Here is a 72,089-nt window from a genome sequence, read left to right as displayed (position 1 = left end):
GTGGGAGTAGGAGGTACAAATTATTGGGTGTAAGATAGGCTCAAGGATGTACTGTACAAAACAGGGACTATAACAAATATTTTTTGATAACTGTAAATGAAAAGTAACATTTAAAATTTCTATAAGAAAAAAGTTTTTAATTAAAAAGTATAAAATAGAATTTAAAAATCACATGATCATCTCAACAGATGAAGAAACAGCATTTGACAAAATTCAGCACCCATTTATGATCAAAGCTCCCATCAAAGTGGGTATAGAGGGAACATATCTCAATAGACTAAAGGCCATTTATGACAAACCAACAGCTAACATCATACTGAACAGTGAAAAACTGAAAGTCTTTCCTCTAAAATTAGGAACCAGACAAGAATGCCCAGTCTTGCCATGTCTGTTTAACATATATCTGTTTACCATAGTATTGGAAATCCTACCACAACTATCAGGCAAGAAAAACAAATAAGTCATCCAAAATAGAATGGAAGTAGTAAAACTGTCACTTTTGGCATATGACATGATATTTTATATAGAAAACACTTAAGTCTCCACCCCAAAACTATTAGAACTAAGAAATGAATTCAGTAAAGTTGCAGGATACAAGACGAATATAGAGAAATCTGTTGCTTTTCTATACACTAATAATGAACTATCAGAAAGAGAAAGTAAAAAAAACACATCCCATTTAAAACTGCATCAAAATGAATAAAATACCTAGAAATAAACTTAACCAGGTAGGTGAAAGACCTCTACTCTGAAAACTATAAAATACTGGCAAAGGAAATTGAAGATGATACAAAGAAATGGAAAGATACCCTGTGCTCTTGGCTTGGAAGAATATTGTTAAAATTTCCGTACTATCCAAAGCAAACTACAGATTTAATGCAATTCTATTTTAAAAAACAATAACATTTTTCACAAAACTAGAACAAATCATCCTAAAATTCATATGGAACCACAAAAGATCCTGATTTGCCAAAGCAGTCTTGAGAAAAAAAGAATAAAACTGGAGATATCACCCTCCCAGACATCAAAATATACTACAAAGTTACAATCAAATTAGCATTGTACTACCACAATAAAAAAAAAGACACCTAGATCGATGGAACAGAATAGAGAGAACAGAAATAAACCCACATGCCTATGATTAATTAATCTATGACAAAGGAGGCAAGAATATACAATGGAGGGAAAACAGTCTCTTCAAAATCTCGTGCTGGGAAAACTGGACAGCTACATGTGAAAAAGTGAGAATAGAACATTTCCCCACACCATACAAAAAAATAAACTCAAGATGAATTAAAGACTTAACCATAAGACCAGAAACCACAAAACTCCTAGAAGAGAACATAGGCAGAACACGCTTTGACATAAATTGTAGCAATCTTTTTTTTGGATCTGTCTCCTTAGGCAGTGGAAACAAAAGAAAAGAAAAAAGAAAAAGCAAGTGGGACTTAATTAAACTTAAAAACGCTTGTACAGCAAAGGAAACCATCAACAAAATGAAAAAACAACACCTACAGAATGGGAGAAACTATTTACAAGTGATATGGCTGACAAGGGGTTAATATATGAAATGTATAAACAGCTCATACAACTCAATATCAAAAAAAAAAAAAAGCCGAACAACTCAATCAATAAATGGGCAGAAGACCTGAATAGACATTTTTCCAAAGAAGACATACAGATGGCTAATAAGCACATGAAAAGATGCTCCATATCACTATTTATTAGAGAAATGCAAAACAACAATGTGATATCACCTCACATTGATCAGAATGGCTATCATCTAAAAGTTTACAAGTAGAGATCGGAGACTAGATGGTGAAGTAGAAGGACCTTGAGCTCACTTCCTTTTACAAGCACACCAAAAACACAACTAACTGCTGAACAGTCAATGATAAAAAAAAAAATGGAACCTACCAAAAAAGATATTCTACATCCAAAGGCATAAAGAAGAAACCACAATGAGACCGTTGTGGAGGGGAACACTCATGATATAATCAAATCCATCCCCCCTCCCAAAGTGGGCAATCCAAGAACTGGGGAATTATTATTGGGTGGGCCAAAAAGTGCCTTTGGTTTTTTTAAGTAAAAATAAAAGACATTTTTTATTACCACCAAGACCTTATTGAACAATGTATTCACCCTTTTGTTCCACTACCTTCTGCCATTTTTCAGGCAACTTCATAATTCCATCTTCCCAAAACTTTTTATCTTTTTGAGAAAAGAACTGTTCCAGGTGCCTTTTATAGTCTTCCAGGGAATTGAAATTTTTTCCATTAAGAGAATTTTGTGAAGACTGAAATAAATGGAGATCCAAGGATGCAATGTCTGGTGAATACAGTGGATGAATCAGCACTTCCCAGCCAAGCTGGAACAGTTTTTGCCTGGTCATCAAAGAAACATGCGGTCTTACATTATCCTGATGGAAGATTGTGCGTTTCCTGTTGACTATTTCTGGACGCTTTTCGTTAAGTACAACTTTCAGTTGGTCTAATTGGAAGCAGTACTTGTTGGAATTAATTGTTTGGTTTTCCGGAAGTAGCTCATAATAGCGGACTCCCTTCCAATCCCATCATATACACATCAACTTCTTTGGATGAAGACTGGCCTTTGGTGTGGTTGGTCATGGTTCATTTTGCTTGCCGCATGACCTCTTCCATTCCCATTGTCGTACAATATCCACTTTTTATCGCCCTTCACAATTTGATTTAAAAACGGAGTATTTCATTATGTTTCAGTAGAGAATTGCATGCGGAAATATGGTCAAGAAGGTTTTTTTGGCTTAACTTATGTGGAACCCAAACATCAAAGCGATTCATATAACCATGCTGGTGTAAATGATTTTCAATGACTTGATTTGGATATTTTGAGTATATTGGCTATCTCCCACGTGGTATAACGTTGATCGTTCTCAATTATTGTTTTGATTTGATCACTATCAACTTCAATTGGTCTACCAGATCATGGAGCAACATCCAGCAAGAAATCCCTGGCACGAAACTTCGCAAACCACTTTTGACAAGTTTGATCTTCTCCATACACTGCACAGATCTTTTTGTGTGCTTCAATTACGTTTTACCTGTCTTAAAATAATAAAGCATAGTATGCCAAAAATGTTGCTTTTTTTCCTCTATCTTCAATATTAAAATGGCTACACAAAAATACACCAATTTTTTTTGTTTGTTTTTTGTTTTGGTACGCGGGCCTCTCACTGTCCTGGCCTCTCTCGTTGCGGAGCACAGGCTCCGGACGCGCAGGCTCAGCGGCCATGGCTCACGGGCCTAGCTGCTATGCGGCACGTGGGATCCTCCCGGACCGGGGCACGAACCCATATCTCTTGCATCGGCAGGCGGACTCTCAACCACTGCACCACCAGGGAAGCCCAAAAACTATGCCAATTTTGATAAGTCTTTTTTAAAATGCATGCTTGTATGACAGCTGTCACATACAATCTAAAAAAAAATTGTTTCAAATGAAGTTAAAGACAACTAAGTGCTGCTAAATCCATCTTATGGAAAAGACCGAATGAACCTTCTGGCCCACCCGATACATCCCAGAAGTTCTTCCACAGGGGTGAGAGTTCTGAGCCTTCCATCAGGCTCCATAGTCTGGGTGTCTGGCATGGGGAGGAAGTACTCCCAGAGCATTTGGCTTTGAAGGCCAGTGGGGCTTGACTGCAGGAACTCCACAGGACTGGGGGAAACAGAGACTCCACTCTTGGAGGGCGCACACAAGGTCTCACACACACTGAGACTTAGAGCAAAAGCAGTGACTTTATAGGAACTGGGCCAGACCTACATGCTGGTCTTGGATGGTCTCTTGGGAAGGAGGGGGCAGCTGTGACTCACCCTGGGGACATGGACACTGGTGGCAGAGGTATAGGGGAATGTTCATCCGCATGGACTCTCACTGGGGGCTGATATCTTGCTTGTGTCATTAGCACCAAGACTTGGCCCCACCAACAGCCTGTAGGCTCCAGTGCTGAGAGGCCAAACAACCATCAGGGTGGGAACATAGCACAGCTCATCAGCAGACAGGCTGCCTAAAGACTTCTTGAACCCATGGCTGCCTCTAGACATGCCTCTTGACCCAGCCCTGCCCACCAGAGGGTCAAGACCCAGTTCCACACAGTAGTGGGAAAACACAGGCCCCTCCCACCAGGAAGCTTGCACAAGGCTGTAGAACAGCCTCACCCACTAGGGCGGCAGAAACAGAAGCAAGAAAACTATGATTAAGCAGCCTGCAGAACTGAGTCTGCGAACACAGGTCAGAACCTACCCTGGGACCAGCTGGTCCCTGGCCCTTGAGTGATGAGAGGGGAGTATAATTCTGGGGTATACAGGACATCCCCTACAGAGGACCACTTCTCCAAGGTCAAGAAAATGACTAACTTACCACATACATAAAAATACAAATAGAAATTTAGACAAAATGAAATGGCAGAGGGATAAGTTCCAGAAAAGGAACAAGATAAAACCCCCAAAAGAACAACTAAATGAAGTGGAGATAGGCAGTATTCCCAAGAAAGAGTTCAGAGTAATGAACACAAAGAGGATTCAAGAACTCTGGAAAACAATGGATGCACAGAGCGAGAAATTACAAGAAATCTTTAACAAAGAGTTAGAAAATATAAAGAACAACCAGAGTTGAACAATACAATAACTGAAATGAAAAATACACTAGAAGGAGTAAACAGCAGAATAAATGAGGCAAAAGAATGTATCAGTGAGCTGGAAGACGGATTGGTGGAAATCAGTACTGCAGAACAGAAAACAGAATGAAAAGAAATGTGGACAGTTTGAGAGACCTCTGCGACAACATCAAACACACTAACATTTGCATAATAGGGGTCCCAGAAGGAGAAGAGAGAGAAAAGGGCCTGAGAAAATATTTGAAGAGATAATAGCCCCAAATCTCCCTAACATGGGAAAGGAAAGAGTCACCCATATCAAGGAAGTGCAGAGTCCCATACAGGATTAACCCAAAGAGGAACATGTCAAGACACATAGTAATCAGGTTGACAAAAAGTAAAGGTAAAGAGAAAATATTAAAAGCAACAAGGGAAAAGCAACAAATAATATACATGGGAACTCCCATAAGGCTATCTACTGATTTTTCAGCAGAAACTCTGCAGGCCAGGAGGGAGTGGCACAATATATTTAAAGCGATGAAAAGGAAAAACCTACAACCAAGAATGTTCTGCCCAGCAAGGCATGCATTCAGATTTGATGGAGACATCAAAAGCCTTACAGATAAGCAAAAGCTTAAAGATTTCAACCACCAAACCAGCTTTACAAAAAATGTTAAAGGAACTTCTCTAGGAGGAAGAGAAAAGGTCACAACTAGAAACAAGAATATTACAAAAGAGGAAAGCTCACCAGTAAAGACAAACATACAGTAAAGGTAGGAAATCATCCACACAAAACTAATAGGAAGATCAAAAGACAAAAGTAATGAAATCATCTGTATACTCAATAAGCAGTTAAGGGATATGCAAAACAACTAGATGTAAAATATGATATCAAAATCAGTTACTGTGAGAAGAGGAGAGTACTAATGCTGGGTATTTAAAATGCATTTGAAATTAAAAGATCAGCAACTTCAAACAATAATGTGTGTGTATACATATACATATACATATACATATATATGTGGACTGCTATATAAAAACCTCATGGTAACAGCAAACCAAAATCTAAAACAGATATACACACAAAAAAGAAAAAGGAATACAAACATAACATTAAACATTGTCAACAAATCACAAGAAATGAGAACAAAAGAGGAAAGGAAAAAAAAAGACCTACAGAAACAAATCTGAAACAATTTAAAAAATGGGAATAAAAACATACATATCGATAACTACCTTAAACAGATTAAATGCTCCACCCAAAAGACATAGATTGAATGGATAAACAAAAAAGTTCCTACTGTACAGGGAACTATAGTCAATATCTTGTGATAAAACATAATGGAAAAGAATATAAAAAAGAATATATATATGTAACTGAATCACTTTGCTGTACAGCAAAGATTAACACAACACTGTAAATCAACTATACTTCAATTTAAAATTTTTTTCTTAAATAAAATAAAATCACTCCCCCCCAAGGGAGAAAAAAAGACAGACTGGCTGAATGGATACAAAAACAAGACCCATATATATGCTGTCTACAAGGACTCACTTCATATCTAGGGACATGTACAGACTGAAAGTGAGGGGATGGAAAAAGTTATTCCATGCAAATGGAAATCAAAAGAAAGCTGGAGTAGCAATACTCATAGGACACACAATATAGACTTTAAAATAAAGACTGTGACAAGAGACAAAGAAGGACACTATATAATGATCAAGAGCTCAATCCAAGAAGAAGATATAACAATTGTAAATGTATATGTACCCAATACAGGAGCACTTCAATATATAAGGCAAATGTTAATAGACATAAAAGGAGAAACTGACAGTAACACAATATTATTGGGGGACTTTAACACCTCACTTTTATCAGTGGACAGATCATTCAGACAAAAAATCAGTAAGGAAATACAGGCCTTAAATGACCATTAGACCAGATGTACTTGATATAGAGCATTCAATCTGAAAGCAGCAGAATACACATTCTTTTCATGTGCATGTGGAATATTCTCTAGGATAGATTACATGCTGGGCTGCAAAGTAAGCCCTGGAAAATTTAAGAAAACTGAAATTATATCAAGCATCTTTTCCTCCCACAATGCTATGAGGCTAGAAATCAACTACAAGAAAAAAAACTGCAAAACACCCAAACAAACACGTGGAGGCTAAACAATATATGCTACTAAACAAAGGATCACTGAAGAAACCAAACAGGAAATAAAAAAAATACCTAGAGACAAATGAAAATGAAAACACAATGATCCAAAACCTATGGGATGCAGCAAAAGCAGTTCTAAGAGGGAAGTTTTTAGCAATACCAGATTGCCACAGGAAACGAAAAATCCAAAAAGCAACCTAATCTTACACCTAAAGCAACTAGAGAGAAAGAAGAACAAACCAAACCCAAAGTCAGTAGAAGGAAAGAAATCATAAAGATGAGAGTAGAAATAAATGAAATAGAGACTAATAAAATAATAGAAAAGATCAATGAAACTAAAAGCTAGTTCTTTGAAAAGATAAATGTAATTGATAAACCTTTAGCCAGATTCATCAAGAAAAGAAGGGAGAAGGCCCAAAACACTAAATTCAGAAATGAAAAATGAGAATTTAAAACCAACACTAAAGAAATATGAAGGATCATAAGAGACTACTACAAGCAAATATACACCAATAAAATGGACAACCTAGGGCTTCCCTGGTGGCACAGTGGTTGAGAGTCAGCCTGCTAATGCAGGTGACACAGGTTCAAGCCCTGGTCTGGGAAGATTCCACATGCCATGGAGCAACTAGGCCCGTGAGCCACAACTACTGAGCCTGCGCATCTGGAGCCTGTGCTCCGCAACGAGAGGCCACGATAGTGAGAGGCCCACGCAGCGCGATGAAGAGTGGCCCCCACTTGCCACAACTAGAGAAAGCCCTCGCACAGAAACGAAGACCCAACACAGCAAAATAAATAAATTAATAAACTCCTACCCCCAACATCTTCTTTAAAAAAAAAAAAAAAAGGACAACCTAGAAGAAATGGAAAATTCTTAGAAAGATGTAATCTCCCAAGACTGAACCAGGAAGAAATAGAAAATATAAACAGACCAATTACAAGCACTGAAATTGAATCTGTGATTTTAAAACTCCCAAAAAACAGAAGTCTAGGATCAGAGACTATATAGGTAAATTCTACCAAACATGTATAGAAGAGTAACACCTATTATTCTGAAACTACTCCAAAAAACTGCAAAGGAAGGAAAACTTCTGAACTCATTCTATGAGGCCACCATCACCCTGATACCAAAACCATACAAAAATACCACAAAAAAAGAAAACTACAGGCCAATATCTCTGATGAACATAGACGCAAAATTCCTCAACAAAATACTAGCAAACCAAATCCAACAATACATTAAACAGATCATATGCCATCATCAGGTGGGATTATATGCCATGATAATATGCAAGGATTCTTCAATATCTGGAGATCAATCAATGTGATACACCACATTAACAAACTGAAGAATAAAAACCATATGATCATCTCAATGGATGCAGACAAAGCGTTTCAAAAATTTAACATCCATTTATGATAAAAACTCTTCAGAAAGTTGGCATAGAGGGAACATACCTCAAAAGGCCATAAATGACAAAAACACAGCCAACATCAACTCAAGATTGTAAAGCTGAAAGTATTTCTTCTAAGATCAGGAACAAGACAAGGATGTCCACTCTCACCACTTTTATTCAACACAGTTTTGCAAGTCCTAGCCATAGCAATCGTAGAAGAAGAAAGAAAAGGAATAGACACTGGAAAAGAACAAGTAAAACAGTCACCATTTGCAGATGACATAATACTCTACATAGAAAATCCTAAAGTCACCACAAGAAAACTACTAGAACTAATCAATGAATTTGGTAAATTTGCAGGATACAAAATTAATGCACAGAAATCCCTTGCATTCCTATACACTAACAACAAAAGATCAGAAAGAGAAATTAAGGAAAAAATCCCATTTACCATCAAAATAAAAAGAATAAAATAATTAGGAATAAGCCTACCTCAGGAGGCAAAAGACCTGTACTCTGTAAACTGTAATTCACTGATGAAAAAAATTGAAGATGAAAAACAAACGCTTGAGAGGGTTTGGAGAAAAGGGAACCTTCCTACGCTGTTGGTGGGAGTGTAAATTGGGGCAGCCACTATGGAAAACAATATGCATGTCTCAAAAAACTAAAAATAGAGTTAGCATATGATACAGCAATCCCACTCCTGGGCATATATCCAGACAAAATTATAATTTGAAAAGGTACATGCACCCTTATGTTCATAGCAACACTATTTACAATAGCCAAGAGATGGAAACAACCTAAATGTCCATCGACATGAATGGATAACAATATGGTACATATATACAGTGGAATACTACTCAGCCATATAAAAGAACAAAATAATGCCATTTGCAGCAGAATGGTTGGACCCAGAGATTATCATATTAAGTGAAGTAAGTCAGAAAGAGAAAGACAAATACAATAACACTTAGATGTGGAATCTAAAATATGACACAAATGCACTTATCTATGAAACAGACTCACAGACATAGAGAACAGACTTGTGGTTGCCAAAGGGAGGGGGGGACGTGGGAGAGGGATGGATTGGGAGTTTGGGATTTGCAGATGTAATCTATTATGCATAGAATGGATAAACAACAAGATCCTACAAAGATCCTGTGTATATAGCACAGGAAACTATATTCAATATCCTGTGATAAACCATAATGGAAAAGAATGTGAAAAAGAAAAAATATATATATATATACATATATAACTGAATCACTTTGCTGTACAGCAGAAATTTTTTTGTTGTTACAATTACTACAATGATTGTTTATATGGCCATACAGTACCTGATACCTAGGTAAGCACTTGATGAATTTTAAATCTCTTCTCTCTTAGGGTTTCCAAAGGGGAAGGGAGCAGGGAGGGATAAATTCAGAGTTTGGGATTAACAGATACACACTACTACATATTAATATAAAATAGATAAACAACAGGATTTACTGTATAACACAGGGAGTTCAATATCTTATAATAACCTATAGTGGAAAGGAATCTGAAAAAGAATATATATGTGTATACAAATAACTGACTCACTCTGCTGTACACCTGAAACCAATACAACACTGTAAGTCAACTGTACCCCAACAAAAAATGTCTTCTCTCTTTTAAATGGCAGTATGTGGTAATTACAGAAAGTGCTTAAGAAGGGAAAGGTTTGTGTGTAATGAAGTAGTGAGAAAAGATTTTGCAAAGATATGGGACTTTAAGAAGGGAAAGATAAGCTCAATATCAATGCACTTTTTAAATAGATCTTTAAAATAAGTGAGAACCCCAGTTGCTAGACATTGACACTCTCTCATAGATAGGCCAATGTAGCTTTGTGAAGGAAAAAGGCAGGTCTGGAGAGTGTAGTGTAGAGCCTAAAAGCCTGTGCTTTGAATCTACAGATTCAATGCAATCCCTACCAAATTACCAATGGTATTTTTTACAAAACTAGAACAAAAAGTTTTAAATTGTATGGAAACACAAAAGACCCTGAATAGCCAAAGCAATCTTGAGAAAAAGAAAAATGGAGCTGGCAGAATTGCCTGCCTGAGCACCTGCCTGAGCACCTTGACTTCAGACTATACTACAAAGCTACAGTCATCAGAACAGTATGGTACTGGCACAAAAACAGACATATAGATCAATGGAACAGGATAGGAAATCCAGAAGTAAACCCATGCACCTATGGTCAACTAATCTATGATGAAGGAGACAAGAATATACAATGGAGAAAAGATAGTCTCTTCAACAGGTGGTGCTGGAAAACTGGACAGCTACATATAAAAGAATAAAGTTAGAACATTCTCTAAGACGATACCCCAAAATAAACTCAAAATAGAATAAAGACCTAAGTGTTAGACCAGATACTATAAAACTCCTAGAGGAAAACAGGCAGAACACTCTTTGACATAAATCACAGCAATATCTTTTTGGATCCATCTCCTAGAGTAATGTCCAAAAAAACAAAAATAAACAAATGGTACCTAATTAAACTTAAAATCTTTTGCACAGCAAAGGAAACCATAAACAAAATGAAAAGGCAACCCATAGAATGGGAGAAAATATTTGCAAACAATGAGACCAATGAGAGATTAATTTCCAAAATGTACAAAGAGCTCATACAGCTCAGTATCAAAAAAAACCAAACAACCCAATTAAAGAATGGGTAGAAGATGTAAACAGTCTCCAAAAAACACATACAGATGGCCAACAGACACATGAAAGAATGCTCAACATCACTAATTATTAGAGAAATGCAATCAAGACTACAATGAGCTATCACCTCATACTGGTCAGAATGGTCACCTCCAAAAGGTCTACAAATAAATGCTGGAGAGGGTGTGGAGAAAAAGGAACCTTCCTACATTCCTGGTGGGAATGTAAATTCGTATAGCCACTGTGGAGAACAGTATGGGGGTTCCTTAAAAAACTAGAGTTACCATATGACCCAGTGATCCCACTCCTGGGCATATATCCAGACAAAACTGTAATTAGAAAAGATACATGCACCCCTATGTTCATAGCAGCACGATTTACAATAGCCAAGACATGGAAACAACCTAAATTGTCCATCGACAGATGAATGGATAAAGATGTGGTACATATATACAATGGAATACTACTCAGCCATAAAAAAGAACAAAATAATGTCATTTGCAGCAACATGGGTGGGCCTAGAGATTATACTAAGTGAAGTAAGTCAGACAGAGAAAGACAAATATTATATGATATCACTTATATGTGGAATCTAAAAAATAGTACAAGTAAACTTATTTACAAAACGAAACAGACACACAGGCATAGGAAACAAACTTATGGTTACCAAAGGGGGAAGGGGGAAGGGATAAACTGGGAACATGGGATTAATAGATACACACTACCATATATAAAATAGATAAACAATAAGGATTTACTGTACAGCACAGGGAATTATATTCAATATATTTTAATAAACTATAATGGAAAGAATCCAAAAAATATGTGTCTGTGTATATATATATATACACACACATATATAGTTATAGTTATTTGGTTATATATATAACCAAATAACTATACATATAACCAAATAACTATGCTTCAATAAAAAAAAAAAAATAAATAAAATGATTGTGTGATCCTCACCTCAGATAAGGAAGCAAATGAGAATGAGTGCTATGGGTTGAATTGTATCCCCCCAAAAGCATATACTGAAATCCTAGGTCCCTGTATCAATGGATGTGCCCTTATTTGGAACCAAAGACTTTGCAGATGTAATCAAGTTAAGATGAGGTCCTTACAGTAGACCCTAATTCAATAAGACTGGCTTCATTTTAAGAACAGGAGAAGACAGAGGCACACAAGGAGAAGATGACCATGTGGCAATGGAGGCAGAGACTGAAGTGATGAACCTATAAGCCAAGGAATGCCAACAATTGGCAGCGAACGCCAGAAGGTAGAAGAGCCAAGGAAGGATTCTCTGCAGGCTTCAGAGGGAGCACGGCTCTGCCCACACTTTGATTTTGGACTTCTCCCCTCCAGAACTGAGATAATAAAGTTCTGTTGTTTTAAGCCAGCCAGTTTGTGGTACTTTGTTACACAACCCTAGAAAATTCATTCATTCATGGTTAACTCATTTATGGTTGATTTCACACCACAGTGGCAGAGTTGAGTGACTGTGACATCGATGGGCCTGCAAAACCTAAGCTATTTATTATTTGACCTTTTACAGGAAGTTTGCTGAACCCTGGTCTATAGTATGAAAGTAGGATATAATCCAGTGCAAGGCTGTTTATGAGAAACTCTGAATATCATGTATAAAATAAGTATGATGTGCATTCAAAATAGAAACATGAACCGTGGACTGAAGAGGTCAGAAAAGGAATCATGTTGGAGAGTGAATTTGAGCAAGTTAGGAATAGACCAAATTACACTCTCGGGGTAAAATTGCATGCCGTGTTGAGAAAAAGTAGGCCTTTTGTGCTGTATGGCTGGTAAACAGTGTCTCCCCTTCAATGCACCAATGGCCACCTGTCAGACACATTGAAAAGTCTAAGACCTGTTATGATGTTTGCTCACTATTTTTTTTTTTCTTTTTTTTTTTTCACAGTACGCGGGCCTCTCACTGTTGTGGCCTCTCCTGTTGCGGAGCACAGGCTCCGGACGCGCAGGCTCAGCGGCCATGGCTCACGGGCCCAGCCGCTCCGCAGCACGCGGGATCCTCCCGGACCGGGTCACGAACCCGTGTCCCCTGCATCATCAGGCAGACTCTCAACCACTGCGCCACCAGGGAAGCCCTGCTCACTATTTCTGATGGCAAAGGTTGGCTGATGGCTAAAATAAAGTATTTGGTCTTTTAGACTCCAGATACACAGTTGCTTCATTAAAAGATTTCTTTATTTTCCTTGTATCTTTCTTTTTTCTTTTATAGTAAAATGTATTATAATAATATTTGACTATTAATTAATGATCCTGACCATTATGTGATCTGAAATTATATGTGTAATGATGATAACTTTGTCATTTAGTACTTTGTTATTCAAAATGTATGTTTGAGTACATAATATAATTCTTAAACCACCTGGTGAATTTTTTTTTTTTAATAAAATTCTGCGCACCAACGAAGAACTTGAGACTGTAAAGTGACCAGGCCATAGTCACAGCCATGTAAGAAAATGGTGGACCTTGGATGAGTCTGGAAGCAAATTCATTTATTAGTATAAACCACATGCAAGCTAGTACTGCTCAAAATCCTCTAAAATAGTAGTCTCGAAAAAAGAATTTATTAGAATTGTAGAATGTGTTAGTGCAAGGAGTTCTCTTTTCTTAGAATTTATGTAGAATGAACTGAATGCCAAAATTTCAATGATTTTCTTTCTTTTTCTACTTTTAAGATTCACAGAAATTGTGGGTGTAAGCAACTGATCATGTCTCTTTGAGAATTAATCCTCTCTGGAAAGAACTCTGCAGAGCCTTGGTCTTCACCAGATCTGTGGTCCCGGCAGATTCTAGAAAGAATCCCAATGGGAAAAGAAACCATACAGAGATTTTAGTCCATGAGCTTTTTTTTTTTTTTTTTTTTTAAAGAATTCCAGTGATGTCCTCAAGGAGAGGCTGGCTTAAAAACTTCTTGGAAGGAGAAGGGGAGATCTTTGTTACAAACTTCCGTCCCTCCTCCTGCTTCTGTTCCCTTACCCTCTGCCCCCTGCAGAGTTGTGTTTTCTGGGAATCAGCAAGTAAGATCACAAGTGGTCTTTTCTTTTTTCACTCTCTCCCATAAAGAAAGCCTTATCACGTGCGGCCTTAAACTTGCAGCAAATTGCAAAGAAATGGCTCAAAGGCATCAGCTCTTTCTGTGCCCCGGGAGCTGAGATGCACGTCAGTGGCTTTGCCAGCGTGGCCTGTTCCCTGCAGACTGCCAGAGAAAAGAGGCCAGGAGGAAAGAGAAAAGAGAAGAGATTGGCCAAGGGTGAGACCATGCCCTACATCTTTTCTTTCCCCTGATCTGCTCTGTGTCCAACCAGGCTCTCCCCACCTGATAAAACTGCTCAAAGCTGCGGTAGGATCCACCTGCTTCCTCTTTCAGTCTGTGGAGTGTGGTCCAGCCTCTTGCTGGGCACACTGAGAGGAACTGGCTGTCTGATCTCCACCTCCAGGTAAGATCTGGTTCTCTGCTTTCGTATTTTGTGATGATCACATCAGAGTCTCACAGGAGAGAAGTCAAAGAACCCTTATGTTCTGCACTGCACGTGTCTTATCCATAACACTTCTCATGAAACTTGTAGGGGCCCTTGTAAGGATGGTGGAAATGGGAGAGGATACTGGTTAAAGTCAGATAAACTCAGACCTGGGTTCAAATTGTGATTCTGATGCTTGTTTGATGGGTTGTTTTGGACAAGTCACTTCACTGCTCTGAGTCATATGATTTTCTATAAAATGAGAATTATAATGCCAACCTTGTTGAGTTGTTTTAAGGATTAGCACAAAGTATATAAATCATCTAGCACATAAACAGTACTTATTAAATCTGCATCTGACACAATTACTTGCAGTGAGGCAATCAGCTTCCTAACAACACATACTCCTTAGAAAGTACCATGAGGTTATTTTCCCTCCTGAAGGGAGAGATCCTGATGTCCACAAGACAAGCTAGTGCAGAGGTTTTCCTCATGCAAGATGACCAAGACAAGACAGTGATGGGAGTGGCTACCTTTCTCACTTTCTCTTTGGGGTCTGTGGAGGCTGACTGCTGGATGGAGTCTGTTATGGGATCAGGGCATGGAGGTCATGCTATTTGCACGATCCAACTACAACCTTCCTAGTGCACCTGTACTCTTTAAAGACTGGAGGGCTGCCTTCCAAACCCCTGTGAACAGAGAATTCCATTTTTTGGAACTGAAATGAAGAGAAACTGGCTGATTTTTCTCTGGCCTCCAGAGTAAGTAATACTCCAACCCAGGGTGTTGGAGGAAAACTTTATGGAAATCTGTTCAAGTGGTGGGAGAACAAGTAAGGATTCGACAAATGCAAATCCTGCTAAATAACTGCGCTCACTCTACTTCTGCAATTGCTAATGGAGGGTGGGGGGGGGGGAGAGAGAGAGAGAGAGAGAGAGAGCGAGCGAGAGCGAGCCAGAGAGAGCGAGAGAGAGCGAGAGAGAGCGAGAGAGAGAGAGAGAGAGAGAGAGAGAGAGAGAGCGCGAGCGTCAGCAAGCCCGGAGGATCTCTCCATTCATGTCACTGAGCGTCGCCTTTCCCCTTCTTTTCACAGATGGATGAATAGCTCAGTGCTCAAAAACGTAGCCTAGCCTCCTTGAAACATACTATACTTGAGAGGATATGCAAATTAGCCATCAAGATGAAACTGTATTTTCAGTAAAACAATGTAGTGTCAGTATTTTAATCTGGATGTTATTTCGCCCTAACACAACATCAGCTAGGTGATCTCTTGTTTTGATTATCACTTCTGGATTTGAGTTAGAGTGATTTTTGTGACAATACCTGTAAATATAAGAAGACGTTGTGTTTTGATGTCCCAAGTTTTTAATATTATTTTCAACATTTATTTCCCTCTTTAGCATTAGCATCCTAGATATGACCCTTTGAATTTTTTAAGATATTTTTAGTATAACTGATAGTGTATTTTATTTTTAAAATAGTGTTGCATTCATTAAAGAACAATCATCAATATACATATATTTTTATTTTCTTTTTCAATTCAGAGAGGGTCCTTAAGGAACTCCAGGTTATCTTAATCCACTCTTCCTACTGCAGCCAAAGAGAGACTTTTTTTAAACAAAACCTATTTATTTTATTTAATTTTTAAAAACATCTTTATTGGAGTATAATTGCTTTACAATGGTGTGTTAGTTCTGCTGTATAACAAAGTGAATCAGCTTTGTTATATATATATATATATAATATATATATATAACATATATATATATATATATATAAATATATCCCCTCCCACTTGCGTCTCCTCCCACCCTCCCTATCCCACCCCTCTAGGTGGTCACAAAGCACCGAGCTGATCTCCCTGTGCTATGTGGCTGCTTCCCACTAGCTATCTATTTTACAGTTGGTAGTGTATATTATGGCCATGCCACTCTCTCACTTCATGCTAGCTTACCCATCCCCCTCCCCCTGTCCTCAAGTCCATTCTCTACATCTCCGAATTTGTTCCTGTCCTGCCCCTAGGTTCTTCAGAACCATTTCTTTCCCCTTAGATTCTGTATATATGTGTTAACATACGGTATTTGTTTTTCTCTTTCTGACTTACTTCACTCTGTATGACAGTCTCCAGGTCCATCCACCTTGCTACAAATGACTCAATTTCGTTTCTTTTTATGGCTGAGTAATATTCCATTGTATATATGTGCCACATCTTCTTTATCCATTCATCTGATGATGGACACTTAGGTTGTTTCCATCTCTGGGCTATTGTAAATAGAGCTGCAATGAACATTTTGGTACGTGACTCTTTTTGAATTATGGTTTTCTCAGGGTATATGCCCAGTAGTGGGATTGCTAGGTCATATGGTAGTTCTATTTTTAGTCTTTTAAGGAACCTCCATACCATTCTCCATAGTGACTGTATCAATTTACATTCCCACCAACAGTGCAAGAGGGTTCCCTTTTCTCCACACCCTCTCCAACATTTATGGTTTGTAGATTTTTTGATGATGGCCATTCTGACTGGAGTGAGGTGATACCTCATTGTAGTTTTGTTTGCATTTATCTAATGATTAGGGATGTTGAGCATCCTTTCATGTGTTTGTTGGCAATCTGTATATATTCTTTGGAGAAATGTCTATTTAGGTCTTCTACCCAGTTTTGGATTGGGTTTTTTGTTTTTTTGATATTGAGCTGCATGAGCTGCTTGTGTATTTTGGAGATTAATTCTTTGTCAGTTGCTTCATTTGCAAATATTTTCTCCCATTCTGAGGGTTGTCTTTTCATCTTGTTTATGGTTTCCTTTGCTGTGCAGAAGCTTTTAAGTTTCATTAGGTCCCATTTGCTTATTTTTGCTTTTATTTCCATTTCTCTAGGAGGTGGGTCAAAAAGGATCTTGCTGTGATTTATGTGATACAGTGTCCTGCCTATGTTTTCCTCTAAGAGTTTTATACTGTCTGGCCTTACATTTAAGTGTTTAATCCATTTTGAGTTTTAGTGTATAGTGTTAGGGAGTGTTGTAATTTCATTCTTTTACATGTAGCTGTCCAGTTTTCATAGCACCACTCATTGAAGAGGCTGTCTTTTCTCCACTGTATGTTCTTGCCTCCTTTATCAAAGATAAGGTGACCATATGTGCATGGGTTTATCTAGGTGCTTTCTAATCTGTTCCATTGATCTATATTTCTGTTTCTGTGCCAGTACCATACTGTCTTGATTACTGTAACTTTGTAGTATAGTCTGAAGTTAGGGAGTCTGATTCCTCCAGCTCCGTTTTTCGTTCTCAAGGTTGCTTTGGCTATTCGGGGTCTTTTGTGTTTCCATACAAATTGTGAAATCTTTTGTTCTAGTTCTGTGAAAAATGCCATTGGTAGTTTGATAGGGATTGCATTGAAACTGCAGATTGCTTTGGGTAGTATAGTCATTTTCACAATGTTGATTCTTCCAATCCAAGAACATGGTATATCTCTCCATCTGTTTGTATCATCTTTAATTTCTTTCATCAGTGTCTTATAATTTTCTGCATACAGGTCTTCTGTCTCCCTAGGTAGGTTTATTCCTAGGTATTTTATTCTTTTTGTTGCAATGATAAATGGGAGTGTTTCCTTAATTTCTCTTTCAGATTGTTCATCATTAGTATACAGGAATGCAAGAGATTTCCATGTATTAATTTTGTATCCTGCTACTTTACCAAATTCATTGATTAGTCCTAGTAGTTTTCTGGTACCATCTTTAGGATTCTCTATGTATAGTATCATGCCATCTGCAAACAGTGACAGCTTTACTTCTTCTTTTCCAATTTGGACTCCTTTTATTTCTTTTTATTCTTTGATTGCTGTGGCTAAACTTCCAAAACTATGTTGAATAATAGTGGTGAGAGTGAGCAACCTTGTCTTATTCCTGAACTTAGTGGAAAAGGTTTCAGTTTTTCACCATTGAGAATGATGTTGGCTGTGGGTTTGTCATATATGGCCTTTATTATGTTGAGGTAAGTTCCCTCTATGCCTATTTTCTGGAGGGTTTTTATCATAAATGGATGTTGAATTTTGTCAAAAGCTTTTTCTGCATCTATTGAGATTATCATATGGTTTTTACCCTTCAGTTTGTTAATATGGTGTATCACATTGATTGATTTGCATATATTGAAGAGTCCTTGCATTCTTGGGATAAACCTCACTTGATCATGGTGTATGATCCTTTTAATGTGCTGTTGGATTCTGTTTGCTAGTATTTTGTTGAGGATTTTTGCATCTATGTTCATCAGTGATATCGGCCTGTAGTTTTCTTTCTTTGTGACATCTTTGTCTGGTTTTGGTCTCAGGGTGATGGTGGCCTCGTAGAATGAGTTTGGGAGTGTTCCTCTCTCTGCTATATTTTGGAAGAGTGTGAGAAGGCTGAGACTGTCCTCAATTCTTTTCATTCTTTTTCCTTTATTCTCTTCTGCAGTAGTTATTTCCACTGTTTTATCTTCCAGGTCACTTACCTGTTCTTCTGCCTCAGTTATTCTGCTATTGATTCCTTCTAGAGAAGTTTTAATTTCATTTATTATGTTGTTCATCATTGTTTGCTCTTTAGTTCTTCTAGGTCCTTGTTAAATGTTTCTTGTATTTTCTCCATTCTATTTCCAAGATTTTGGATATCTTTACTATCATTACTCTGAATTCTTTTTCAGGTAGACTGCCTATTTCCTCTTCATTTGTTTGGTCTGGTGGTTTTTACCTTGCTCCTTCATCTGCTGTGTGTTTTTCTGTCTTCTCATTTTGCTTAACTTACTGTGTTTGGGGTCTCCTTTTTGCAGGCTGCAGGTTCGTAGTTCCCGTTGTTTTTGGTGTCTGTCCCCAGTGGCTAAAGTTGGTTCAGTGGGTTGTGTAGGCCTCCTGGTGGAGGGGACTAGTGCCTGTGTTCTGGTGTATGAGGCTGGATCTTGTCTTTCTGGCGGGCAGGACCATGTCCAGTGGTGTGTTTTGGGGTGTCTGTGAACTTATTATGATTTTAGGCAGCCTCTCTGCTAATGGGTGGGGTTGTGTTCCTGTCTTGCTAGTTTTTGGCATGGGGTGTCCAGCACTGGAGCTTGCTGGTTGCTGAGTGGAGCTGGGTCTTAGCGTTGAGACAGAGATCTCTAGGAGAGCTCTTGCTGATTGATATTACATGGGGCCGGGAGGTATCTGTTGGACCAATGTCCTGAACTCGGCTCTCCCACCTCAGAGGCTCAGGCCTGACACCTGGCCAGAGCACCAAGACCCTGTCAGCCACACAGCTCAGAAGAAAAGGGAGAAAAAAGAAAAAGAAAGAAGAAAAATAAATAAAATATATAAAGTTATTAAAATAAAAAAGTAAAAAAGTAATTAAAAAGAAAGAGGAAGAGAGCAACCAAATCAACAAACAAATCTACCAATGATAATAAGTTCTAAATACTAAACTAAGATAAACATAAAACCAGAAACAAATTAGATGCAGAAAGCAAACCCCAAGTCTACAGGTGCTCCTAAAGTCCATCACCTCAATTTTGGGATGATTTTTTGTCTATGCAGTTATTCTAGAGATGCAGGGTACATCAAGTCGACTGTGGAGATTTAATCTGCTGCTCCTGAGGCTGCTGGGAGAGATTTCCCTTTCTCTTCTTTGTTCGCACAGCTCCTGGGGTTCAGTTTTGGATTTGGCCCTGCCTCTGCATGTAAGTTGCCTGAGGGCATCTGTTCTCCACTCAGACAGGACGGGGTTAAAGGAGCAGCTGCTTAGGGAACTCTGGCTCACTCAGGCTGGGGTGGGGGGAGAGGGGGAAAGGGGTACTGAATGCAGGGCGAGTCTGCGGCGGCAGAGGCCAGCGTGACGTTGCAACAGCATAAGATGCACCATGTGTTCTCCCGGGAAAGTTGTACCAGGATCACAGGACCCTGGCAGTGGCGGGCTGCACAGGCTCCCGGGAGGGGAGGTGTGGATAGTGACCTGTGCTCGCACACAGGCTTCTTGGTGGCTGCAGCAGCAGCTTTAGCATTTTATGCCCGTGTCTGGTGTCCACGCTGATAGCCACGGCTTGCGCCCGTCTCTGGAGCTCGTTTAGGCAGTGCTCTGAATCCCCTCTCCTTGTGCACCCTGAAACAATGGTCTTTAGCCTCTTAGGCAGTTCTAGACTTTTTCCAGGACTCCCTCCTGGCTAGCTGTGGTGCACTAGCCCCCTTCAGGCTGTGTTCACTCAGCCAACCCCAGTCCTCTCCCTGGGATCTGACATCCGAAGCCCGAGCCTCAGCTTCCAGCTCCCATGGCGGGTGAACAGACAAGCCTCTCAGGCTGGTGAGTGCTGGTCGGCATTGATCCTCTGTGCGTGAATCTCTCTGCCTTGTCCTCTGCAACCGTGGCTGCGCTCTCCTCTGTGGCTCCGAAGGTTCCTCCCCCCCACCCTCCCTGCCACCCCCTGTCTCCACCAGTGAAGGGGCTTCCTAGTGTGTGGAACCTTTTCCTCCTTCACAGCTCCCTCCCAGACGTGCATGTCCTATCTCTATTCTTTTGTCTCTGTTTTTTCTCTTTCCTTTTGCCCTAACCAGGTACATGGGGAGTTTCTTGCCTTTGGGAAGTCTGAGGTCTTCTGCCAGCATTCAGCAGGTGTTCTGTAGGAGTTGTTCCACGTGTAGATGTACTTTTGATGTATTTGTGGGGAGGAAGGTGATCTCCATGTCTCATCTGCCATCTTGAAGGTCCACCCCCCCGATAGTGTATTTTATTATTAAACAATTTATTTGCTTTTTCTGGTCACTGGGTTTAATATTATGACTGAACAGAAATAATATATCTGAATTCCTAAAACAGTAGGCCAGTTTGTATTACATAGTTTAATTTGTGGAAGAGAATTACGTTTTACACTGTAAATTTGATGTTATTTTGTATTTTAAAAATCTTTCTGGTATGTATTTCTTGCTTCTTGATATTTCTATATCTTTTATATTTAAAATATTTTTTCGTATAAGAATTGTACATTCATTATAGAAAAATTAGAAAATATGGGTACACAAAACATTTTTAAAAAATCGTCTGCAGTGTCACCAGCCAGAAATAATGTGTTAACCTATTCTTTATAAACTTTCTGAAGCTTTGCTTCTATGTATACATACCTGTGAATGTATGTGTGTTTCTATTATAAAATAGAGTGTTATGTATATTGCTTTGAAGTCTTGTATTTTTAAAATCAACTCTGTAATAAAAATATTTCTATATGACTATATTTACTTCTTTACACTAATTTCTAATGGTTTCAAAGATTTCACTGTGTGAGTATACCATAATTTGTTGGACATTTGGGTCATTTTGTTGTTTTGATTTTTTTTTTTTAATAAGCAATGTGTCTCTCCAGGATTTTAATTAAAGGTACTCAGTATTTTTGCAGTAAAGAGACCTATTTAATCCATTGCTTCCCAAATACCCTTTCACTGTTCTGGCAAAATATTTTTCTGAAAACTAGTTTTAGTGATTCAGTGGATATAGGAAGTTGGCTGTTGGTATGAATATCCATGTACTGAATTTCTTAGATTTTTTTTTTTTGAGTCATGAATGGCTGTTGACTTTTATCACCTGATGTATTGCATCTACTGAAATTTTATTATTTTGAATTTCTTCCAGCTTTATTGAAATGTGATTGACAATAAAAATTATATATATTTAAGGTATACAATGTGATGTTTTGATATAGATATGTAACATCTTGAATTTTATTTGAATTTATTTATTTTATTTATTTATTTTTGGCTGCATTTGGTCCTCACTGCTCTGCACTGGCTCTCTCCATTTGCAGCGAGTGGGGGCCACTCCTTGCTGCGGTGCACAGGTCTCTCACCACAGTGGCCTCTCCTGTTGCAGAGCACGGGCTCCAGAGCGTGGGCTCGGCAGCTGTGGCACATGGGCCCAGCCGCTCCGTGGCACATGGGATCCTCCCAGACCAGGGCCTGAACCCACGTCCCCTGCACTGGCAGGTGGATTCCCAATCACTGCACCACCAGGGAAGCCCCAACAGTTTGAATTTTTAATGCGACGATTTAGGTGAACAAACTTCCTAATATTAATCAATTGTTACATTTTTTAAAAATCTTAATTATGGAATTTTAATTAATTTGTATTTGCTAGTATTTTATTTAGGATTTTAGCATCTCTAGGTTGGCTCTGCAGTTTTCCTTTTTGTGTTGCCTTAATGAGATTTTGCTATCAAGATAATTCTGGCTTGGTCCGATGAATGGAGACTATTAGCATCTGTTTCCATTATCTGCTATTTTTCCTTGAAGAGTATTCCTTGATAAAGCACTCCAGTTACATCATCTATCCTTACTATTTTTATTTAGGGAATAGGTTTAGAGTATTTTTGTTAATGTCTTCCTTAGATATGTTTCTCTCCTGGTTTGTATCAATACAGGTAATTTATATTTGCTAGAAAGTTATCCATTTTTTCAAGACTTTATAGTTATTTCTCTATATTTTGCCTAATTTTTATTTTGTATTCTCCTAAACATCTGTGTTTAGATCTTACTAACATTGTATTCCTGTATCTTTGCCTTTTGCTCTTGTTTAGGATTCTCTGCTCTTTGTTTAGCTTTTTGGCTTTAAAATTTTTTGTTTTCCTCACTTTCCTTTGTCCATTTTTAAAAAGTAAATTTATGCATGTTTATGAAATTGAATAATCTAAAAGTCTAATAACAAGTTTAAAAACAAAACAGGTCCTTGCCCTACCCTTCTCAACCCATTTCTCACTCCCTCCACTTTTAAATCTTTTAGGTCTTTCTTCTGATAGTTAGCTCCATATTTCAAAATAAATTGTGTATACTGCTATTTCTTGATTTTTCAGTTTGAGACATTATCTATAAATTCAAACTACCAAAGATGAGGTTGGGTAAACACAGAACATGCATTATATAAAGTCAAGATAATAGATACACAGATAGAATAACTCTAAACTACCACAGTACGTTAAGTTTTACCCTGATGTTATTTTTTCAGTTAGTGTGATGAGAATACAGAAGATCTCTATTAATGTACAAATGCATCATCTGGTAAACATTAGGGTGATCCAGAAGTTATTTTATTTTTAAATCCCTTCACTTAGATTACTTTATCAGGCAGGCACTGAGCTATATGGAATCCTAAAGAAGTGGGTGCATAGGATATGTAAATATTGATATGAACAAAAAGAAAATAGGTTCAGATTATGTGAACCTGTCCAGGGCTTGGTAAGGACAAAGGAGGGTGGGAAATTAGACATAGGAAGGAAGGCATCTTTCTTACTTTAAGGCAGGCCAAAGACTACTTTTGACTGAATGAAATCTAAGCCTGAGGCATAAATCATGCTGCTTCCCTATTTGTCAAGCTAAAATGATACACAGACTGGTCCTCTTTTTTTGCCTTATTTTAAGCCTTACTTTGGATGCTACAAATGTATAAGAATCACAGTGTGATATAGGCATCTACCAGGGGCATCAATCTTTTCTATTTATTCTGCTAAGATAATAGATTTAAAGGCTTTAAAGACTCAATTCTAATGAATCAATATTCAAATGGCTGAATTCCTCTTCTTCCTTTCCTGCTTGCTTCTAGTTTAAGCTGGCAAGACCACAAAGTTAGCAAAATTCTTCCTCGTTATTTATTCCAAAGGCAACATTTAAATTTATTCTTTGCTATAATGAGGCTTAAACTGGAGGGATTGAGAAAGAATGCTGGCTACAGAGTCCCAAGAGCAGGATTGCTTAATCAGATATCCTGGTCGATTTTAATTGAAAAACTTTGCCAACTTACTGTGGTAAAATGAGGGAACTTCACATCAAGTTATGTCTACAGAATTGTGATCTATTGTGAAATAAAAACATTATCTAATCAACTGCATGGGTTTGAATTAATTTTTTTTTTTTTTTTTACTTTAAAAATCAACTTTGACAGATCAGAGTCAAGGAATGTTTTCATAATGGACACTTCATCCAAAGAAAATATCCAGTTATTCAGCAAAAATTCAATGCAACCTGTTGGGAGGCCTTCCTTTAAAACAGAATATCCCTCCTCAGAGGAGAAACAACCCTGCTGTGGTGAACTAAAGGTAACAAACAATTAAATGATAAACAACCATAAGTGGTTAACTAAAGAGATAAGAGAATTTGGTGAAGTCCATGCTCTCAGTTCTTGATCCAGTTATTTTCTACACACTATAGCTAGAGGTGAGAAATTTTTTCCACTTTAAAAAGTGACCTTAGATGCAATTTATGAAAACCACACTTTGCTGGGCAGTGAAAGCAATCTTTGCCTGACTATGTAGGTTAAATTACTAAATATTACTTTCCTGGCTCACTTGAATGCCCCTCCGAAACAGAAAGGAGAGAGGTAATGATATTCATTAAATATCTACCATGTACCAGATGTTATGCTATGCACAGTTGTAACATTTAATCTATGAAACATCCATATTATTCCCATTCTATAAATGAAAAATTTGACTTTCCTGGCCACAGAGTAAGGGACAGGGTTCCCTTTTAAATGGTGCTCAACGTGACTCCAAGTTCCTATACTTTCCTTGCATCAAATATTCACTCAACAAATACATACTTTTTTTTTCATATAATCTGCCTTATGGATACTCCATCACAGACCCAGGTCTAGCAAAACACACAAGCCAGATATCAAAAAGAAGATATTTTTTTCATTGAATAAGAATTTGAGTATGAATTTAACTTGAATATGAACTTAAACACAAAGAATAGTAGTTCTACTTTTTCAGTCTGTTACGTTCCCTGCTAGAACATTAACCATTGCTGTGAAATACACAATAATGAGTATTAGATCTGTGATAAGATGTTGAGTATTTGGTTGATGGTTTTTGTTTTATTTTCTTACCTTTCAATGGCTCCTTCCTCTCTCTGCTTCCCCATGCAATGAATCTTCTTTTCAAAGCCAAGACATCTTTGAATGCCCTTTGGGGGAGAGGAGGAGAAAGGGTGGAATTCAACATACATTATGAATGGAAGTCTATTTGAATTTTTAGAACTCTACATGAGCTTGAGGTGGGAAGAAGCCTATTACTTTGCTTGAATGAAATCTTCAGTGGTAACAGGCTTGTTACCTGGTTTGTGGTTTGTGTTTCTGTCTCTCTGTTTAGTAAATTTCCAGTCATATGTCAGGCTGGAGTTAGACTAAGTGTGACCTGTCATATTTTTCAGGTGTTCTTGGGTGCCCTGTCTTTTGTTTACTTTGCCAAAGCACTGGCAGAAGGCTACCTGAAGAGCACCATCACTCAGATAGAGAGGAGGTTTGATATCCCTTCTTCACTGGTGGGAGTTATTGATGGTAGTTTTGAAATTGGTAGGTATTGCAGATGCCTGACTTTACTATTTTTTTTTTTTTTTTTTTGCGGTACACGGGCCTCTCACTGTTGTGGCCTCTCCCGCTGCGGAGCACAGGCTTCGGACGCGCAGGCCCAGCGGCCATGGCTCACGGGCCCAGCCGCTCCGCGGCATGTGGGATCTTCCCGGACCGGGGCACGAACCTGTGTCTCCTGCATCGGCAGGCGGACTCTCAACCACTGCGCCACCAGGGAGGCCCTGACTTTACTTTTAAGTACAAGGTTTCTAGGCACGACTAAATGACATCCTCACTGCATTCTGCTGTCTGCTAATATCAGACTCTATCTGTAAAATCTTATTTGGACAGAGTGTGCCATGGCCTTGTGCTACAGTATAGGCAATTTGTTCTCTCCGAGCAAACAGCAATTAACTTCCTGCCCCAGGTGTTCACTATTATATGACTCACACAAGTTTTCAAGCAGAGTGAGACTTCTCTAGGAGAGAGAGTGAGATGCAGCTGGTATTTTGAGTTAAAAGTATGCAGGAAATGTCCTTACAAAAGAGTTTTATATCCTGGAAGCCCTGTGATTCAAACTTTTCTAGAGCTTCAAAGAAGCTCTAGAAAAATATCTTGTAATGATTTAAGAAGAAGTTAAACTATAAAAGGGGTATTTCTGTCCAGTGGCCTAGAAAGAGGATAAAGGGATTCTATTAACAAGAACACGACAGCAAAACAGGCAATAAAAATTCTACTCTCCGGGTTCTTTGGTTATAGCCATTGACTGTACACTTTGAACTTGAAAAGACCAAGTGATTTTAGTCAGTTTTGGAAGTACTTTAAAGAGTGTAATCCCACTTAGCTTCCTGAGTTGATAAACTAAGGGGCTCTGATTCCTTCTTGAAGTAAACAAAATTAATAGTCTCTGTGGTCCTTCCTGCTTGTTGAGACTCAAATATATGCTATAGTAAAATCTCTAATGGCTCCAGGTTCAGCTTCACTTAAACCTTCAGAAGAGTGAAGGAATATATTTCAACTCTTCAACAATTACTATTCTAGTTCTGTTGGGCTGCACCCGCAGGCCAGCAAGCCCTGTGCTTGTCCAGCTTCAAGACCGAAGAAAGAGCCCAGAGTTAGCGACAGAAACATCAGTGGTTTAACGGATAGGGGGAACTTACACGTCTGAAGCAAGGTCCTGGAGCAACAAGCCACCGTGTGCGGCTGACTGCAGGCAGGACATGGCGGCAGTCTTCTCTCCCAGGGAGGAGAGGGAGATTACCAGTTATAGGGGGAATTGACTTCAGGTTGGCTCATTGGTTACCAGGGAAACCAGTAGGTGGCACGCCCCCTCACTGCCGCTTTGACAAGCTATCCTAGTGGAGGTGTTCTGATCTAAAATTAGAACAGTCACTAGCTGAAGGGGCAAATATACAGGAAGGTTGGTAGTGTGAGTAGCGTGTAGATGAAGCAGGCACTGGTTGAGCAGGGAATGTACATAGAGCAAAAGAGGAGCCATCTTGGGTGGCCTGATCATACACGTTCATACTGTATATATCAGTTCTTACCCTAAATATCAGAGAAAGAATTAAAAGAGTGAATAGGTAACCTTTTACCTTCAGGCTTTTACTTCCCAAATCCATCTTTCATCACCCTACCAGAAAAAGATTTCTTGGTTCCGTGCTAGTCAAACATTAACGTTCACGCAAATGCCTGGACAATTGTGTTAAAATGCATAGACTGATTCTGTAAGAAGGGAAGTAAGATCCTGCATATCTAACAAGCTCCAATATGATGTTGATGCTATTCATCAATGGGCTGCACTTTGTGTAACAAGTTTCTGAAACACCTGATCATATGACTACCTTGTGTAAGCTAATTGGAGACGCCTGGAGAGTTGATTTATTCCTTGATGACTGCCCTGCCTACAACCCTAAATGGAATGAAAGTCCATGGAGAGTCAAGGTAAGGGTAACACTGCATCAGGAGAAGAAACAAGTATGAAGAGGAAGCTGAGTGCAGATCAAAAGAATAAATCAGACTTACAGAAAGAAGAAGAAATGAGCAGACAGAAAATTACATATGAAGTGATTCATTGATTATTGCTCACTCTAGATTATAGTATAAAAACATTTTGTAGCTGAAGAGACTTGGGAAGAATCTGGTCCAAATTTTTCTTAGATTCCCAGACCCCAATGCAAAACTTGAGAGGGTCTATATTTAATAGAGAGTACTAATGTTGCACAGGAAGTAAAAAAAGGGCCCTGAGTCTAAATTCATATTAATTCTTCCAGACCATTCTAAGGATAGAAATTGTTTATTGGATTAGATGCAATAAAAGTCCTCTGACTTCCATTGCAAAACTTTATCCCAAATATCACAGGTTTGCTCTAGTTATTTGCAATCCCTAGTTTTCCAGAAAAGTGGGTTTCCTGACCATAATTTTAATTTACTCCTTTTGCCTCTCTTCATATTCCTCCTTCCAGAGCTCTGGACCCATTCCCACCCTCTGTCTCTAGCTTTAAATTCTTCTATTTTTTGCAGAACAATTTCATTTATCCTTTGACATCAATTGGCATTATCATCTAACATCTGCCTACTGGATACTCAATTTCTTCCCAAGTAAAGTATTTTCTTGTAACAAGGACTCTTTCTCCAAAAATGACAGAGAGCTTCCAAGAAAATAAAATGTTTTCTTATCAAGACCTACTAATATTTGCAGATATTAATTCTTTGTTTCAAATATTTTTCCATGTATTTTCTTCTAAATATTTAAAACTTTTGCCTTTTACATTTTAGTATTTAGTCAACTTGACATAGATGTTTTTAGATACACTTTTTTTTTTTATAAATTTATTTATTTTTGCTGTGTTGGGTCTTCGTTTCTGTGTGAGGGCTATCTCTAGTTGCGGCAAGCGGGGGCCACTCTTCATCGCGGTGCGCGGGCCTCTCACTATCGCGGCCTCTCCTATTGCCGAGCACAGGCTCCAGATGCGCAGGCTCAGTAGTTGTGGTTCACGGGCCTAGCCGCTCCGCGGCACGTGGGATCCTCCCAGACCAGGGCTCGAACCCGTGTCCCCTGCACTAGCAGGCAGATTCTCAACCACTGCGCCACCAGGGAAGCCCAATACACTTTGTTTTTTAAGGCAGTTTGGGGTTCACAGCAAAAGTGAGCAGAACGTACAAAGATTTCCCATAAACCCCGTCCCCGCACATGCACGGCCTCCCCCATTATCAACATCCCTCACCACAGTGGTACATTCATTACAGTTGATGACCTACAGTGATACCTCATTATCATCCACAGTCCAGAGTTGACGTTAAGGCTCACTCTTGGTGTTGTATACTCTGTGGGACTGAACAAATGTATAATGACATGTATCCACTATTATAGTATCATACAGAGCACTTTTAATGCCCTAAAAATCCTCTGTGCTCTGCCTATTTATCCATCCCTACCCCCTACCCCTTGGTAACCACTGATCTTTTTACTGTCTCCATAGTTTTGCCTGTTTCAGAATGTTATACAGTTGGAATCATACAGTATGTAGCCTTTTCAGATTGGCTTCTTTCACATGGCAATAAGCATTTAAGGTTCTTCCATGTCTTTTCATGACTGGATAACTCATTTCTTTTTAGCACTGAATAATAATCTATTTCTGAATGGACCTTAGTTTATTTATCTATTCATCTAGTGAACTTCTTGATTGCTTTCAAGTTTGGGCAATTATAAAGAAAGCTACTGTAAACATCTGTGTGTGCAGATTTTTGTGGGGACATAAATTTTCAACTCTTTTGGGTAAATACAAAGGAGCATAGTTGCTGGGTCTTATGGGAAGAATATGTTTAGTTTTGTAAGATACCACCAAATTGTCTTCCAAAGTGGCTGTACCATTTGGAATGAGAGTTCAACAATAAATGAGAGTTCTTGTTGCTCCACACCCTCAGCAGCATTTAATGTTTTGGATTTTGGCCATTCTAATAGATATGTAGTGGTGTTTCATGGTTTCTTAATTTGCAGTTTCCTGATGACATACGATGCTGAACATCTTTTTGTGTGTTTATTTGCCATCTGTGTACCTTCTTTGGTGATTTGTCCATCGAGGTATTTGGTCCATGTTTTAAACAGGTTGTTTGTATTCTTACTGTTGGGTTTTAAGAGTTCTTTGTGTATTTTGGATAACAGTCCTTTATCTGATATGGCTTTTGTAAATATTTTCTCTTGGTATGTGGTTTGTCTTTTAAGTCTCTTAACATCATCTTTCATAGAGCAGAAATTTTTAATTTTAATAAAGTCCAGCTTATCAATTTTTTCTTTCATGGATTAGGCTTTTGGTGTTGCATCTAAAAAGTCATCACCAAACCCACAGTCTTCTAGGTTTTCTCTTATGTTATCTTCTAGAAGTTTTATAGTTTTGCATTTTACATTTAGGTCTGTGATCCATTTTGAGTTTATTTTTGTGAAGACTGTAAAGTCTGTGTCTAGATTCAGTTTTGTTGTGTTTTTTTGCATGTGGATGTCAAGTTCTTCCAGCACCATTTATTGAAAAGACTACCTTTGCTCTATTGTATTGCCTTTATTCCTTTCTCAAAGACCAGTTAACTGTATTTATGTAGTCTGTTTCTGGGCTATCTGTTCTGTTCATGTATCTATTTATCTATTCTTCCACCAGTGTCACACTGTCTTGATTACTGTGGCTTTAGAGTATGTCTTGAAATTGGGTAGTGTAAGTTTTCCAACTCTTGTTTTTCTGCAATATCTTGTTGGCTATTCTGGGTATTTTATTTGTCCATAAAAACTTTAGAATCAGTTTGTCACTATCCACAAATAACTTGCTGTGATTTTGATTAAGACTGCATTGAATGCATAGATCAAGTAGGAAAGAAATGACATCTTGACAATACTGAGTCTTCCTATCCATGAACATAAGATATCTCTCCATTTATTGAGTTATCTGATTTCTTTAGTCAGAGTTTTATAGTTCTCTTCATATAGATCTTGTACATATTTTGTTAAATTTATACTTATTTCATTTTAGGGGGTGCTAATGTAAATGGTATCATGTTTTTAAATTCCTGCTTTTCACTGCTGACATATAGGAAAGTGACTGACTTCTGTGTATTAACCCTGTATCTTGCAACCCTGCTATAATCATGTATTAGTTACAGGAGTTCTTTTGTTAATTCTCTCAGATTTTCTACAAAAATGGTCATGTCTTATGGGAACAAAGCTAGTTTTATTTCTTCCTTCCCAATCTGTATACCTTTATTTCCTTTTCTTGTTCAGTTGCATTAAGTAGGACTCCCCGTACAATATTGAAAAGCAATGGTGAGAGGAGATAGCCTTGCCTTGTGCCTGATCTTAGTGGAAAAGCTTTGAATTTCTTACCATTAAGTATGATATTAGCTGTAGTTTTTGGTAGTTTTTTTTTTTTTAATCAAGTTGAGGACATTCCTCTCTCTTCCAAGTTTATGGAGTTTTTTTTTCTTTTTTTTTAATCATGATTGGTTGTAGAGTTTTGTCAAATGCTTTTTCTGCATATATTGATATGATCATGTGATTTTTCTTCTTTAGCCTGTTGATATGATGGATTACATTAATTGATTTTCTAATGGTGAACCAGCCCTGCAAACCTGGGATAAATCCCGCTTGGTCTTAATGTACAATTATTTCTCCATATTGTTGGATTTGATTTGCTAATATGTTGTTGAGGATTTTTGCACATATGTTCAGGAGATATATTAGTTTGTTGTTTTCTTTTCTTGTAATGCTTTTTCTGGTTTTTGTATTAGGGTAATGTTGCACTTGTAGAATTAGGAACTGTTCCCTCTCTATCTTCTGAAAGAGATTGTAGAGAATTAGTATAATTTCTTCATTAACTGTTTGGAAAATTCACCAGTGAATCTACTTGGACCTGGTACTTTCTGTTATAGAAGGATATTAATTATTGGTTCAATTTCTTTAATAGATATAGGTATATTCAGATTAACTGTATCTCCCTATGTGAGTGTTGGCAGATTGTGTCTTTCAATTTGAATTCCTCCCTCCCATCCTTTGTATCACTGCTATTATTCATTTTATTTCACTTATACATAAGCAAACATGCATACATAAGAATACATCATTGAACACATTTTTGATATTATTATTTTGAACAAACTGTTATCTGCTAGATCAATTAAGAATAAGAAAAATAAGTTTTAAATTTACCATCACTTATTTCTTCTCTGATGCTCATCCTTTCTTTATGTAGATCTGAGTTTCTGAATTTTATTATTATTTTTTTTCTCTGAAGAGCTTCTTTTAACATTTCATGAAAGGCAGGTCTACTGGAAACACATTTCCTCAATATTTGTCTGAGAAAGTATTTCTTCTTTGCTTTTGAAGGATAACTTCAGAGGGTACAGAACTTTAGGTTGGTGGGGGTTTTTTCTCTCAACGCTTCAAAAATTTTTTCTACACTCTTTTCTTGTTTGCATGGTTTCTGAAGAGAAATAAGATGTAATTCTTAGTTTCCTCCTCTATAGGTAAGGTGAGTTTTCTTTTTTTATAAATTATCTCTTATATTTGATTTTCTGTAGTTTGAAAATTATATGTCTAGTTTAGATTTTTTGGCATTTATCCTGCTCATTATTCTCTTAGCTTCCTGGATCTGTGGTTTGGTGTGTGATATTAATTTGGTAGAAATTCTCAATCGTCATTATTTTAAATATTTCTTCTATTCCTTTGACTCTTGCTTCTCTTTCTGGAATTCCCATTACCTGTAAGTTATGCCTCTTATAGTTCCATGTCCTTGGATATTCTGTTCTGGTTTTTTTTTTCCCAGTCTCTTTTTCTCTTTGCTTTTAAGTTTTGGTGTTTTCTATTGATATATCCTCAAGCTCAGAGATTCTTTCTTCAACTGTGTCCAGTCTACCAACAAGCCTATCAAAGGCATTCTTTATTTCTGTTCCTGTGTTATTGTTCTCTAGCATTTTTTTTTGATCTTTCTCAGATTTTCCATCTTTCTGATTTACATTGCCCATTTGTTCTTGCATGCTCTTTAGTTTTTCCCTTAGACCTCTTGACATCTTAATCATAGTTGTCTTAAATTTCTAATCAGACAACTCCAAAATCTCTGCCATGTCTGGTTCTGATTCTTGCTGTCTCTTCAAAAAGGTTTTCTTTTTACTTTCAGTATGTCTTATAATTTTTTGCTTCATAGCCAGAAATGATGTACTGGGTAAAAGGAACTGCTATAAATAGGCCTTTAGTAATATGATGGTATTGTGTGAGGGAGAGAAAGTATTCTATAGTCCTATGGGTCTCAGGCTCTTAGTGAGCCTATGCCTCTGGACTGTGAACTTTAGATGTGCTTCTCAGTCCCCCTATCCCTCATTGATGGGACAGGATAGCTAGAACAGCTGAAGTTGGGTATTTCCCTTCCCCCAGGTCAGTTGGGCTCTGATAATGCCCCAGCAGGTTAGACTCTGGTTACTAGTTTCCCCTAAAAGCAGACTTTCTTAAGAAAAACAGAGTGCTCTGGTGTATTTCAAAATGGTTTCCTTTCCCCTCCCCATGCTGCAAGCACAAAAGTTTTATTCTCCAATATTCACTGTGAGAACCTAATTGAGCTCCTGAAGTAAAACTCACAAAAGAGTGTGTGCCCTCAGTCACTGGGTCCCTCTGGAGTTTTTCTCTCTCAGAATTGCTGATGCTGAGCCTCCTGTCAGTTATAGTTCAGGTTTTTCTTACCATAACACTTGTTCCCAAGGAGATTTATTGTTGTGGATTTCTGTTCCAGCTGGCCACAATTCTCTGCATTTGCCTATTGGTCTCTCCAATTTTGGGGACAGCAGTTTGCCCTATGACCCCATCTTTCTGACAGATCTAAGAAGAGTTGTTGATTTTTCAACTTTTTACTTGGTGTTAGGATAAAGTGCATACTTCTAGCTTCTTACATGCTGGACCAGAAAGGCATATCCTTAAAATACAATTTTTTTTAATACAAAGTCAGGTAGCAATCTCTTTATATTATTATAACGAATTGTCCAATCAGCACTAGTTCAATATATACTTAACCCAGTTATTTGCAATACCCTCTTTATCATATATTAACTTATCACTTAGGTGTAAATCTTTCCATAAGTCCATAAGTTGATCCCTGACTCAATACAAGACTGTCTTCTTGATTAATAGTTTTATAATTAGCTCTGTTACTAGGTAGGAAAATTTCCAACTTTTCCATCAAATTTTTTCTTGGCTCTACTTGGAATAGTTTCCTGAAACATCCAATTTTGGTTTGACTGAAATTGCATAGAATTTATATATCAAATCAGATAACTGAAATTTTATGTTATGAGTCTTTCCATCCAAGAACATGGTATATATCTCAATTTAGTTATTCTTTTATATAGCTTTCAGTATTATATTTATAATCTATAAATATACTACTTATATTTTGTTAGATTTATTCCTACATATTTAAAGTTTTTGTTGCTATTGTGAAAAGAATTTTTGTTACATTTCTTATTTAGTAATTCCTGGAATACTGGAAGAGTATTAATATCTAATGTTATACAGCAGTCTTGCTGAATTTATGTTAATTTTAATTGATTGTCTATAGATGCTGTAGAGTTTCCTGAACAATCATATTGTCTGAAACAGAAGACAACTGTATATCATCCTTTCCAATTATTAGATTTATTATTTCTTGTTCTTGCCTTATTGCATTGGGCTCAGTACTATGTCCAATAGAAGTAGTGACAGTGGGCATCCTTCTCTTGTATCTTAACTTAATGAAAATACTTTAAAAATTTCACCATTAAACAATATCTGTGCTGTGCAGTTTTCTTTTGTTGTTTTTTTTGTTTGTTTGTTTTGTTTTTTTGCGGTACGTGGGCCTCTCACTGCTGTGGCCTCTCCCGTTACGGACGGAGCACAGGCTCTGGACGCGCAGGCTCAGCGGCCATGGCTCACGGGCCCAGCCGCTCCGCGGCATGTGGGATCTTCCTGGACCGGGGCACGAACCCGCGTCCCCTGCATCGGCAGGCGGACTCTCAACTACTGCGCCACCAGGGAAGCCCTGCTGTGCAGTTTTGATAGATACAGTTTAAAAGTTAATTTGCTCAGATTTTTTTCTTATTATAAATGGTTAATTATATTAAATGTTTTACATCTCTCAAGATAACCATGGAATTTTTCCTCTTCCATTATTTAATATAGAGCTTTAATTAATAGATTTGTTTCTTATTTGGTGGTACCCTTGCACTCCTAGAATAAACTGCATTTGGTCTCTTCTTTCATTGTGCTTGTCTAGTTTGAATTGCAAGGGTATATTGGTCTTATAGCAGGAGTTGGGTAGCCTTCTTTTCTGTTATCTGAAGTACTGTGTGTGGGTGTGGGGAGAGAAAGAGAGAGAAAAAGAGTAAGAGAGAAAGAGAGAAAATCTAGTACTTGAAAATTTGATAAAATGTATTTGTAAACCTCTCTGGACCTGTTGTCTTTTTCAGAAGTTAGTGATAGTAGATGTGAAAGAATATTGATATCCAACTTGATTTTTTAAAGATTATACATCACTATTTATTTCCTAAGTGTATCTTCTGAGAACTCAGAAAAGATACTAAATAAAGGAAGCAAAAACTTCTACAGACATCACAGAAGCTCAAATGGTATTATGTAGTGTTTGGCACACCCACTAATGTAACACAGAAACAACCTGTAAACATGAGTCCTTTACTGTGACATGTTGGTGGTATGGGAGTTGGGGAGGGAGATACTGGTGGTGGTGGTGGGGACACATTACCTATAAACTGAAAGTCAACTTTCACTTCAGTTTGGTTTATTTACTGTGACACATTAGCAAAACTATAAACATAATTATCAATATGGTACAAAATTTCTTCTACTAAGTACTTAAATGTCAAATGAGAAATTTCATACTCAAGTTTTTTTGATATGCAAATTCAAAAGAGCTTAATTCTTCCTGGAGCCATAAAGCCTGGAGCCACTGTAGCCTAGAGCAAGCTTTTTTCACTATTGCTATTGCCCTCAAGGTTACAAAAATTGCTGCTCTTTTTGCACTTGACTAAAGCTGGCAATGTGAATAAACAGTAGTACATTAGATGATTGCTTACAGATGTAAGGAAACTACTCTTTCTGGAAAATTGAAAACATTGAGAACGTCAAAGCAAGGCCACCCAACAGCCATCACAACCAATTGCTGGAGAATTGCTAAGTTTTACTTTATCTAACACCACAGTCCTTAAAAGCTAAATATTCCAAATGCAAATAGCTAAAACTTTAAAGCTCCTTGAAATCTAAGACCCTAAGCAATGTTTATCAAAGCATGTTCCAGGAACCATCTCTGTCAACACATTTGAACTAGTATTAAAAATGCAGATTTCTTGGCCTGCATCCCTCTCCCCAATCCATGAAATCAGAAACTGTTGAGAGCTGTCAAGATTCTGCATTTTTAATGTTTCCATTTCCCCCACCACTCCTTTCCAGTAATTTTTGTGCACAGCAAGGCATTAGAAAATCTTCCTTAAAGGATGTTTAATCAGTTAACACCATCATCAACTAAAAGTAATTTATCACATCCTTCACTAGAGATATTTTAGAAAGGCTTAAGTCCCACCTTCAAAAAAATGTATTCTTTATTTTTTTAAAAAAGAGATGGGTATAATTTATGGAGACTTTCTATTTTATAAAATTTGTATTACGAGCATACATTGAGTTTATATAATTGATGTATTTCTGAAGTTATGTGGAGTAATTTTTATTTGTATTTTGAATCTTATATTTTTATAAAAATTATATAAATATGCATTTCATAATTTGATTTCATTTAAAGTGAGGTACAGTTGTGTTTGTTTTTTCTTTCGGAAATATCAGCTAAAGCAATACTATATGATGTATGTTTCAAGAGCGAATGGGAAACCAATAGAAGTTTTAATAGAAAATGTGAACAAATGAAGAGTAATACAGTTTACTTCAAAATCACCAAGGAAAATTTAAGAGAACAACTAAAGGAAGTCTTCTACAATTTGATTTACTGATAAAACACTTTAAATGGACACATAATTAAGGTGGATGAAAACAAGGTAGAAGGGTTGTTTATAAAAATATCAATATTTTGATAAAAGGATGAGATGATTGAAATAATGAGTCTGAAGATAGTTCCAGTCATCTCAGATTGAAGGAAAGAAAGACAAATGATGGGGAAGATGGTGGGAGATGGTTTAGTCAAAACAAAACATTGCCAAACCTGCTATAGACATTCATTCATTTAGTTATAGTCATTTAGTTATGCTGATGACTTTTTCTAAGTTGTCTAACTTATGAACATTTTATTCTTTTCCCCAAAGGAAATCTCTTAGTTATAACATTTGTTAGCTACTTTGGAGCCAAACTTCACAGGCCAAAAATAATTGGAGCAGGGTGCCTAATCATGGGCGTTGGAACATTGCTCATTGCAATGCCTCATTTCTTCATGGAGCAGTAAGTCTAAAGCAAACATCTTTTTCTTGCCTTAACAAACAACTGCATGATGATTACAATTAATTATTTAAATTTAAGAAAATAACTCCTGTCTTAAACCATGATAATTTATATCTTATTTTTATTACATCCACTTTGGGCAAAATTTCAAAAGGCTAACAATTTCACTTATGATTTAATAATCTGTAAAAAATTTTTTTCAATATACTACTATGTATTTATGTCAACAAAATTTAAAGGGAAAATTTCACTATTATGCCTTCTTTCAAATGCTTTAACTTAGATGTGGAGGCAAAATATATAAGTAAAGAGAAAGTAATAAATTATGTGGTAAATGTCAAATGAGTGTCAAAGGGGTAATAAATGAATGCTACAGACAGTATGCTGGATCATGGTACAACTGACTGGCAGATCATTGACTTAGGGATACATGACCAACTGAAATAACTATACGATGTTCAAATATTATCTCATAGAACTTTCTCAGTGGAAGTGGGGGTGCTTGTATTCTTTAACCCTGAAGTTTACTGTTGATACTTTTGTTAGTTCTTGCATACAACTTTAGTATTTCCAAAGATTTTGTCGTATCATTTCACCTTTACAACAACCTGTGAGGCAGGAGAGCACATTTTATCTTTTTTAAATTTTAGAGCTAAGGACCATGACCTAGAGAGTCTGGTGACCTTCTCGGGGTTAGGTGTCTTCTAATTATAGAACTGGATTCTTAAAACCAGCATTAGGACTTCTTCACACATATATATGTTGCTTCTCCTCTGTGGTCGCCCATTGTCTACTGAGCCAAGTGACTACCAAGAGGTTTTAAAGCAAGAGAATGTTTTAGGAAATTATATATCAAGTAATTCTTTGATGACTGTCCACTCTAGACCATCATACCATGACATTTGAGATCTGGAGAGACTTAGAAATGATCTGGTCCAAACGTTTTCTTGGATTCCCAGGTCACTTATATAATTTGATTTTGACTTCTGTGTCCAATCTGTAAAGATCACAGAATCCTCTGTGTGGGATCTTTCCTACCTATTTGGGTGGTTTCTCTGGCCAGTTTGTTTTTACATGAAGAGGGATCTGTGGCTTCAAGACTTCTGCCTACTCTTTGGACACCTATCTGGCCTCCTTTCCACAGGGCAGAAGAGTGGGGGAAAAGAGTTCCACTACTAAAAATATTAAAATTTCAAAGTAGGTTCAGAGGCTAGATAAATCCTTGACCCTTGACCTAACTCATTCTGCAGTGCATCAGTAGCTCTTCTACATGAATTTGGGCATGTCATCTAACCTTCCTAGGCCTCAGTTTATAATACCTTAAAATAGGTATTACAGGTATTAAAAATAATACTTAGCTTGTAATGTTGTTGCAAATATTAAATGGAATGACACAGGTAAAATGCTTACCAAGTTTCCTGACATAACTAGGAGTTGTGTCATTCTTGTTGTGTGTTGTTTTCAACCCTCCTCAGATAATTAAGCCAGCTGGTTTCAACCAGAGATAGCAATGAGTTGTCTCAAAGGTGCTGCATTGAGATTAATAATAGTGTTACTTCAAGTTGATGACAAATATAACGTACTAATAAAGAAAACCAGAAGGAGAAGTATAGCTAAGAGAAGCCAGACAGGCTAGTGCTGACAAAGGGTGCCAAACAAACACAGATTCTTATCAACCACCTTTTATATGTTGAAAGATATATTTGTTCATTTATTATTTAGTGTCTGCCATTTGTCTGGTACTGTGCCAGGTAATGGGGAAAAAACAAAATGAAATAAAACAAAAAAAAAACCCATACACAGTTCTTTCCTTCATGAAGTTTGCTGTCTACTGAGGATTACTACAATAACTTCTTTCCAACCTTTCACAGCATTAGTCACTAACTGGGTACTTGTCCAAAATGTAATTTTTGTTCTGTCAATGAGGAGTGTACTCTGTCTGCCTAGCAGACATACCCTCAATGTGCAACTAAACATAATATTAATTATAGATATCAATTATTGAGGGACTACCCCCAACAGACTGTGTTCAGCCTTATGTGTGTTAGTTCATCTAACTCATGAATTTTTTTTAACATCTTTATTGGAGTATAATTGCTTTACAATGGTGTGTTAGTTTCTGCTTTATAACAAAGTGAATCAGTTATACATATGTCCCCATATCTCTTCCCTCTTGCATCTCCCTCTCTCCCACCCTCCCTATCCCACCCCTCTAGGTGGTCACAAAGCACCGAGCTGATCTCCCTGTGCTATGCGGCTGCTTCCCACTACCTATCTATTTTACGCACCTAACTCATGAATTTAATAAATATGTATTGATCATTTTTCTAGGTAATGGGGATAGAATAGTGACAAAAATCTCTGCTCTCATGGATCTTACTAGGAAGAGATAGATAATAAATAAACAGACAAATAATGAGATATGCCAGAAATGTTAAGTGCTACAGAGAAAGATAACCCAGGGAGACACATAAGAGTGCAGAGCGTTGCAGTTTAAAGTACAGTTTTCAGGGGATGGCTCACTGAGATGGTGACCTTTGTGAAGGGCTGAAAGAGATGAGGAGACAGCCATACAGACATCTGGGGAAGAAGATTCCAGGCTAAATGAACAGTGAATGGGACATTCCTGCAGGAGGAGGGAGTCAGGCATGTGGTCTACTGCAGGGATGAGCAAGGGGACAGTGTGAGGGGGTACAGAGGAGACATCAAGGTTGTATCTCAAACTCTGATGGACACTGGAATCACCGGAGGCTCTTGGTAAAATGTAGATTCTGATTCAGTAGCTCTGGGGTTGTACAAATTAGCATGTACAAATCTCAGCCTGTTGCTCAGATATAAAAGAAATCTATTCTTCCCCCAAACTCAACTTGATTTCTGTGTTCAGCCCCTTTTCATCAGAATGGCAAAAACGTAATCTCAGTCAATGTGTCCCTAACCTCTATCCATGTTCCCAGGGGTTGCTTACATTGCAGGGAGCTTTACATTATAGTAAAGGAGAAGATTGTGGGAGGGGAGGTCTTGGTGTTATCAGTAGTCCTCTGTCAGCTGATGCTGCTGGTCTGCAGACCACACCTCGGGTAGTTAAGGACACAGATCACTGCAAAGACTTTACCTCCTCAGAATGGGATGGGAAGACAGAGGAGAGTTTTGAGCAGAATGGCACAATCTGACTTTTTTTTTTTTTTTTTTACGGTATGCGGGCCTCTCACTGTTGTGGTGTCTCCCGTTGCGGAGCACAGGCTCAGCGGCCATGGCTCACGGGCTTAGTTGCTCCGCGGCACATGGGATCTTCCCGGACCGGGGCACGAACCCGTGTCCCCTGCATCGGCAGGCGGACTCTCAACCACTGCACCACCAGGGAAGCCCCCTGACATATTTTTAAAGGGACACAGTGACTACAGATTGGGAAAATAACTCCGGAGGGGCAAATGTGAAAGCAGAGAGACTATTTAGGAGGCTACTGTAGAACTTCACGCATATTGTCAGTCGGGGTTGGAAGCCAGGTCAGAACCAATATCCCTGATTTAAAATCATTTATACCATTGGTCCCCTGTTCAATTGTTTGTCTCATCCAATAGAACCTAAATAGGCACAGACCATATCTATAATCCCCATTTTACAACTAAGGAAAACGGAATTTGGAAAGGTTAATTGATTTTTCTCAGTGTCATAGATAGTAATTAGTGACACAGGCGGCACTTACATAAAATTCTATTTATTCAAAATCTAAATAATTATGCGTGCAGCAGTTGCCTTTTGATAGATTAAACTGAAAGCTCAAGTAATTAAAAATTTTCAAAATACTACATAATTGCTATTGACAGTCATCTTAAAGAGTCTTTAGGCATTATAATAGTCTCTGGTATCTCTGGAATTATATTAAAGAAAGAAAATTATATTTACCATGATTTTAATACTAAATGCTCTCCTCTGTAGCTAAAAATTAAAAAACAGTTATCCTCATTAAGTGGTTCTTAACCAATTTTGGTCAAGGACCCATTTTGATAAAAGTGACAGAAACTATGAACCTCTTCCCTTAAATACTCACATACATACAAAAATGTTCTTACTTTTCCAGTGGGGTTCATAGACCCATTGAGGTGTAGGTTATGCAACACTGATAATAAGGTAACTGACTTATCAATCTGAATATATTAGTAACTCAATACATCTTGTCCCTATCACGCTGAATAGGTTTTTACTATTGATATTTCAAATATCACTATGATTATTAGCCTTTAGTCACACAGTGCCTGAACAAAATGAGAATCAAGGTGATGTGATGTCCTTTTATCATGTACCTCTACTCTGAAGGGTGCATGAAGGGCAAAGAAATTGGCTCCTCAAGGATAATTTGAGAGGGAGTATGGCACTGGGGGGCCGTAGATAGAATGATCGCAACCCTACCATTCGGCACTGGCTCTTCAATCCAGCTGCTATGGTAACCTCATAAACAGAGGAAAGGGTGAAATTAGAAATAACTTAGAGCCAGATTAATAAACTGAAGAGGAAAAGGATACCATCTAGAAAAATGGTTCCAAAAGCCCATGTATCATTATCAGTTCTCTATAAACCACATTTCAGGTGTTCTACTCCATTTACAACTCTAAGTACAGTGTGCCAATGGCCATGATTGTTAAATTATTGCTTTTAGAGATAATCATGATTTTATGAAAGGTTGGATATTTTTTCACCAATCGAGTAGGTGATTACAGTCATTATTTTATATTAAAATGAGCCTCTCTAAATCATTCTTTTATTTTCTTTCATGACACTGGGTAATTGGTTCAGATATGGTGTAATATCCGTGAACTAAATGCTGGTTTGGTTTAGTGATTCAGATTCTGCAAGAGCTATAAACTCAACCAGGTCCCCTACTGAGTCAAGTAATACACATATAATATTTTTAGCATGATGTTAAATGAGCTCGTAGTAAAGAAAATGCTTTTTTTATACAGGTACAGATATGAAAGGTATTCTCCCTTCTCCAATTCCACTTTCAGCATCTCTCCATGTTTCCTGGGGTCAAACAGTCCGTTACCAATCTCAGTTATGGAAAAATCACAATCCAAAATAAATAATGGTAAGATGATTTTTTTTACTTGACTACACAAGCTCTTTTGAAAGATGTTACAGGTGCTTTAATATGAACAAAAAGTATCTATGTGATTTTTTGCTCTCAAAAGCTTTACTACTTAAGTTGAGATACTATAGTGCCATAAAAATTCCTAGAATATAAAGCAGAGATGAGATCTAAGAAAATATGCAGACAATCAAATATTATGGAAAGATGGGGCATTAATTGCTGGTGACTGAGCAAAGCTTCCAGTGGTTCCAAACAAGGCAGGCTGTGAAACAGGGTAAAACTAGTTCAGCATGTACAAACCTCAGCCCGTCGCTCAGATATAAAAGAAATATATTTTCCCCCCAAACTCAACTTGATTTCTGCGTTCAGCCCCTTTTCATCAGAACGGCAAAAACGTAATCTCAGTCAATTTGTCCCTAGCCTCTATCCATGTTCCCAGGGGTCGCTTACATTGCAGGGAGCTTTACATTATAGTAAAGGAGAAGATTGTGGGAGGGGAGGTCTTGGTGTTATCAGTAGTCCTCTGTCAGCCTAAATATCTAAAATCCCTCTGGCCACAGAGTTTGTTCATACATGTCATCTTGGGGTCATCTTATGTCCATGTTCGTGTCCTTTTTAGCACAGTGGCTCTCTCTGATGCAAAAGTGACCATCATGGAAACATGGAAATAATTCTGCTTTCCACACAAGAGAGGATTTGGGGAATTTCGTTAGCATATCCAGAATTCCACATGGTTGACCCATACTGCAAGCAAGGCTATGTGTGGGCCACCCTTGGGAGCATGGGAACCATCTCTTCTGTGTTACTCTAGGCATTGGAAACCCTGTGAAGAGGCAGGGGCAGGGATGCCTAGCTGTACTGTGCAGCCATCTCATCTTCAGGATCTTGCTACCTCCCTGAGTTCTTCCTGGCTACAGTGGCACAGGTTCTCTTCACTCATGGAGTCCATGAATCTACCCACAGGTGTCTGCTATGTCTCTGGGGTGCTGCACTGGCAGGTGCTCAAATCCTCTCTCCACAGCCTTTTAGCATAAATATGCTCAGCACCTCCTCCCCGCCACCCTCATCTTACTCCCTGCCCCTAGGCTGGGGAATCCATTTCTACAGAGGCAGTGTGGAAGTCCTTCTTTAAATACCTGCTACTCATCTAAATCTTTTATCTACACCATAAAACCTTTTCACTCCCCTAACATCCTCATTAATGCTTCCTTCTGAGATGTCCTTTTCCTGGTCAATGAACCTGAGAAGTCTGGCTGTTTGAATGAAGGGAAGGGCCAAAAGATTAAAAGAAATATTGAAATATGAGGGGTGAAAATGGGGTGATCATAAACATGTAAACAAATGTACCCTGTCATGCTATATGAAAAGAAAGCATTCTAGAAGAAAAAGCAAATGTGAAAGAAGGTAATAGGTAAATTCAGGAGGGCATATAAAAATCAGTGGATGAGAACAGAGGGCTTGTTTATATAAGAATATAATGGACAGTTAGTTTAATTCAGGTCCATATAAAGAGGCAAGGAGATGAGCTAAAGAATTTGGACTTTCACCTGACACAATGTAGAGTCACTGAAGATATTTTATTTTGTTCTTGGTTCTGACAGTCAGGGGAGAGACATGGTATAAATGACAATACAACTAGTCAGGAAATACTTAAGCCTTTAATGTTAAAAAGAGAGGCATAGGGTTCAGGGTGGGGAATGAAAAGTTTTTAATGTAAAGAGACGAGTTATTAGGCAGGTCCAGAGTCTAAGACTCACAACTCATCCTTTTCTTTCCTTTAGATGAGATCCTGCTCCCTTAAAGTCATAGATTTATGTGGATATTAGACATAGTGGACACAAGGCTTATCCTAAAGGGGTTCGTGGGGTAAATAGAGGACTCTTCTCAAAAATGCTTTGCGCACAAACCCCATTTCACCCAAATACTCTAGAACAGAGCTCTCCACGGGAACTTCTGTGATGATGGAAATGTTCTGTATCTATACTGTCCAGTACAATAGCTATTAGTTGCACAAGGCTACTGAGTACTTGAAATATAGCCAGTGTGACTGAGAAATGGAATTTTAATTTCATGTAATTTTTATTAATTTAAATTTCAATAGCCACATGTGGCTTGTAGTCGCTGTACTGGAATGCACAAAGCTAAGGTGTCTACACTTATCTACAAGACTCCTCTACCAACAAGCATAGAACCCCACAAATGTCAGGGCTGGAACTGACATTGGAATCCATTTTTTTTTTTTTTTTTTTGTGGTACGCAGGCCTCTCACTGTTGAGGCCTCTCCCATTGTGGAGCACAGGCTCCGGACACGCAGGCTCAGCGGCCATGGCTCACGGACCCAGCCGCTCCGCGGCATGTGAGATCTTCCCAGACCGGGGCACGAACCTGTGTCCCCTGCATCGGCAGGTGGACTCTCAACCACTGCGCCACCAGGGGAGCCCTGGAATCAATTTTTAAAAAGGAGTCCCCATTATATTTTGGGGAGTGGAATAGAAATCCAGAGAAGATAAGTGAAAAATCCCTGGTCACTTGGCTACATTTCTAGAAGAGGCAGAATCAGAACTAAAAGCAACATGACTACATAGTAATCTTTTCTGTCAGAGTCTGACTCACAAAAGCGCTCATCCCAGTTCTTCATAACCCATACTTTACCTTCAAAAATCACTTTCAAGGTTACTAGAGGAGAAGATATCTCCTGCCTCATAGGATTATTAGCAGAATTCAATTTGAAAATGTCTGCAAACCACTTAGCCCAGTGCCTTGCTTTCCACACAAGAGAGGATTTGGGGAATTTCGTTAGCATGTCCAGAATTCCACATGGCTGACCCAGAAGTGGTGATTTCTTTATAGGTGGTTAATATTATTGCTTTTATTAAAGTCACCAAACTCTTCAAAGTATATTTAATTTATTATATGGGAGTAATTACTCTACTTCACATGTTCATATTAAGACATGACTTTTATGAAAGCATTTTAAAATTGTTAGCTTTGAATTTCCCTCTAAAAATACTGTCAAAAGGTTCTTTTTGTTGGAATAGTTATACAACTGAGGCATATAAGATTTTAACTTTTTATATGAATTGTTTCTGAAACGTGAGCCCTTAACATGGCCATTCACTATCAAACAATTATAACTGTAGGCAATGATGTTCAAATTTGAAGTATCAACCATATAAAATTTTGAATTTCAGATAAAACTTGTTCAGCAATAAAATTACAAGTGACTTCTGTTGCAAAATAGAAAAGTGTGAAGATTAAGGTGAGAAAAGCCTTGTTCAAATTTTTGTATTTTGTCCCAGACAGGATATTGAATGTTACTGGAGTGCAGAAATTCAAAGAATTCCTTATAAATATGAAATAAAAAGAAAGAAAATAAGAAATAAGGGGACAGGAACAAGAAGCAATAGATTTCCTTGTTCTCTGGGGGATTTACACTGCCTAAAATATCTTGCTCAAACTCCTATCAAATTAGGTTTATGGCAAATTTCACGTCTGCATTCTAATGCAACTTTAGGACACCCTGCAGACATGCTGAATAAATGTTTAACTTCGATAGTGATTGAATTTCAACCTCATTTGCTTTCCTTTCAAGAATGTGAAATTGATGCCGGCTCCTCCATGTGGGCTTATGTTTTCCTGGGGAACCTTCTTCGTGGCATTGGAGAAACTCCCATTCAGCCTCTAGGCATCGCCTACCTTGATGATTTCGCTAATGAGGACAATGCGGCTTTCTATATTGGTAATGTCCACCTCATTCATCTTCTTGGGATACAGGGTACCTGGTTTTCTCAACTTCATTCTCAACTAAATAGGGTGTGGAAGGTTTTATACTTCATATCCAACTCCTTTATTCAGTTCGCATTTTTCTGAAGTCCACACTGAGGATTTGGATAGCGAAGGAACTCCAGTTAGAAGGACCTATTGCATTAGGGAAAGAATATCAGATTAAAAGTAAATATCTGTGAGCTCAGCTGCTGTGATATATGACTTGTGCAAGTATCTTCATGGATACAGAAGAAGGACAAGAGCAAGGCCTGAGCCAACCATACGTCTGGACAGGCCCCAGCAGATAAACCAGCAGCTAAAATCACAAAACCCAAAATACAGCAAACTCCAAAGGTAAACGAATGGAAGCAGTATTTATCGAGTGCCTCTTATGTCTCGGAAGCTAAATTTGTTCTGTTTCATACATTAGTCTTGATTTTGGGGGTTCTGACCTTTTGAGAGTCTCACCCTCAGAGACAGAAGGACAAGATTTAAATTCATTGAGGGGGCTGTAGGTAGGTCCGTGGTATGGTTCTGCCCTGGCTACTCACACAGAACTCCAGAGGTCTCTGATGATATCCAAGCATGCTGTAGTTAAAAACAGGGCACCAGTTCTAATGGAAAACTGTAGCATAGATTAGGACCTAGAATTGGAACAGAAGCTCCATGGCACATGCTAGGCAATTATTCTGGGGACCAGAGGAAAGATTGCAGCCAAGAGATGCACACAGGCGTCAGGGTGTCCCCGTCCTGTCCAGGAGCTCAGAGCCTGCTCACTCTGCTTTGCCCTGTCTTCTATTCTGAAAAGGATCTGGTAACTGCTATTTACTCCTCCAGTTAATTTAAATCACTCTCCCAGGGATATGTGTGTAAGCTCAGTGATGAAATGAAAGGCAGATGGGAGATATTTTTCAAGGAAGAGCAATATTTCTGGTTACTAGAAATGGTGTCATTTGGGAGATCTGCTCCACCAGCCTGTTAAAGCTGCCCAGGTGGGTCATGAGCGTTCCAGAGGACACCTCTCCCCTCTCCCAAGTCTAGCTCCTTTGCTGGCTGCATAGTTACTGCACTTGCAGATGGTCCCCCAGAAGCTCTGAATGCAAGCACATTTCATTAACATGGAAGAAATCAATTTTAATGTCAAAACAAGTTTTATGTTTAACTGACCATAAAAGGTTTTTGAAAGACTGTCAAAATAGTATAATTCTGATTTTTATCACTAGGGGGAATCTAATCCTAGGGAGTAAAATTTGCTCCATTTGGGGAAATTAACTTCTTCAGAGTCTTAGTGTTACTTTCTTACTAAGAGATAATTAATGCCTTAAAAACGTTCATCCTTCTTCCAACACTGAGGAGGACTTGGTTTCCGATTCAATGAGGCCGAAAAATTGACAAATCGAGCACACTTAAGGGAAGAGTTGAGGAAACATTTTCAGTGACTAACTGAATCTTATGCACATTTCTTGTTTAAAAACTACTTTACAAGAGCAAAGAAATTGCATTTTTTTTTTTTTTTTTTTTTTTGGTGCAGGGTGTGTGCAGACGGTTGCAATTATAGGACCAATCTTTGGCTTCCTGTTAGGCTCATTATGTGCCAAACTGTATGTTGACATTGGCTTTGTAAATCTAGGTAAGGGAGTTTATTTCTATTTATTCATTTACTTTATTTAGTTACTGTAATTTTTTAATAGGAATAGTATAGAAAATATCAAGTTGCCTTTTTATAAAATGACAGGATGGTAGTCTTTCATAAAGTGGAAATAATCCATGGAAAACTTATTACTGATACAATCATCACACATGATTGTATGTGTATGGAATATGAAAAATAGGTGGTGATTAGAACCGGATGACCCATAGTTTGTTATTCGGATGTATTAGTTTCCACTTCTGGTTTCCCAGTTCAAAGGCATTCCAGCTTAGTTAAGACTAACAACTGTGGTTACTTGTTGGCTCTTGTTGGTTTCAGGTGAATCAACATTTATTGCAGTCGCATCAATTGATAACATATTTCTGGACTTGTCAGAAAGGCCAAAGATTGAAAGTCTTCTGGCAACTAAAATTTCCTGATTCAATGTACGAGTCTTTTTTAGTAGAAGGCATATTATAGTGAGACTAACTTTCCTTCTGGGCGAATGCTTGTGGAGGGAATAAATGGAGGCCTCATCTTTCCATAGTTATTAATTTGTTTCTTTCCTTATATAAGATGTAGTCCCTTGACATAGATAAAATTCATCTGGTTTTTTTAAAGACACCCTAGAAAGCAGTTAAAAAACGAGAAAACAAGTTTCATTTTTATAAATTCTGGAATTGCATTGTCATTAATGTGTATTATAAATGATTATTGTGTGTTAAAAAAGAATGCAAAACTCTTGGGCTAGTTGTTCTTTTTTAATCAAATCAGCTGGAATACACATTCCGAAAATTTTATTTATTCATTTATTCATTATTACTACCAAATTTATTTCACATCTACTCTATCTCAAGTGATGTTCTACCACAGCGAACAAGATATTGGGCTGGCCAAAAAGTTCGCTCGGCTTTTTCTGTAAGATGTTATGGAAAAACCAGAGTGAACTTTTTGGCCAACCTAATAGTTGCATTCCTTTACTTCATGAAGTTTAAAATCTGGTCGTGGAGACTGATATACATAAGAAAGTGTTGGTGTGATGAGTGGTACAGAGAAAAATTGTGAAAGGGAAGCAATGCACATGCAGTGGTAAACTAGTTAAAACACTGTAGTGAGTATAACGTAGTACCAATTGAGCCTAGTTGTCAAAGGATTCTCATAGAATGTTGTAGAGGTAGAGTATAATAATATGTTTCATAGGTTCTTATATAGCAAAAAAAAGCTTGATTTGGTTAAAAAACTTTGTCAATGCTTACTTTTTAGTCAAATAAGAAATAGTATCAAAAATAAAATTTTATGATGATTAGATATTGATGTTTTAATTACATATACAAATCTTGCTTTGGACCTAGAATAGCTCTGAAGTAGTCTCAATTATCATTTAATAAATAACATTCTGAGTGGCTCAGACTAGATTTGGGCCAGAGGGCATAGGGCGTAACTTTTTCTTCCAGTAAAGTCTTAGACAAACATTCAATATGTAAATCAGATGAAAGTGGTACTCATGTGGGGTAGCTGGCAGAAGGTTTGAAGCCCTCATAATTCTTTCTCACATGTTGCTTTTTTCCTGTCATGGGTCCAGACAGAAGCCCAGAGCAGAGTGAGACCCCTTCCAGTATGCAGACTCTATACTTTTAATCAAAGAAACAAAAGGAGAAATAATCATGCTCTGAAAACACCCTCTTTCCTTCAAAAAGCAAGATAACAATAATGTTCAGATTAGAAAAGGTTATCATGTATGAATTATTAGGTATTTTTATGATGTGATAGAGGTAACATTTGGATTTTTTTTTTTAAAAAAGAGGACCCTTCAACACACTAGCTTTGCTGTATATGCTCTTTGGCCACCCTCTCTCTTTTTCAGATCATATAACCATCACCCCAAAGGATCCACAGTGGGTGGGTGCCTGGTGGCTTGGCTATCTAATAGCAGGAAGCATAAGTCTGCTGGCAGCTGTGCCTTTCTGGTATTTACCAAAGAGTCTACCAAGACCCCGGAGCAGAGAGGATTCCAATTCCTCCTCTGAGAAATCGAAGTTTATTACGGATGATCACACAGACTACCAAACACCTCTTGGAGAAAAAGCAAAAATCATGGAAATGGCAAGAGGTGAGCCAGATTCTCCTTGATTTTGAAACATTTTCCATTTTCCTGTTGAAACTTTATAGGCGATCTATAAATAATACCCCTCTCTCCACTTCATGTGTTCAGAAAAAACTGAGAAACTGTACAGGAAGCAGAGATGAAGATTATGAAAAAGTCAGCTTTATTACTGGGAAACTGATTGAAGAACTTGACCCAGAGTCTTGGTAACCTTCTTTGCTGCTGTCCCCACCTTTACACTTCCTCAGTGTAGACCTTGCAACTGCCCCTCCCTGAGAGGGCTGTTTCACATTCACCTGGGTGGACAGAAAAGAGTGAATCTTCAGGGCTTGTGGCCTTTTAACAGATGGCATCCACCCACTTGAAAATGTGCTCCAGTGCATGTGTTCCACTAGTGATCAAAGGAGTGTGGCATACGGCCAAAGGTCAGACATGTTCTAGCGAATACCCTCCACATGGAAAAGGGTGGCCATGAGAAAGATTGGTCCCCCTCAACTGGCCCAGCAATACTGACATTTATAGAAAATCGTCACATTTCTGTTTGGCTGTGTAAAAGAAGAAGGGAGAATGCCAAAGCTCATTTCTAACAATAATTAACTGGAGATAACTTTCATATTCCCTTCTCTGCACCTATGACCCAAGTTTGAAGGAGAGAGACCAGAAAACTCAAGTTCTTAATGTCCTGTCCATGACTCCCAGCTCAATGGTGAGGGAGTATTCTTATCCCTTGTGTCTTTTACCCACATCAGAGGAATCTGTTCCTGTCTGACACTCTAATTTATAATCTAGATTTTATGCCTGTAGAAGTGAGTGCTTATGTCTGGATCTGAGCCTGGCCGGAACTCAGCCCTGACTTGTGCCAATGGCTTCATATCTAGAGTGCGTGTGTGCACCACGCTATAAATGCTCCTCAGAACCATAACAATGAGACTCGGCCTCTAAGCCCTGATGCCACGGCTGTATCTTCTGCCAAGTGTGACACTGTCTTTAATTACTCCATGCTATTTTTGTCTCATAGATTTTCTTCCATCACTGAAGAGTCTTTTTGGAAATCCAGTGTACTTCTTATATTTGTGTGCAAGCACCGTTCAGTTCAATTCCTTATTTGGCATGGTGACTTATAAACCGAAGTACATTGAGCAACAGTATGGGCAGTCATCCTCTAAGGCCAACTTTGTTATCGGTATGCTTCTCTGTCCTTCTGCTTTCCAATAGGAAATATCAGCTGTGTCTTGTTAATCCTTAGTAATTTAAGAGAAATTGTTCCAATATTTAGACTGAAGGTAACTTGTGGCATTTCAAAAAGTAAGCGAAAAAATCTAGCAGAGTAAAATATTTAGATAGTCTGTGGTACGACTTTGTAGCAAAAATTGTTCAGAACTATGTGTGAATGACCACGAGAATATCACATAGACCAAATATGCATTTTATTAGGAGATTGTTAGTACTGGATATTTGTCTTTCAAGTGTAGCTGAAACCTCATAACAGTGGCCATTTTACCTGAACAGTTTCTAGGATTACAAAAGGTAAGTATTCAGACAGGTTAAAAGGTGTGCATTGCAAAACAAAGTTTGTGTTTGCTCAGAGTTGAAAGACTTCTCTGATTCCTGGCATTTGGGTTACTTAAAAGGACTGTGTTTCTAGCCCAGCAGGACAGTCAATAAGAGACATATTCAAGGGCAAAAAAAAAAAAAAAAAAAGATGATGAATGAAGAAGAACCAGAATCTCCAAATATATAACCACCATCCTATAAGCAATTGGATACTTTAAAACCTGGATTAGCTCCTTTAGTCCACAAAAGTGTTATTTAATGCTACTGTTTCAAAGTATAAAACATATTCTATTCCTTTGGACATGTTCCTTTATGATAGGAGACTCCAATGGCTTAAAATAATTTCTTCTTCATAAAATATTTTAAAAATTGCTCTATTCATCTATCTCTGAAAGAGACCAGGGTGTGTGTGTGTGTGTGTGAGGAAACAACTGAGCATATTTTGGGATGTATAAATTTCTTATAATAAACCTGGATAATGGGCACTTAGCAGACGCAATTCTAATTGACTCTTTGAACTGCTGTCCTTCCCCTAAATTCTAAATGTGAAGGCTATAATCACTGTTGAATTTTACTTTCAACATTAATTGGTTCCAATTAATTTAATTTTATTATTTAATGGTTGACCTGAAGAAATGTTGATATTTTAGCGTTTTTTTTAAAACCCCACACCCCATCCATGCCAATCAAAGCTTTATACTGACTTTACGAAGACTAGAAGAGGAATGAAATTTTGACATTCTTTTTATTTTAACGTTTCTTATGTGTTTAGAGACATAACTTATAAGCAACAGTTAGGTCTACAGACCTTAAATGTATAGCTCAGCTGGATAAATGTTTACATGTGTATTATCTGTGCGGTGGATCATTATCCGGAACACGTAGCACAATTCAGTTCCCCAGAAGGCTCCCTCAAAACTTCTCCTACCCAATGCTCTTCTCCAAGTTAATAACTATTCTGAACTCCACCATTATCGATCAATCTTGCCTGTTTTTGAACTTTATATAAATGGAGTAAGTTATGTACTCTTTTGTAACTAGCTTTTCTCAGTGGAAGTGAAATCTACAAGATTCATTCATGTTACTGCGTGTAGTCGTGGTTTGTTCTTCTCATTGCTGTGTAATATCCCATTACACAAATATACCACAGTTTATTTGTTTTCTTGTTGATGGACATTTGGGTTGTTTACTGCTTTGGCCTATCATAAGTAACACTGCGTGAACATTCCACACATATTTCGGTAGGCAGATTCACCCATTTGTCTTGGCTATATCCCGGAGTAGAATTGCTGGATCATAGGGAATATGTTTCGAGCTGGCTGATATTGCCAAAACATTTCATCAAAGAGTCGTGCAAATGTTCACTCCCATTAGAAGTGTAAGAATGCTCCAATTGCTCCATATCCTTCTAATGTTTGGTATTGTCAGTCTTTTTCACTGTAACCATTCTTACGGAGTGTGATGGTATCGTATTGTGGCTTAATTTGCATTCATCTGCTGACTAACTATATTGAGCATTTTTTCCCAGGCTTGTTGGTCATTTCATTATCTTTTGTTGATTCTGTTTGAGTCGTTTGCCCATTTTAATTGGATTGTCAATCTTTTTCTTATTGGTTTGTAGGCGTACTGTATTTTTTCTTGACACAAGTTCTTTGTTGAATATATGTTTTGCAAATATTTTCTCACAGACTTCAATTTGCCTTTTCACTCTTCTTAATTTTAATCAAGTCCAATTTTAATCTTTTCCTCTTTCATTAGTGGTATTTTGAGCCTGTTTTAAGAAATCTTTGTCAAACCCCAAGGTTATGAAAATGTTTTCTTAATATTGCTCCTAGTAGGTAAAAATCCTATACTCTGAAAACTATGAAACATTGATGAAGGAAATTGAAGATGATACAAAAAATGGAAAGATATCCCACACTCTTGGATTGGAAGAATTAATAGTGCTAAAATGCCCTTACTACCCAAGGCAATCTATAAGTTTAACGCAATCCCTATCAAAATACCATGACAGGAATAAAGACACAGACCTACTAGAGAATGGGCTTGAGGATATGAGGAGGGGGAAAGGTAAGCTGTGACAAAGCGAGAGAGAGGCATGGACATATATACACTACCAAACATAAGGTAGATAGCTAGTGGGAAGCAGCCACATAGCACAGGGAGACTGGCCCGGTGCTTTGTGACCGCCTGGAGGGGTGAGATAGGGAGGGTGGGAGGGAGGGAGACGCAAGAGGGAAGAGATATGGGAACATATGTATCTGTATAACTGATTCACTTTGTTATAAAGCAGAAACACACCATTGTAACGCAATTATACTCCAATAAAGATGCAAAATAAAATAAAATAAAATAAAAACATTGCTCCTAGTAGATTGTTTTAACTTTCACATTTAGGTTATAATCCATTTCAAAGTATTTTTTTCAAAGTATGTTCACATAATACAAAGTATTTTTGTGTTATGTGAAGGAGGTCAACATTCATTTATCAAAATGAAGAGACCATCTTCTCCCCATGAATTGTAGTGAAGAACATACCTTTAAGTATATGTTTATTTCTCATTATTCAACATGTGCATAACATTTAGAGATTTGGGGGCCTTTGATTGCTCCCACTAGAATGATGAATAAGTTCTTTAAAATTTTCCAGTTGAAAAGTTCATTTCATAAAGGAAAATTAAGGGTCTTTGGGGGGGAAGTTACTTAGAAAAGAAATGAAATTACATGTAATCTCATTCCTTTATTAAGTAGATAATAAATGAAATATGTTTTACCTGTAAAATTATCTTTAAGAGTAATTAGCACAGATGAAAGAATGTGAGATTCTGAGAGCTTCAATGGCCTGCCCAATATCATGCCTATGTATCATACATACATACACATACATGATACAGCCAGGAATAACATTATTTCCCCTGAGCTTCTGAGTTGTATTTCCTCACTGGGCATAATTATTTTTGGAAAACTGTCAGGAAGAATCTGATTAATAATTATCTTTTGAATTGTGGCTGACTGATTTCTTTTAATCCATTCTGTATACTGAAATGGACTCTGAGAGCCAAACAAACTCATCATCAGAATTTTTTGAGCCATCTATCAGAGGTTGCCTGGAACTCTAATTCCTCATAGTTTCTGGCATATCTATAGATAATTCAAGTACTTTTGTGAGAGCTAAGTAAAAAATGTTTAGTAATTCCACGTCATTATAACTAGGATACTTTCCTGAGTGCATTGTAATTTTAAATTATTAAGTATGGGATACAGCAGAGTAAGGGAAGTGGGTAAATTATTCAACATCCCTAACATTTGTTTTGATTTTCCATAGAATGGTGAAAAGAAATGCATCACTGGGTTAAAATAAAGATGAAAAAAGACATATAAAATGGATTGTAAATGCACATAGCTCTCATTCAACAAATATATTTTCTCCCTTTCTTCGCTTTTTCTTTCCTACCCCTCTTTTCTCCTTCAGCTTTTTTCTTTGGATTATGGGAGAATGACCCTTTCTGTAATAAAATATGGGAAAGGCACAAAAAAGACACATTTCCCTTCTCTCAGAGAAAGCATTTGATATGACGTGGAGGAAAGAATAAACAGAAATTTCCCTAAAGTGTTCAAGGGCCGACTGATCCAATGAAAATTTATTTTACTGTACATGTTTTTATATGTTGGTCACATTCTTTCTAAAGTTTAGAAATAGCATTTTCTTGTGTTAATTTTGCAAATAAAATGAAAGAAAAATAAACAACAATAATTTTTCAAAGTCAGGGACTAGAAAGTATGTGATAAAATGGTTTTGTTTTGTTTTTAAAGGGTATGGGCTTTAAAAAAATTTCCATTCCAATTTCTACTGAAAGAAATTTGATTAGACAGCTGAATCTTTCATTTAGGCTTTTCCTATCACTATGAAGTTACATGGACATGATCTTTCCTTTTCCTTCTTAATACACAGATTGCAATTCTTTATTTTTGCTTAATTTCTTGAAATTTTTTGATTAAATAAGATAGTAAGTAGTAGACAAGATACATCAACACTGACTATCATTGACAATGATTATCATCCTCAATTTTTGGAGATGTTACACAGACAAATAAGGAAAAATTAAGAGAACTGTTTGAGAAAAGATGATCATAAGAGAAAGCATTATTATTTTTGTGGCTAAGCTAGCATAGTAAATTTAGAATTGTATTATGATGTGTTCTAGAATTAAGTAAAGTTACAGTAAAAACCTGTGAGGTGATGGAAAACTATCTTAATTTGTGAGGGGAAAAAAAACCCTCTTATTATGCCCAAGAAGGATGGCTAATTTTACTTCTTTGTCTGCACCCAACTGGTTATATGAATATGTAAATTTTTCTTGCATTTTTTTCTCTCTGTAAAGTAAAAATCTTAATACTTATTTCTTCTAACATTAGAGTAATATTGTGAGGGTCCATGATATAACCAAGACTTTTACTTCACTGGGAAAAAAGCTTTAAAAACATCCTAAAGTACTATTATTACTATAGCTCATTACTGTTTCATCCTAACGGCTAAGGCTTTCATGCACCTGTATGGGAATCAAAGTTTCCAGTTTACATCGTAATTCTGCTGAGCATCTCGAAACAGTTTACACATTCCTCATAACTCTTGTTTGGGATAGTAACAAAGAATAGGGTCTTTAACTTAACAAGTGTGCTGAAATAATAATAGTAATAGTAATTAATAATACTAAAATATACAATAATAAACTATCTTGTAGCTTTCCTGATATTTGGATAAACATAAATATTAAATTCAAGAGAAATCATATAAAATAAACTGAAACAAACTGTAGGTGCTAGGATTAAATTATAGCTAATGTTTCCAGTTGGAATATTTAGATGGTAAACATTTTATTGGGTTGGCCAAAAAGTTTGTTTGGTTACTGAATACGTCGTTCAATAAAGTTCTTGGTGAAAATGAAAAATGTCTTATTTTTACTTTAAACCAAATGAACTTTTTGACCAACACAGTAGGAGCGACACATTTTATGGTGTGAGTGGGAAAAGTGTGCAATGAAGAAATCAATGTGAAATTTCTACCTCTTTAAATGACTCAAAAATACCTAAGATGAAAGAAAAGAAGCTTTGGGAGGCAAGAAGCACATCTCATATGCTGTTCAGGAACTTCGCCATCACACTGGCCCTTCAGGGACAGCTTATAGATCCTAGGGAACTTGAAAGGGAGAATCACGTTGGCAGTATATGTGAAATGTGCTACTAATCTTTTTTGAAATCATGTCATAATTTAGTCATCTTGAAACAGGAGAGTAACTATTAACTAATTATTAAATATTTCTCTGTTTCTATAACTTAAATTAGCCAAGTAGTTAATAAAGTCAGAAACTATTGTATAATTTTGTATAATCCCTTAGAAAGTTTGTGTGAGTGTACTCATATTTCTTTTAGAGATTCACAAAATTTTCTTTTTCCTCAGGGCTCATCAATATACCTGCAGTGGCCTTTGGAATATTCTCTGGGGGGATAGTCATGAAAAAATTCAGAATCAGTGTGTGTGGAGCCGCAAAGCTCTACTTGGGATCATCTGTCCTTGGGTACCTCCTATTCCTTTCCCTTTTTGCATTGGGCTGTGAAAATTCTGATGTGGCAGGACTAACAGTCTCCTACCAAGGGTATGTTCACTCATTAAGTAATCTGAGGAGATTGCCTTGTTTAATCAAATTATTGATAGAGTTTCAAAATAAGATAATTTAATTTTTAAGCATTGTAACTAAGAAAAAGAAGTTAATGTTTTATTATGGGATAGTGGATATTATGGAATAGTGGACAATGCTTATGACATGTAAGCTGTTATTGTCACCAAAATCTGTCATTTCCTTTGAATTTGAATGTGTTAGAGAAATATAAAGAATGCCAAATCCACATCTTACTTTAGGGCAGCAACCTGATAGTGGAAAGTACAGACCTTGAATTTGGCCTCTGCCCATTCTTAGTGAAGTGACATTGTACGAGTTATTTAACGTAGCCTCAACTTTTGCATTTTAAAAATAGAAATAATAACTGCCTCTTAAGGTTTTGTAAGGCGAGATGATATACACGAAAGTGATTAGTTCTTACCTGGCACAAAATAGATGTGCCACTCATGGAAACAACTGTATTTTTTTTCTTTGAACACCTAGATAACTGGAATGGTCTCTGGGCCACACTTTATAGTCTCTGTTACTCAAATCAAGGGAAATTTCAGGAGAAAATGGCTATGCCTCAACCCAGTGACCCACATTCCAGCTCTCTTTAGCTCTCTGCAGCTGATCACAAGAATATTTATTGATGCTTTCAGACTTATGCCATCCTGCCTGGTGTGGGTGATTAGTTTCCAGGGCCTAAAGGCTGGGTCTTAAAACTACTTCACCCTTCCCCTCCAAGAGTCCTTGCTATCACTCTACCCTGAACCTGAGTTACCAGAGGCAGTTCTCTTCATCCTTCTACCTATCTATACATTATTTGTTTAAAAAAAAATTATTGAGCTGCTACTAGTTGCCAGGCCAGCCTCCCTGATTGTATCTGCCTGACTGCCTAAAATTCCACCTGTGGTTCAAAGGCCAACACTCCTGACATTATGTTCTGTTTCCTGATGGTTCAGTTGTTTCTTGCTCACTGCTTGCTCTCCAGCTTCCTTCCACATTTATCCGTCTTGTGTTCATGTTCCATCATCTTCACTATCCTGGTTTCCCCTGTTAAGTGAACATCAATTATACTTTTGCCATCTAAAATGTTTGGAAAATTAATGAATGCAAAGTTCATATATCGTTGCTTCTAAGAGTTATCAAAGCAACAGTTAGACTTAATGGAGTGTAGTGTTGCCTTGGTAACAGTGAGCAATGTAGATTAAGAATGTTAGTTGTAGCTGCAAGAAGATTCTGGAGCGAGGAGAAGCCCTGTGCCATCTTTTACTATCCCTAAGATCCTCATGGTGGATGGACAGTGGTAAAGTACTTTATATTTTTCAATTTAGAAAACACCTTAGTTTTATTATCTCACTTCTACCTTCAGATGCCTTTATGAAGTAAGTTTTTTTACCCGCGTTTAAAGGGAACTGAGATTAGAAAGGTCAAGTAACTTCCTCAAAGTATAATGTTCTTTCTACGACATTATGCTATCTTTAAGCCAAAGCAAATATGTAAGTAGACAACAACAGAAAAATTTTGAGATTTACATTAAAAGTATACTCAGATGATAATAAAAGATTAAATATTTTTATACAAAATAATTATTCATTGAATACTAGCCCCTGAAAGCAGTTCATCTCAAAAGACTATAACTATATTGCAATAATGCTATCATTGTTTAAAACTCCTCTTTTGAAATTGCTTTCCATGTCTTTTTAGAATATTCTCAACAGTGGCAAAGATTTAACCTTTAAGAGCAGCTTTGTTATTGGAAGGAGCCAAAGAAAAGGCAACATCACTGGGGAAATCTCTCCCCTCCCAACATGGCTATTTTGAAAGAAAAATCTCATTTGAGCATAAACATTCTGGCATATTTGATAAAACTCATAATTAAAAATTTAAATAACAACTCTACTGTCAACACATTCTACATAAAACATATATGCAATTAATTTCTGCTTCAAGATTGCCCTAAGTGATAAATTTAATGTACCTTCAGTAATATAAAAGAATTGGCTTTATAAAATAAACATGCTCTCCAGGGGTTATTCAGAGTTTCTTTGTTCCACAAGGCTGTTTTGATTCTGGACATTAAACAGGAACACTATAGATAAGCTTTAGATATGATAGTGGAAGAAATTTTTCTTCTGCAATGATGAGAATAAGTCTGACACAAGACAAAAATGTAGACTCCAGAGGCCTGGAAGGGTTCTAATTCTGGGTTTGTCACTAACAAACGTGAATTTGAGCAAATTATCTGCCTACTTTGGACCTGACTTTCCTGATTTGCCCAATGAGAAGTTGGCCTAGATCACACCCACAGTTCTTTTAGCTCTAACCTTCTAAAATCTCAGCCCTACCAGTGTCCATAGTGGCCTGATTCTAGGCTTTCAAAGACACATTTATACTTTCAGATACTACAACACAGTCTCAGTTAAAACTTAATGCCTTAGAGAAGAGAATAAGATGACATATTCCTGGATGACTTCTTAGGAGGCGCAGTTAAATCCCCTTTCATCCTGCTAGAAGACATCTCAAAGGTCTTTTGCTTTTACATTTGAGGTGACAAAGTCCATAGTAGTTCTATGAGATGGAATATTATATAAGTTATTATATTGATATATAATAAGAGTAATGTCATAAATTGCTCTTAAGGTTTACTTTACTTTTCTATCTCCTTAGTCTTTTTCATACATCACTGCACAGAAAAATATTAGAAGATTCTAGAGTCAGTAGATGTTAGTAAAAGCCATCAGCCAAGAACTGGATATCATGTGAAGTTGTAAACCTAGAAAGTTAACTTTCAAGAGAAAGCTATTCAATAGTGGATTCACATTTAATGATCAGAAGCTGGCATTTCTGATGACAATTGTGTTCCCCCAAAGCAAACGTTGTTGGCAGTGCCATTTATGTCACCCAAGAACATTGATTTTTGAAAGTATTAGGGTGCTGCCTACTAAGAGGTAATATTTTATACCATTACATTTCTTTTCAGAACCAAACCTGTCTCTTATCATGAACGAGCTCTCTTTTCAGATTGCAACTCAAGATGCAAATGTTCAGAGACAAAATGGGAACCCATGTGTGGTGCAAATGGAATTACATACGCATCGGCTTGCCTTGCTGGTTGTCAAACCTCCACCGGGAGTGGAAAGACTACTGTAAGACATCTTCTCTAAAGTGTGTGACCACAGGCCTGCGACAATGCTTAACTGTACAATCCTATGGGGGCTCAGGGACCAACCTAGGAGCAGACCACACCGGTCGAATCCCTGGCTTTGACTCTCCCCTTGTTGTTTTGTGTGGAGACAGGAAATATAAGCATCGCTAGTAGAACTAGAGTTGTTGGAAGAATTAGCGTCAGAATTAGAATAATGAAATAGGCTGGAGGAACTCTGTAATTATATAATCTAGTTCTCTCATTTTGTTTATAAGGAATGTTAGCTTCAAATGAGAAAGTCTCAGTCACAAGATCATATAATAACATCTGCATTGGGATCCATCTCTCCTGACCCCTGGTCCTTGCAGGTTTTAGAGGACAGGGCAAACAGAGGCCAGTATTAGGAAGTCAAGCCCAAAAGGTCTAGACCCAGGGGTCAGGGGTCCAATTGTGAGGAGGTTGATGGTTCTGGGACAGCTCTGCCCGAGATATCAAGCCAATGTGCGTAATGACTAAAAGAGTAGGTGGCTGGAATGAAGGGTTTCTATAGGGTGTAAGAGGAAGATGAGGTTGGAACTATAGGTAGGAAACCAGTTGTGAATATTATGTACTTCAATCATTAATAGGTTCATCCCTCTAATCACACCTTTACATCCCTGTCCCAAGCAGAGACTCTTCCTTACACTCATTGTGTATATGGCACAGTGACTGGATGGCTTTATACTTGTGGCTGATGAAATCTGCCTGTATTTGACAGTCCTAGAGGGCTGAAAATTAAACCACACATATATTTACGTATTTTTATCAACTAGATAAGAATGCTTAGGCAAACACTTCTGTAGACAAATTCATCCTTGTTGATTTTCTGTTTATTGTTATTTTCGACATTTTATTCAGAGAAGAAAGGATTGGTCTCTAGCAACAGTGATATAAGACCACCCACCCATCTGAAATCTGAGTTTTCACCTTCCCTTCCTTTTCTTCCTTCTCTCCTTTCCTCCCCCAAGCCCGATCTTTGGCCACTACTCCTTGGCCCAAACTGCTTGAAGGTTTTTCTTTCCTTTTTCTCTTTTACTTTGGATTTACTTTTTTTTTTTAATTGAAGTACAGTTATTTACAATGTTGTGTTCATTACTGCTGTATAGCAAGGTGGTTCAGTTATACATATATATACATTCTTTTTAAAAAAATATTCTTTTCCTTTATTATCATAGGATATTGAATATAGTTCCCAGTGCTATAGAGTAGGACCTTGTTGTTTATCCATTCTATATTATAATAGCTTATATATGCTAACCCCAACCTCTCACTCCATCCCTCCCCTAAACCCTTCCCCCTTGGCAACCACCAGTCTGTTCTCTATGTCTGTGATTCTGTTTCTGTTTCATAGATAGGTTCATTTGTGTCACATTTTGGTTCCACATATAAGGGATATCATATGGCATTTCTCTTTCTCTTTCTTACTTACTTCACTTAATATGATAATCTCTAGTTGCACTGGAAGATTTTTCTTAACCAGACTTTCCATTTATTGAAAACACTGCATGCCAGAGACCTGAAGTGTGTGTGCTGGCCATGTAACTCCCTAGAAGAATTGCTCAGCAGAGAAAATAGGAAAGCCATGAGGCCCGGGTAGACTCACCATGTTTGAGGGCATAGGCACCCACGTGTGTGGCTGAAGTAGAGGGAGAGGAGGAAGATCATTGGGTGATGAGATCAGAGTGGGATTCAGGAGCTGCATCATGGATAGTGTGGAAGCCACTATAAGGATTTGGGATTTTATCCAAGTACAATGGGAAGTCATTGGAAGGTTGAGAATAGTGATGCAATCTGACTGCTATTTTTAAAGGCTCACTTGGGTTATTGTGGAAAAGAGAGTAGAAACATGTTGAACATGAAGAGACCATTGCGATAATCAAAGCAAGCAAAAATGGTGGCTTAGACTTAGAAGTGGTAGAGAAGAACATAAGGTACTGTTGGATTTGGTGGGATTTGCTTGGAGATGGTTCTATAGGTTCAATAGTTTGTAGACCATCTGCTCTTTGGATAATGAAATGTTGTCTCTCTAGATTTTGCTTTGCTTGATATATTCTAACACAGAAAAATAAAAATTTCCCCATTGTTTATGAAATAAATGTATACTATAAATTCTTTTAAAATAAATAGTTGCCTTTAATTTTATATACAAGTTACCTCAATAATTGGATTTTTCCCTATTGTGTTACAGATATTTAATAACTGCACCTGTGTGGGAATTGCCACCTCAAAATCAGGAAATTCCTCAGGCATGGTGGGCAGATGTCAAAAAGATAATGGATGCCCCAAAATGTTTCTGTATTTCCTTGTAATTTCAGTCATCACATCCTATACTTTATCTCTAGGCGGGATACCTGGATACATATTGCTTCTGAGGTGAACACTGATTCTCCCTGCCCCAATTTTAACATGATATACTGTGATCATCTACAGCAGTGATTTCAAACTCTGCTCTGTGGAATCATTATGATTCCTTACAGCTCTCTTAGGAAACTTGTTCTACTTTTATGCTTTTCCCACTTTAGGTTTTTATATAGATAATGTGGTTGAATAGCAGTTTTTCTGTTATAATTTATGCTTGAACATTTTTTATTGGCTCTCCTATCCTAGATCTCGATAAAATATATAAGTAAATTCAAATTTTAAAATATTAGTTTGGGGCTTCCCTGGTGGCGCAGTGGTTGAGAGTCCACCTGCCGATGCAGGGGACACGGGTTCGTGCCCCGGTCCGGGAGGATCCCACATGTCACGGAGCGGCTGGGCCCGTGAGCCATGGCCGCTGAGCCTGCGCGCCCGGAGCCTGTGCTCCGCAATGGGAGAGGCCGCAGCAGTGAGAGGCCCGCGTACTGCGGGGAAAAAAAAAAAAAAAAAGTTTTGTAACAAGTATTTTCAGTGATAAAATTTTCCTCCTCATTGAATTAGTGTTGCAAGTATTACTGTTAAACAACTGATCGAAATCATCTAACGATGTTACAAATTTTGATAAAATAGTTAAACATGAAAAGTCAAATTTTATTGTAAATCAATCTTTTATGAGATGGATTATGTGATTTTGAAATTAATTCATATATCAAAAGATGGATATTAAGTTTTTCTAAAATGAAACTAATCAAAATATTGTATATAGCTTTAATTTCCCACAACTTATATTATAGAAATTGATTAGGAAAGATCTACAGAAGATAGGTTCTAACATCCACAAATCTGTTTTTGTAAAAGGGTTTAAGGAGAACATGAGATATTGATGCTTTCAAATGGAAACATGGGTTTGATGGGAAAGCATTGCCCCAGAATTCTCAGACCAGGATCATTCTTCATGGGTACCTATTTCTCCAACATTTGCTTACCTTGTGCCAAGTAGTCACCTGGGCCAAGTGAATAATCAGGCCAATAGAGGAAGAATTTTCCTTACCACCAGTCCCTCAAATGCACCACACTTTATTTTGATGTCAGAAGGAAATGTCATTTGCTTCAAGGGGAAGAGTTGTAATTTTTGACTCTTTTAAAGCAGAGACTAAACATTATACATATGAAGAACTTACTACCATGGTTAACACTCAGTAGTTATTATATATCCTGATTATACATCTAAAATCTATAGGCCAATCCATCAGTTAAAGTTATACAGTCATATTAAGGATGGTCTTGTTATTTTAGGTACTTTTGTACTTGACTGGTAAATTCAGGTCCCCACTATTTTGCAAAAACACTTAGCATGTCACAATGATTCTGATTCAACTTGAGTCAATAGGGTCCTGTGCTTTTAGACCAAACCCCACAAAAACTAGTTATAGGTTATTAATCCTTTACTGTGCCTCAAATTCTTATAATTTCTTAGAATTTATTTCCCTGTGAGTCCTGTTATTTTACTGATTAAATTTGATTTTACTTTACCTAACACCATTTGAATATGTCATGTAAGAGTGATTTACCTTTTAGAAATATTAACTATAAATTCCTCGATACACTGCATATAATGGAACAAGGCTTTTACGTAATTTGCTTTCCCTATGCTAGAATACTAGTGGGTTCTCCATAAATGCTACTTGAATTCTAACATCATTTCATGTGTGTTCAGTAGATTATCACTGACATTACTATTTGCTTTAATGTACTATTATATTGTTTGTCATAATGCTTTTGTTGATTTTAGGTGCATTAAGCCACAACTTAAGTCTTTTGCCCTGGGTATCTACACCTTAGCAGTAAGAGTTCTTGGTAAGTATAATCTATGCTTTAATTATGGTAGCCATTACAAGTGTATTTTGAATAATTTTCTAAATATTTTTACAGAATTATGACACATAACTAAATGATGTCAGTAGTAGATCCCTGTTCTTTTAATCTTCTTCCCTCCTTCATATCTTTCTTCCCTCCCACTTTTCCTTGACTACTCTCTTCCTTTTTTTCAGAAATATTGAGAACCAATGCTGTACCCATGATAAAGTGACCTTATAAGAGTAGTGACATTTTTTAACAATCTTGTCTCTTCTAGCATGGGTCTAGTGTCAAAAAATCCACTGCTGTTATAAAAGAGCCCTCTGAGAGGAATGCAAAAATTGAATCAGTAAGAAAAGCTGAAGTCTAAATATAATTTTTAAGTTATTAGATGGAAGGAATTCTTTTGAGCTACTCTCAATACTAGGATATATCATTGGTAGAAAGATAAGATCATTCAAACAATCAAAGTGTGGTTTTGAATTCACAATTTGTTAAATGTAATAGGAATGGTTTCTTCTGACTACCAGACTTTTCAATATTCATTAGTTAAAACCCATAAAAAACAGAGTGATTAAGTTAGATGAGGTTTTTGTCCTTAAAGAGTTTATATTATAAAGAAGATAGTAAAACCATTGTAGATGTTCCTCTGTAACTTGACAGAGAGGAACTACCTGGAAGAAAAACAAATTCAGAACTTTAAATAAATGTGGTTTACATAAATCTTGATATAAAAATGGATATACGTGAAGATCGAATATAATCCTGATAAAATTGGGAAAACAACAAAAATGGAGGTTTATGCCATCATGGCTGGCTCTAATTCTACAATATAAAAACAGAGATTATCTAGAAAAAAGGCTATTGAGCCTGAAGTACATCCCTGGCTGTAATTAGTCTATCTACCTCCCTTTGAGAACACAGATATAACCTACAGTGTGAAAAAGATCTCAAGTAAAAGAAATAATTCATGAAGTTGATTCCATAAAAATGAAAATATACTTAATACTGTATGATACCATTTATATGTGGAATCTAAAAAATACAGCAAACTAGTGAATATAACCCCCAAAAAAGTAGACTCACAGATATAGAGAACAAACTAGTGGTTACCAGTGGTGGGGGGGCAATATAGGGGTGACGGAGTGGTAGATACAAACTACTGGGTATAAGATGGGCTCAAGGATATATTATACAACATGGGGAATATAGCCAATATTTTATAAATGGAAAGTAACCTTGAAAATTGTATAAAAAATAAAAATATATATATACTTGAAAATGAGAAAAATATCATAAAGCAAACGACAAACTACATACAATTTTTTTTCAATTTATATAACAGACAGGTGGCTAATATCCCTATTATAAGGAGAACGCCTAAGTACTGAGAACAAAAAGATCAACACCCTAAGAGAAAATGGGGTAAAAGATATAAACAACCATTTCATGGAAAAATAAATATAAATACCTCTTAATATATAACAAGATGGTAAAGACCCCTCATAATAAGAAGAGTACAAATTAAAACTACACTGATACTGATTCTTACTTATCAGATACGCAAATTACCAAATGTTGTCATGTATTACAATACAAATAGAAAATCGATACACTTATACACTGCTGTTGTGAAAATTATACTATTTCTGGAGAGGGATATTTGGCAATAACTAACGAAATTACATATAGACTTACTTATCTTTTGACCTAGCAATCCCACTTCTAGGAATTGATGTCAAAAATGTGCTAGCAAAAGTATGAAGTAAGTCTAATCTTATGGATGTTCAATCACTGTGACATTAGTTATAATAGGAAAAGACTACAAGCAGTCTAAATGTACATCAGTAGGAGACTGGTTAACTCAACTACAGTAAACCCACATAATAGAATACTATGCAGCTGTATGGACAAATGGGGAAAATCTCTCTCTAATGTTACCAAGTATATTAGTCAGTACTGGCTGTCATAACAAAACACCCTGGATTGAGGGGCTTAAACAACAGGAAGTTATTTTCTCATAGTTCTGAAAGCTGTAAAGTCCAAGATCAATGTGCCAATAGGGTTGGTGTCTGGTGAGACCTCTCTTCCTTATTTGCAGATGGCCATTTTCCCACTGTACATACCCTGGATCTTTTCTCAGTGCACAGAGAAAGAGAGACCTTTGGTGTCTCTTCCTCTTCTTATAAGGACACCATTCCTATCAGATTGGGGCCCCACCCTTATGACCTCATTTAACCTTAATTATCTTCTTACTTTTTCCACATGCAATCACATTGGGAGTTAGGGCTACAACATATGAATTTTGGAGGGACACAATTCATATCAAGTGATCTCCAGTATATGCTTTTAAGTGAAAGAAAGCAAAATGTAGAACAATGTATATAGTGATTCATTTGGTGTAAGTACAGAAAGGTGGAAATATTATATACACACACACAGAGGTATTTGCTCTTATTAACAAAAAGAAACAATGGAAGCATAAACTAAAAACTAATACTATTTTTATAAAAACTTTACCTGTTAGGGGGGAAAGGAAAAAGGGGAGAGAAAACAGGATGGAAATGAGACTTTGTAAATGTAACTGTTGTATAATTTTTAATTTGAAAGCATGCAAAAATTTTATATAATTTAAAATAATTAACAGAACCAAAGAAATTCTTAAAACAAACCAAAACTAACTCTACATTATATGAGTGACATAACCATACAGAAAAAAACTTTAAACTACATGGAAAACAGAATTATTACCAAATCCCCATTGCTTCAGTACATTTTATGGTCTTGTCATTAATACTAACTTTGGCATTGTTATGTTAAAACTATTGTGTATTTTCAGGTTAAAGTAAATAAGACTATGTTAATATCATTAGGAATCAATATTTTCAGCATAATAGAAAAGCGATAAAAGCATAAAATATTTAAGTAAAACTCACTCTTAATTTAAACTTAAAATGTTAATATGAACTCATATAGCTTTATTTTAAAATAATGTGTATCTTATAACTCTGTCTCCTGAAAAATCTAGAATCTATTTAACCCAGGAGTAATGAGCACCCATAGCAATGAATCTGTGCTATCTAAATATCATTCCTCAATAAAGAAACCACAGCACCTTGGAGAACTGACTAAGGTCTAGGGTAGAAAATGCATAAGATGATTGTGGGACAACTTTTGTGCAAGAAAGTGAGAAAGCTATCAAAGGGATATGTCAAAAGGACACAGGACCAATTTGAGGAGCTTGGCCTAAGGTGAGATAACTTGAAAATAATATAAGTAATATAAACAATATTATTATATTGATATATAACATAACTAATCATTATAATATCTGCCATGTCTTGAAATACAGTGAATATATAAAAAGACGTAAATCTGTAATGATACCTAAATAATTTTGGAGAATACTAGGGCATCAATTCATTATTTTTAAAACTGATAAATGGAAAGAATTGAGCATTTATCCTGCCTTCCTTCTATATTTCCTTCGAAATAAACTATACTTCGAAGTAATCAAATAGTCATGAAGGAAAATTCTCTTTTATAGAAAAATCCTAAATAATTTTACACAAGGAATAATATAATTTTTAACCATCTGTTTTGCAACCTCATCAACATTTGCTGAGAGCTATAGGTGAAAATGGATGAAAAACTTCATAATGGAGGGCATAGCCTGAGTCTCAGATCCATTTTAACATTACAAAGAGTGGCAAGTAGACAGCATGTGACTTCTGCCAGAACACACAGAACCACCTGTGCCTTGTTCCTGCCAGAGTCTATGCAGGAGCTAACTACCAGGTTATTGGAGAAATGAAGGATAGGAGAACAAAGTAAATGACGTCATGAAGAAGCAATCAGTCAAATCCAGACTGCGGCATGTTCTACAGGACAAATGTCTTCAAAAGTCATTAGTATGAAAAAAGAAAGTTGGAGAAGAAGCTGATATAAAGAGCCATCACTAAATTTTTTTAAATAGATCTTTACTGGAGTATAATTGCTTCACAATACTGTGTTAGTTTCTGTTGCACAACAAAGCGATTCAGCCGTATGCATACACATGCCCATGTCCCCTCCCTCTTGAGCCTCCCTCCCATCCTCCCTATCCCACCCCTCTAGGTCATCTCAAAGCACAGAGCTGATCTCCCTGTGCTATGCTGCTGCTTCCCACCAGCCAACTATTTTACATTCAGTAGTGTACATATGTCAATGCTACTCTCACTTCGCCCCAGCTTCGCCCTCCCACCCCATGTCAAGTTCATTCTCTGTGTCTACCTCTTTATTCCTGCCTACCTGGTTTGAATCCTGATTAGAATGATCCGACTCTAAAACAATGCTTTGAAGACATTCAGAAAAGTTTGAATGTGGATTTTTGATAGGATTAAAGAAATTATAAAATGTGTCATGTGTTAAATGGCAGAGTGATATATTTTTTAAAATGTCAGAGATGATTTCTGAAATACATATAAGGAGAATGACGTGATATCTGAGGTATCTCTTAAAATATTAAAAAAAAAGTTTCTGGATGCACGTCGGGTTGTGGGACTGGAGAGAGATAACACAGGGGTGGCAAGATATTGATATCAATAATTGTTAAAGTTAGTGACGGTACATGAGGTTGTATTACATCATCCTCTATAATTCTGTGAATGTCTGAATTTCCCATTATGAAAATTTTAAAACATACAGAAGAAGGCAAGCGTTTGAATCTTGAGGAACATCTTCACGTTATTAAGAGCAATGTAAAGTTAGTTATCACCTAAATGTTTTTCAGTGGCAAATAATCTATTTAGATGGACAATGTATATAAAGAGAATTTTTATTTAAGATACCAAATAATCTAAACTGACTGTTAGATATCTTTATCTATGTGATCTTCTTGCTTACAGGATTTTATGCAAAATCGGGTCAGTTAGCTCTTTTTTGAATCTGGAATTCTTCTCATCCTGGTACAGAAAGGGAGAGACCCTTGCAAATATTTTCCTTTGTAAATGTACATCTTCCTTACAAAAAGGAAACTTATGCTATGTCTTCAGAGCTTCTCCTATGACTTCTGTTTCTCAAAATTATCAGCTCAAAATAATCTTTATACCAGAGGCATATTTTGGGGTGACATATTCTGGTTTTCTACAGATGCCCTGTCATCTCCAAAGCAGTGAATTTTGGACTGACTGTGTTTTCCGAGAATCATTAATTATAGGCTAACCAAAAAGATATGTGTATATTTTTAGTAGCAATTATTTGTTTTTCTCACAGCAGGAATCCCAGCTCCCGTATATTTTGGAGTTTTGATTGATACTTCATGCCTCAAATGGGGATTTAAAAGATGTGGAAGTAGAGGATCCTGCAGATTATATGACTCAAATGCTTTTAGGTACCGTATCAAACTCATTCCCACATCTCACGGCTACCACATCCCAGGTTTGCACAATGCAATTGGCACTAATAATCCTCATGTAGTTTCATTGCTTGTAAGGAAAAGGAGAGTCTAATCAAGAAGTTTTTTCTGGGGCTTCCCTGGTGGCGCAGTGGTTAAGAATCCACCTGCCAATGCAGGGGACACGGGTTCGAGCCCTGGCCCGGGCAGATCCCACATGCTGTGGAGCAACTAAGCCCGTGTGCCACAACTACTGAAGCCCGCGTGCGCCGTGCTCTGCAATAAGAGAAGCCACTACAATGAGAAGCCCGCGCACCGCAACGAAGACCCAACACAGCCAAAAATGAAAATAAATAAAATAAATTAAAAAAAAAAGTTTGTTCTGTTTTATAGAATAATTCTATTATTATCTGATTATTTGGCTAGATCTTTCGTTTTTCCCCCATTCTTAATCTTGACTCCCATTTTAAATGAGTAATCATTTAAAAAAATATGACATAAGATTTCAGAATAGAGTAGAATTTTCAAAGTTTGTGCACACAAGTGAGTTAATTCCCTGAAACTCAGAAGCATTTAAATCTAGGTCACATTTGGGGTTTAATTCTATTCTTTTTCAAACTGAGCCAAACTGTCCCATTTACGTCAGATATAATCCCTCTGGGCAAGAGTTGGATTTGGCTGTAAATCTGTCCGGCTTTTATTGCCAAACTGATGTTCAATTATTCCAGTACTTGAAATGCATAAAAGTAAAAGGTTTTCTCTGTGTGTGTGAGTGTGTATGGGGTTGAGGGCATGGGTTTTTTTCACTATGGTATCATTCAGTTCAATTCATCAAACATTTAGTTTCCTTATTGCTTAAAGCAATACTTCAATGGCTTAAAAGCAAGAAGGATTTTTTTTTTCACTTTACAAGCTGAGTATTCTCTAGAGAAATAAACTTGGTGCTGAACTGTGTAAGTTGGAAGTTGGCTGTGAATTTAGCCGACCATCTCAAATAAATTTGCTTGACTTAATAGGCTTTGATGTTATGTGAGAAGTTTATTTTGGTCTTTGGAAGGGACCTGATCTATGAGGAGAATTGGCACTTTATTCACATTTACTAAGGCTGTATTTTAGTGCAAAGACAATGTAATTCAATCAGAGACTATGAGTGTACATACAAGGTAACCAGCATGAATCATTTAACCTGTCCTTTCAAACCTTTGTGTCTTATAATCTAATGTAGAACTAAAGGCTACTCATGGAAGAAATGGATTGAAACCTCTGGTTTGCTCTTAAGTCAGTCTACTCCACTGAGAGCTCTGATTTCCCCTTAATGTTGCTTCTTGCAGTTTTTCCGTAGAAGTGAATTTGGGCAAGCTTCGAGGGGAGGGTAACCACATAATTTATCATGCAAACCTGGGTACTTCTGAGAGTGAAAGGGGGCACTATTAAAAACTACACTGGGACAACACTAGCATAATCTGGGACTGTTCTGGGCAAACAGGGATACAGTTACCTGGTCTAAGGAAATAATTTACAGAGAGGATGGGATGGATTATATAATTATCAGTGACTGAAAATGATGGTACTACTAAAATTGCTTTATATTAGCTTACTGCCTTCCATAGTCTGTCAAATGTTCATAGAAAGGTCTTTCATAGCCACTGAATCTGCATTCTTAAAACCATCCTCATGATAGTTTTATTGATATTGATATTTTTGGATGATATTATTACATTTTATTTAAAGTTGGATAGTTGCCATAATTAAGATGGACATTCTCTCTTCTTCTAGACACATGTATCTGGGACTAACCATGATCCTTGGCACAATGTCCATTTTCCTAAGTATTGCAGTACTTTTCACTTTAAAGAAAAAGTATGTTTCAAAACACAGAAGCTTCAGAACCAAGAGAGAAAGAACAATGGTGTCTACAAGAATCAGGAAGGAAAACTGTACGACGAGTGATCATTTGCTACAACCCAGCTACTGGCCAGGCAAAGAAACGCAGCTTTAGACAAATGATGACTTGAAGCCATGTTTTCCAATTTCTGGAAATTCTGCAAGCAAGTTTTAATCAAAAGAGTTTTAAATGTGTAAATTCTTTCTCCTTTCAAAAAGATGTCTACTTTGTTTTTGATCCTAAGTATTAGATAATGTACATGATAACAAATACAATTAATCATGTTTCAGAAGGTGTAGAAGGTAAAGTTAATCTTAAATATTTTAATTTATAAACCAATTCCTTATATTATTTACTCATTCTGCTTAACTTTGCCTGTGCCCATTGATATATTAGCTGTACTCCTAGTAGAACAATTGTCGCTATAGTTTAATGGCTATGTGTAAAGTAATTTCTAAACTGAGATACTTGCC

General features: G+C 37.2%; 1 protein-coding gene across 2 annotated transcripts; it reads left to right on the top strand.

Moving 5' to 3' along the window:
* Positions 1-24,118: 24,118 nt before the first annotated feature.
* Positions 24,119-71,791, top strand: SLCO1C1 (solute carrier organic anion transporter family member 1C1). 2 transcript variants are annotated; one of them, XM_079938040.1, is made up of 14 exons: positions 24,119-24,442; positions 25,557-25,698; positions 37,024-37,156; positions 42,115-42,239; positions 45,835-45,981; positions 47,539-47,637; positions 49,502-49,747; positions 50,760-50,924; positions 56,754-56,949; positions 59,939-60,104; positions 62,331-62,515; positions 64,293-64,357; positions 69,611-69,728; positions 71,508-71,791. In XM_079938040.1, exons 1-14 carry the CDS (start codon positions 24,314-24,316, stop codon positions 71,728-71,730), a joined length of 2,139 nt encoding a protein of 712 aa, XP_079794166.1. In that variant the 5' UTR covers positions 24,119-24,313; the 3' UTR covers positions 71,731-71,791. The 2 variants fall into 2 exon arrangements, with proteins under 2 accessions (XP_079794166.1, XP_079794167.1); XM_079938041.1 differs by lacking the exon at positions 45,835-45,981.
* The last annotated feature ends 298 nt before the right edge of the window (positions 71,792-72,089 follow it).

Source organism: Stenella coeruleoalba (assembly GCF_951394435.1).
Source record: "Stenella coeruleoalba genome assembly, chromosome: 11".
In the NCBI taxonomy this organism is placed as follows: domain Eukaryota; kingdom Metazoa; phylum Chordata; class Mammalia; order Artiodactyla; family Delphinidae; genus Stenella; species Stenella coeruleoalba.
The sequence above is the reverse complement of the archived record's forward strand: the minus strand, read 5'-3'. Positions and strand labels throughout refer to the sequence as shown.

What these genes read in the sequence shown, in the direction of transcription:
- SLCO1C1 (XM_079938040.1), top strand. Translation starts at nt 24,314, where the DNA reads ATGGACACTTCATCCAAAGAAAATATCCAGTTATTCAGCAAAAATTCA. An exon ending in ACAATCCAAAATAAATAATG is followed by an intron (nt 42,240 to 45,834) that starts GTAAGATGATTT and finishes TTTCCTTTCAAG; the next exon opens with AATGTGAAATTGATGCCGGC. An exon ending in CTTAGCAGTAAGAGTTCTTG is followed by an intron (nt 64,358 to 69,610) that starts GTAAGTATAATC and finishes TTTTTCTCACAG; the next exon opens with CAGGAATCCCAGCTCCCGTA.